At 39.4% G+C, this 72,089-nt stretch overlaps 1 protein-coding gene across 6 annotated transcripts; it reads left to right on the top strand.

Annotated features, from left to right (window-relative positions):
- Positions 1 to 34,538: 34,538 nt before the first annotated feature.
- Positions 34,539 to 65,737, top strand: LOC127569787 (male-specific lethal 3 homolog). 6 transcript variants are annotated; one of them, XM_052014684.1, is made up of 14 exons: positions 34,549 to 34,990; positions 35,565 to 35,643; positions 39,374 to 39,456; positions 44,773 to 44,888; positions 45,879 to 45,979; positions 48,239 to 48,366; positions 49,075 to 49,197; positions 50,643 to 50,803; positions 51,185 to 51,340; positions 53,631 to 53,896; positions 59,743 to 59,843; positions 61,549 to 61,648; positions 63,489 to 63,573; positions 65,493 to 65,737. In XM_052014684.1, coding segments are annotated over exons 4-14 (1,323 nt in total). In that variant the 5' UTR covers positions 34,549 to 34,990; positions 35,565 to 35,643; positions 39,374 to 39,456; positions 44,773 to 44,886; the 3' UTR covers positions 65,593 to 65,737. The 6 variants fall into 6 exon arrangements, with proteins under 6 accessions (XP_051870641.1, XP_051870644.1, XP_051870640.1 ...); XM_052014685.1 differs by lacking the exon at positions 34,549 to 34,990 and adding an exon at positions 35,001 to 35,136; XM_052014681.1 differs by lacking the exon at positions 35,565 to 35,643 and having other exon boundaries at positions 34,539 to 34,972; positions 44,773 to 44,868.
- Positions 65,738 to 72,089: the final 6,352 nt, after the last annotated feature.

The following is a 72,089-nucleotide window of genomic DNA, read 5'->3' as shown; positions in this document are numbered from 1 at the left end:
GTCTTTGCATATTGTGAAATGTTTATGGCTCAGCAATTGATGGCCTTGTTTTACATTACCTCCACTGCTAGGCACCTTTATGTTGTTGCATTTAGTCATTTCCAGCAGACAGCAAAGTGGGACTTCTTTATTGACTTTCCTACTTATGTTGCGAAAAGCAATAAAATACCAAGTTTATCCTGTGAGGTAAGCATTATCATTGAATTCATGTCTGAAGTCTCAGTTCCACAGATCATGCTCAGCTTTGGTCAAACATAAATTAAATTTTAATTAAAAATATTTGCTGTTTGTGAGAAATGTACTGAGTTAATCTTTTTAAGGTCTTAATGAGATCATGAGAATAATTGTTTAGCTACACATTTACGAGATCAAGTTGTTGGTAATAATGAGTGTGTCAGCATTGACGGGAACATACAGGCTGAGCAGACTGAGTGAAAGAGCACACCCTGCTGATTTTGGATGTGGCTTGTAAACTGATCAACAGATGTATCAGTTTCCCTCTGCACTCTGCATGTAAACCTGTGCTTTGTAAATGAACAAGTCATATTTTGTTGTACAAGGGTAAATGCTACAAGGCTTCACAAGTAGATGTGTTTGCTGAAAGGTACAGGCTGTGTGCAAAACTGCTCAAATTTCATAATAATGCAAGCTGGCCACCCATCTATGAGTTAGTTTCAGTTGTACTACAGAAATAACATAATTAAAAAATAGGAGCATAAATTGTGGAACTTTGCTGTATGTGTGGAGAATTAACAATTTCTAAAGTGTCTGGTATGTCACCCCCTTCAGATTACAACCATTTCGAAATAAGCATAACTGTACCAGTAATATCATTTCCACTAATTTTAATTTGTATTAATATGACATTCGAGAGTGGAATGATTGCACCATTTCCCTTTTAATAACATTTTGATTCCTTCTTGGGTCATGAGAAGCATCATCATTAAATCACTTGTGTTAACAATAATATCTACCATTTTAATTAAAGATTCTTTTCAAAGATTGGATCCACCAATCCTATGTGGGAGTGCTCGGGAAAATCTCAGCTCCTCTTGGGGCTACTTTCAAACTCTCAGGACAAGTATTCTATCACATTCCTGCCTGACTACCTCTTATTCATCACTTCTGAATCTTCTTTTCACTCTCAAATGATCCTCCCACTCCACTTTCTTCCTTGCCACCTTGCTCCTGCTTTTGTGTTTTTCTTTAAAAACTTGAACAATTTTTCTTCTTCTTAATATTAGTGCTCTGAATGCACAATCCCATTCTCCATCCAAATACTGACAAATTCCCACAACCCCAGTACCTCTACGCTCTAAAGCCACTCGTTAACCAACATCCCCACTGCACTGTGTTGATGAGGGTAGTGAAGTAGTTTACATAGACTTCAGTAAGGCCTTTGGGAAACTGATCCAAATGGTTAGGGCCCATGGGATCCAGGGCAAGTTGAAAAATTGGATCCAAAATTGGCTTGGCAACAGGAAACAGATGGTAATGGTAGAGGCCTGTTTTTGAGAATGGATGCTTGTGACAGGTTGTGTTCCACAGGTATCGGTGCTGGGACTCTTGCAGTTTGTAATATACGTGAATGATTTGGATGTGGACGTAGGAGGCATGAACAGTAAGTTTGCAGATGACCTGAAGATTGGTTGAGTTGTTGATGGTTTGGAGGGTAGTCTTGGTCTGCACGGTGATATTGATGTGTTGATAAAGTCGGCTGAGAAATGGCAAGGGGAGTTTGATCGTGATAAACGTGATGCATTTTTGGAGTACTAATGAGGCTAGGTCATACACCATGAATGGTAAGGCCCTAAGGAGTATTGAAGAACATAGGGATCTTGGCATGCGAGTCCAAAGATCATTGAAGGTATTAGCACAGGTAGATAATATGGGACAGTGGCCTCATTAGTCGGAGCATTGAATGCCAGAGCAGGGAAGTTATGCTCCAACTTGGTCAGACCTCAGCTGGAGTCATGCATGCTGTTCTGGTCACCACACTATTGGAAAGTGGTGATAGTGCTGGACAGAGTGCAGAGGAGATCCATCAGGATGTTACCTGGGATTAAGTATTTCATTTATGAGGAGAGACTGGAGGGGCTAGGTCTGTTTTCCCTGTAGTGGAGGAGGTTCAGAGGGGATATGATTGAGGTATGTAAAATTATGAGGAGTATAGATAGGTTCAACTGCAGGGAACTTTTCCCCTTATCAGAGGTGAATAAAATTAGAGAATATAGATTTAGGGTAAGAACATAGAACACTACAGCACAGTAGAGGCCCTTCGGCCCACAATGTTGTGCCAACACTTTATCCTGCTCTAAGATCTATCTAACTCTTCCATCCCACATAGCTCCCCATTTCTCTATCATTCATGTGTCTATCTAAGAGTCTCTTAAATCTCCCTAATGTATCTGCTCCCACAACCTCCGCAGGCAGTGTGTTCCATGCGCCCACCACTCTCTGTGTAAAAAAACTTACCCCGACATCCCCCTTATACTTTCCTCCAATCACCTTAAAATTATGTCCCCTTGTGTTAGCCATTGTCACCCTGGGAAAAAGTCTCTGACTGTCCACTTGATCTATGCTTCTTATCATCTTGTACACCTCTATCAAGTCACCTCATCCTCCTTCTCTCCAAAGAGAAAAGCCCAAGCTCACTCAACCTAAGGGGTAAGAGATTTAGAGGGGATATGAGGGGAAGCTTTTTCACTCAGTAATGCACTGTCTGAGAGAGTGGTGGAATCAGAATTGCTGACAACATTTGAGAAGTGTCCAGGCAAGCACTTAGTTCCTTAGGAATAGAAGGCTATGGGCCAAGTGCTGGAAGATGGGATTAATATGAATGGCTTTCCACTGGTTGGTGTGGAAGAACTGGGCTGAATGGCCTTTTTCCATGCCCTATGACTCAATGACTATATGACCTAGATTTCCTCCTGTTCCTCTGAATTCCAGAACCCTTATTCCAACTTCCAACTCCATTCCTTTACAGTTATCAAAAGTTTTAAGGAAGTGATATTGCATTTATATAATGTCTTTCATAACCTCAGGAAATCCTAAAGTACATAACAACCAATTAAATATTTTACAAATCTAATTCTGTTAAAAGAAAGTAAACACAGAGGTCAATGCGTGCATGCAAAATTTCACAGACATCAATGCAATAAGGACAGGTTTCTTTTATATGTTGGTTGAGGGTAAAATATTGTCTAAGGCACGAAAATAGAACTCTCCCACTGCTGTTAGTAACTTTACAGGAGTTTTTATACCATCTTGAGAGAAGGGTTGATGAGCTTTAGTTTATCTTCTCATCTGAAAGTAAATACTCTGCTTCTAGAAATCATCAGTAAAAATGCATCATTGCCCATCCCATCCAGATACCTGGCAAATTCTTGCAATTCTCAATACAATTAGATTTGAGCAATTCCTGTTGCACCAATACCTCCTCCCAAGTACATCTGAACACCAGGACTCCCATCCCAATCAAATGTTAAAGTGCAGTCACTGTTCTAACATAGAAAACACAGCAACAAAGAAACTGCTTGACCTGCTGAGTATTTCCAGCAGTTTCTATTTTATGGCATGCTGAAGTGTCCAGAGTGGGACTTGAACTCAAAAGCTTTCCAGCTTAGAGGCCAGAGAACTATAACTGTGCTGAGATGAATGCATTCCAGCACTCACTTTATGGAGAACCATTTCTCCCCTCCCATTACTGCATATGGTAACCCAATTCTTCATCAAAAACTTCATTGAGTATCTTTCTTTCATCCAGTAGTCTAGAGGAGAGAGAATGTTGTCAATGCTCATCTGCAGAAGTCACTAATCAAACCATCAGTTGTCATGGTTAAGTTGGAAGACCATGGTAATATCTATACCATTTATTTCATTCTCTCTCATCTCTGTTATCTCTGTCTCAAGTACATTCCTCTGTAATTGTAACTCCAGAGTTACTGAACCACTATCTAGCATGCAAATTGATGGGGATGTCGGGATCCATTTTCACCTGATCTTATGTTAACTCATATAAATATCGTAAATTCGAGGACCTCAATAAAATATCAAACATACTATAGAATTTGAGCCATTGCATCTTACTTTTGAGCTCATCTTAAGAATTGGAAAATGAAACTCTGCTGCACCTGAGGTGCTTGGGTTTTGGGTGGTTGTGCTGAGATGTATATAGCCGGATGTACAGAAACATGACATTTTGGTTATTTCCTTACTAGAGTTTGAAGAGGTCAAATAACTAGTTCTGAAATGATGTACAAAATGGTCTATACCTGTGGGACTGTGGCAAGGTCATTATCACTAACAATGCAAGTGGCTGGCAGTCAACAAAGGCTTCTCTAAAGGGACTGGCATAAATCAATCACTGCCTTAAAGCTGAGACTCAGCATCTCTTGTTACTGCATCCCTGCCATGCCCAGGTGACTATTCTATTACATAGTTACATTTTCAAGCATAATAAATGCTGTGACTCATGTGTCTTTAATCCCACCATAGTTCCAGACAATACTGTCTTTATTCTTCTCCAACATATTATATCAACATTTTCCTTTACCATCGTCCTTGCCGTTAAGAAACCCTGAGGCTAATCATTGGTGTCATCCTGCTCACCTCTCTTCTCATGTCAGGTCTGGCCTTGCGCAATTTATTTACTGTACAACAATGGAATATCTAACTAGTACTCATTTGTAGCCTTTAATTTACAATTTTAACAATACATAAGAACACAAGAAAAAACAGAAGTCGGCCACCTGGCCCCTCAAGCCTGCCCCACCATTCAATGTGATCAGGTCTCAACTCCTCTTCTGTGTCAGTTCCCCATAGCCCCAATTCCCCAATCTTTCAGAAATTTGTCTACCTCCTCTTTAAATACCTCCAGTGATCTCGACTCCACAACTCTCCAGGATAGGAATTCCAGAGGTTGACTATACTCTGCGAGAACTTCTATTCCCAACCATCTCCCAGCAACCCTAACACGGTCATCCCCACCAGATCTGATTTTTCACATATTTTCACCTTTTCAGAAAGTCTCTCATGTTGTAGGAACTTGAGCACAAAATCCAAGGTGAAATTCTTCTATCATATGGAGGGAATGTTACACAGCTGAGCATGTCTTTCATTAAACTGAAACTCCAAATACACTCTCAAATGGAGATAAAGGATCCCGTGGCACTATTTTGAAGAGCAGGGAGGTCATTCCCAGTGCCCTAGCCAATATCTGTCAATCAACATCACTGAAGCTTTTATCCAGTTATTATCACATCACTATTAGTTGCACACATAGAAACTTGTCGTTCCTACAGTACAATAATGACTAGATTTCTGAGAGTACTTCATTGTGGACATCCTGAGCATGCGAAAGGCACAGTAGAAATGCATGTCTTTCTTTTTATATATTCCAGGCAACAGTGAGACATTAGGCAAACAGCTTATAGTGCATGTGTTGAAAATCTACTTGGGTGTAAAATGAAAATGTGACCTGGATCTTTGATTTGCAAACTCAAATGAACCCAGTTACAGCTTCTGACGAAGCAGGTCAAGGAAATGGAGCTGGATTTGGATGTACTCAGGATCATCTGGGAGTCTGAGAACATTATAGATGAGACTTTTACTGAGTTGGTCACACCCCAGGTACAGGCTTTAGATAGATGGGTGACCACCAGGAAAGGTAAGGGGAGCAGGCAGACAGTGCAGGGTTCCCCTATGGCCATTCCCCTCACTAATAGGTATACCTCTCTAGATACTGTTGAAGGGGATGTTCTTTCAGGGTCTAGCAGCAGTAGTCAGGTCTCTGGCACTGTGACTAGCTCTGAGACTCAGAGAGAAAGAGTGCAGTCAGACAGGGTGATAGTGATAGGAAACTCGATAATGAGGGGGACAGTCAGGAGACTCTGTGGCCACAGGAGAGACACCAGGATGGTGTGTTGCCTCCTGGGTGCCAGGGTCAAAGATGTCTCTGAGTGGCTGCAGAAAATTCTTGAGGGGGAGGGGGAAAAGCCAGAGGTCGTTGTACATGTTGGTACAAATGAAATATGTAGAACAAGGGATGAGGTCCTGCAGAATGAGAATAGGGAGTTAGGTAAGAAGTTAAGAAGCAGGACCTCGAGGGTCATGATCTCCAGATTACTCCTGGTGCCACGTGCTAGTGAGGTCAGAAATAGAAGGTAGGCTAGATGAATGAGTGGCTGAGGAGCTGGTGCAGGGGGCAGGAATTCCGGTTCTTGGACCATTGGGATCTCTTCTTGGGTACAGACGACCAGTACACAAGGGATAGGTTGCACTTGAACTTCCTTGCTGGGAAATTTGCTAGTGTGTCACGGGAAGGTTTAAACTAGATTGGCTGGGGGGGTGGGACTTCGAGCAGGAGCAAGTCATGGGATAAAGCAGTAGCCAGCAAGTGCAAGTTTTGTCATCAGGATAGCCAGGGGCACAGTAAAGGGAGGGAAAGGAATACTCAGTTAAACTGCATTTATTTCAATCCATGAGGTTTAACAGGTAGGGTGGACAAACTCAGAGCATGGATTGGCTTTGAGGTCTGGGATGTTACAGTCATAACAGAAACATGGCTGAGAGAAGGGCAGGACTGGCAGCTCAATATTCCAGGATACAGATGCGACAGAGGTACAGGTAAGCGAGGAGGGAGTGTTGCCCTTGTAATAAGGGAGGACATAACATCAGTACTTTGAGATGACATTCTTGGGAGATCATCCAGTGAGACCATATGGGTAGAACTTAGAAAGAAAAAGGGGAGGGTCAAAAGGGGAGGGCCCCAATAGTCAGCAGGAACTAGAGGAGCAGGTCTATAGAGACATTGCTCATAGTTGTAAGAATAATAGTGTTGTATTAGTGGGAGATTTTAATTTTCCAAGTATTGACTGGACCAACCAGAGAGTTAAGGGCATGGATGGAGTGGAATTTGTGAAATGTGTCCAGGAAATTTTTCTCTTGCCCATTATTGAGTGATCCAATACCAGAGGGCATGCACTTAGGGTGAGAGGGGGTAGGATCGAAACAGACGTCAGGGGCATGTTTTTAACTCAGAGAGTGGTGGATGCCTGGAATGCGTTGCCTGATAGGGTGGTGGAGGCAAATTCATTGGGGGCTTTTAAGAGGAGCTTGGATGGGCACATGAATGAGAGGAAAATGGATAGTATGGGATTTCTGCAGGTAGAAGGGATTTGCTATGTCGGCACAACATTGTGGGCTGAAGGGCCTGTTCTATGTTCTATGTACTGTTCTATGTTCTATGAAAGTTTCCTGACTCAATATATAGAGGGCCTACTCAGGAGGGTGCAATACTGGACCTCCTCTTAGATAATGAGGTAGGGCAGGAAACTGAGGTGGCAGTCAGGGAGCACTTTGGCTCTAGTGACCATAATTGTATTAGTTTTAAGATAGTGATGGAAAAGTATAGGATAGGTTCACAGGTTAGGGTTCTAAACTGGAGCAGGGCTAATTTTGGGGTAACTAGGCAGGATCTAGCAGAGATCGATTGGGTGAGCCTGTTTGAAGGGAAAGGAATGAATGGCAAGTGGGAGGCTTTTAAGAGTGTGGCGTCAAGAGTCCAGGAGCAGCATGTTCCTATTAGGGTGAAGGGTAAACTTGGCAAGTTTAGGGAACCTTAGCTGATGAGAGATATTGAGGCTCTGGTCAAGAAAAAGAAGGAAGCAGACATTGGGTTCAGGAAGTCAGGGATGAGCGAATCCCTTGATGACTATAAAAAGATTAAGAATACTCTTAAGAGGGAAATCAGGAGGGCAAAGAAAGGGTATGTGATGGATCTGGCAATTAAGGTTAAGGAAAATCCCAAGAGATTCTGTAACTATATTAAGAGTAAAAGGGTGGCTAGGGAGACAGTAGGTCCCCTTAGAGATCAGCAGGGCCATCTATGTCTCAAACCACAGGAGATGGGTGGGATTTCCCCTCGGTATTTACTGAGGAGAAAATCATGGTTGCTCAAGAGATAAGGGAAACAAGTGGAGATGTTTTGGGGGATGTTTATATTACTGGGGGGAGGTATCTGCAGCCTTACAGCGCATTGTGGATAAATCCCCAGGGCTTGACCGAGTGCATCCCCAGAGGCTAGAGAAGAAACTACGAAGGCGTTGCGGAGATATTTGCTTCATCGTTATCCACCGGTAAAGTTCCCGAAGACTGTAAGGTGGCTAAAGTCATTCCGTTATTTAAGAAGGGTAGCAAGAACCAAGCCAGGGAACTATAGGCTGGTCAGCCTGACATCAGTAATGGGGAAGATACTGGAGGGAATTCTGAGGGACAGAATCTACCAGCATTTGGATAGACAGAATCTGATGAGGCAGAGTCAGCATGGCTTTGTGTGTGGAAATGATACTATCGTACCTGCCTCAACCACTTCCTCTGGCATATACAACATAATAGTTTTAGTTGGGTCATTTGGGCTTGGTGTAGGGAATGCAGGCAGAGTCTACGTGGACATTGAGCGATGAAATGATGCACCTGAACCTTAATAACCTTATAAGATTCCACTGCCATGAAATTGGACCCATTTGCGCATGTTTTCTTTGTGCAGGTCATGCATAGGAGCCATTAGATCACTCTTGGATTATTTCCAAATAATTAGCTACCATGAGCTGGACATTTCCAGACATGATTCACCTGAGTATTTGCTGGTACCAGGCATGGATTTAATATATGTCCTTCAGTGCACGTCAGTCATTTCTGGGTTAACTGATAGAAGGTGTAACCTATGATTGGTGTTTGTAGTTCATCATAAAACAAGGCTCAAATCTTCAAGGTCCTCAACAAGACAAAATAACGTGTCCCCTCCCACACTCTTAATTGCACCACAGCCTTGCTAGACTCATTTTCCTGTGATCAATTTTTATCCACAATCATCACTGTGATGATTGAATCATCTCTGTATTATGCACCTTGTTGTCCGAAGCTGTGATCACTGGCCCCCTGATCACCCATAATTCACAGTGATTGGAACCACTCACTGGAGGTGCATTAGGTCACACTGTCATGTAGGCATGCTGTGGGGATCGGTGGGAGTGGGGGGAGTGGGGGGAGGCCCACATAGGAGAGTGCTCCCTCCGTTCCTCCACCATTCAACCTCTCATCCACAGCAAATTTTATCTTGCAGTACTGTGGTTGCCAGGGAGAAACTTTTTTTAATGAGCTGACTCATCTAGCAACAATGAGCACAGCAATGACAAAGCAAAGTCAAAGTCAAGTTTATTGTCATATGCACAAGTACATGTAGGCACAAGTGCAATGAAAACCTTATTTGCAGCAGCATCACAGGCACATAGCATCATAAAGGCAGCATTCACAAGAACAACATAAATTATACACAATTTTTACAAGAAAAAACACAATTAGAACAAAAAAGTCAATTTTAGTGCAAAGTGATCAGAGTGGTCATAGTGTTGCTAAACTGAAGTGATTAGGGTTTTGCCAGTTTGTTCAAGAACTGAATGGTTGAAGGGAAGTAGCTGTTCTTGAACCTGGTGGTGTGGGACTTCAGGCTTCTGTACCTCCTGACCAATGGCAGTTGGCTATGTTGGCAAACATGCAGGTAAAGTATTGTTGCACAATTCACTACAAACCACTCAAATGATCTTTTCTCGCCGTTTATTACCAGTTGCCTAATATTTTGAATGTTGCTACTCACTAAGCCTGCTAATCATACCAATAAAGGATGAATTCCATCAATCATTACTCAACTGAAGCAAGAATCAGCAGAGTTAAACATTCACAGACATTAAATGAAAATCAAAGAACTGCTAACGCTGGAAATCTGAAATAAAAACAGAAAGTGCTAGAAACATTCAGCAGGTCAGGCAGCATCTATGAGAAGAAACATAGAGTCTAAGTTTGAAGATATAAAGGCCTTTCGTCAGAACTGGGGAAGAGAGAAAACAAATTTGCTTTAATATGCAAAGAAGGTTGGGGCAAAGGACAAAGGGAATATCTCTGACAGGGTGAGTCTAGAATTGCCTTGGAAATAGTTTGTGGAGGTCACCTAGTCAGCTTCAACAAGATTCCACCACCACACACATCTTTCCCTCCCCTTTCAGCATTTCGAAGGGACCTTTTCCTTTGCAACTTCCTTTTCCGCTCTTCCATCCCCACCAATCACCTTCTTATGGCACTTTCCCTTGCAGTGTCAAGGGAGGTAACAACAGTCCTTTTAGCTCATCTCATTCCACCATCCAGGGACCCAAACAATCCTTCCAAATGAAGTGGTGATGAACTTGTACATCTTCCAATCCAGCGTACTGCATTTGGTGTCCGCAGTGCATCTCCTCTACATTGACAATACCAAACGCAGATCAGCTGACTGCATTGTGGAGCACCTGTGTTCAGGCTACAAGAGTGACTCAAAGCTCCCTGTTGCTTGCCATCTAATTCTCCAGCTGTCCATTCTCACATTTCTGCCTGTGTCTTCCTCCACTATTACAATGATACCCAATATAAGATTGAGGACAGCACCTCATCTTTTGTCTGGGCATGTGGCAGCCTTCTGGACTCAATGTAGAATTCTACAACTGCAGATAACACTTATTGGCTGTCTGTATCCATCAGTAATATTGGTTCACTTTTATTGTCTCCATTAATGCAGCCTGACTTGCTGGGCATATTTTACAGATATACATTACCCAAGTTTTATGTTCCTTTGTTATTGTCACTTTTTAATTACCTTCATTTCATAACTTTTGCTCATTTTCACTCTAACTGCCTCTATTAAATCATCAACCAGGTGACCTCTGCAATTTATCCCCACTGCATTACTGGCCTCACCCCATAAGAGATATTCCTTCCGTTCCATACCCCCTTTGAAAATTAAAACATGTTTTCTTTTCTCTTGTTGACTCTGTTTTTGCACAGATGCTGCCTGACCTGCTGAGTGCTTCTAGCTTTTTCTGTTTTTATTAAACATACATATGCACTTCAGAAAATAATCACCAATAATCTGTCAGAAAGTTACACAACCCTGAGTATTAGATGCTAATTTTTTAGCTCTGATTATAGCTTGTACAAGATCTAACCTATTATACTGATGTGACTTCAATTATACAGGTAGTCTATATTCTTGTATGGCCTAATTAATGCTCCAGGTTAATAAGGATAAAGAAATGATTTACATTGTATTGATATTCCCATTTTCTCCCTCTCTCATTTGAATTTTATTCTTGTCAGTGTTAGTTTTTAGGGAGAAAGCTGTTTTCTGATAATTCTGCCTAGTGCCAATTCTTCAGAAGTGAACATTAATTCTATGCTACATCAGTCTTTGCACTGCCCACTTGACTATGAACAGATCAACATCAGCAAGGAATTGATTGTGGACTTCAGAAAGGGGAAGTCAGGAGAACACACACCAGTCCTCACTGAGGGGTCAGCGGTGGAAAGGGTGAGCATCTTCGAGTTCCTGGGCATCAACATCTCGGAGGATCTATCCTGGGCCCAACACATTGATGCAATCACAAAGAAAGCACACCAGTGGCTCTACTTCATTTGGAGTTTGAGGAGATTTGGTATGTCACCAAAGACCTTTACAAATTTCTATAGATGTACGGTGGAGAGCATTCTGACTGGTTGCATCACAGTCTGGTAAGAGGCTGCAGAGGGTTGTAGACTCATCCAGGTCCATCATGGGCACAACCCTCCCCGCCACCAGGACATCTTCAAGAGGCGGTGCCTCAAGAAGGCGGCATCTATCACTAAGGACCCTCACCATCTGGGACCTGCCTTCTTCTTGTTACTACCATCAGGGAGGAGGTACAAGAGCCTGAAGGTCCACACTCAACGATTCAGAAACAGCTTCTTCCCCTCTGCCATCAGATTTCTCTTTTTTTGCACTATTTATTTAGTTTTGTAATTTATAGTAATTTTATGTCTTTGCACTATACTACTGCCACAAAACAATGAAGTTCACATTATTTAAGTCAGTCATAATAAATCTGATCCCGATCTTTACAAAATATCTTAAAACACAAAGTCAGAATTGAAAGATCTAGCTTCCAGTTATTAGCAAGATTTATCTCTGAGTTTTGTATTTGGATACAGAGTTCAAGAAAGATAAGATAAAAATGAAAACTATGGAACTAAGAGACTGCAGTGAATGCTCCCATTTCACCAAGATACCATTCTTGTCAGATCTCATTTAATCACATCAAGGGAGTATTCTCTAGTGCTGAATTTTCAATGAGAACCATTCAGTGCCAGAAACATTTCACAGTTTCTTATGTTTTACATCTTTACTAGTATACCAAAAGTTTAGAAAGGGAAGACCAGTTTGCCATCAATAAGTCCTTTCTGAAATTAAACAACTCTGATAAAACAAAAAATGCCAAATTTATTTTGTATTTATATCATATTTCTTTATTTATTTTACTTTTGTCAGACAACGGTCTCTGATGACACTAAAGACAGCACAAAGGTGCAGCAACCAGAGTTGGTGCTGCACATCGCCAGAGATCCAGATTCAATCTTGACCTCGGGTCCTGTCTGTGTGGAGTTTGCACGTTCTCCTCCTGTCCACGTTGGTTTCCTCCGGGTGCTCTGATTTCATCCCACATCCCAAAGACATGTGGATTGGCAAGTTAATTGACCACTGTTAATTGCTCCTAGTGTGTAGTTGAGTAGTAGAATCTGGGAGGAGTTCTAGAGAATGTGGGGAGAATTAAAAAAAATGGCATCAATGTAGAATTAGTGTAAAATGGGTTGTTGATGGTTGAGGCAGACTCCATGAGCCAAAGGGCTTGTTTCCATGCTGTGGCTTTCAATGACTATTTATAAAACTTGGCTTATGTGGAGTCAACTTGTGATTTTTAGTGACAGTAAAATTCTGTTTCTTGTTATTCATCTTTCAGAATCAAGGCATCACTGGCATGACCAATATTTATTGCCTTCTCTTTATCGCCCCTGAGAAAGTGGTGCTCAGCCACCTTTTTGAACTGTGGTAGTCCTTCTGGTGAAAGTACTCCCTTTGTGCTGGTCGGGTAGGAGTTCCAGGATTTAGACCTAGCGACGATACAGCAATAAATTTCCATGTGCAAATGGCATGCAACTTGGAAGGGAGCATGCCATGTACCTGAAGCCCATGCCCTTTGTGGTGGTAGGGGCTGTAGGTTTGAGAAGAGCTATCGCAGTTGCCTAGGTGACAATGTCATCAATTAGTTTTTAAAGGCAGTTTGGTCAAATTATGAATCAACACTCACATTTGAAATAAGTATTTTCAAAATAAAAAGAAAAGAAATAATGAGTCACATTTTACTTTGCAGCATTTTTTCCGAATATGATGATCCTTAATACTTGATCCTCAGAGACAATTCCAGTAAATATCTACATTCTCCCTTATCATAAATGACATAAACTTGCCTACTTAACTTTGATGGTACTTCAGCTCTTGTCTTTCGTATTACCTAAATTAAACAGTAACATTGAGGCAGTTGAACAAGGAAGTTCATATGCATCACATCTTGAACATATATTGCAAACTCTTCAATGTTTGCTGCAGATTAACTATGCATTTCGAGTGTTCAGCATTTGTATATAAGAGCATTTCATGTAATCTTAATTTTTTTTTGGTTTTCCTGTCCTTTTTGATAATATCTTTCAGTTTTCACAGGATTCCCAATCTCAACATATTTGTTCCAGAGGTCCATCAGAAGACCTGTGACTTATCGGTAGATGGAAAGAGTGCAGGAGGCTCAGCAACACACTGACAACTGTGAGATGCACTATCAAGGTCATCTATGGCAAACACCAAAGGACCCATCCCTTTGAGAGCCAAGAATAGAGGGGAGCTTATAAAGGACATAGGGGATGTCAAGATCACTTCAAAACCTCCTCACTTGCAACTTTTTCTTTGATATGAGCATCTTGACTCCATCTCCCAGCAGCCTATTCAGGCCAGCCTTGCTACTACTCCTGATTGACAAGGAGTCATAAAGGCCATACCCCAAATAAAAAAAAGCATGAAGTCTCGGGACTAGGTGGCATTCCCGCTTCAGTTCTACAACTCTATGGTGAAGAATATACAATCTCATCATCCACATCTGGAAAGAGGAGGCTGGGACCTCAAGTTGCCATAATCATGACTATCTTCAAGAAAGGAGGCAAGTCCAATTGTGGTATTTAGATGGGTCTCCCCACTGTCTACCACAGAGAAAGTTATCCTCGTGCTCTTCCTCAGTCACCTTCTCCCAGTCCAAAAAGTTGCTCTCCAAATTTGGATTCCATCCTTATAAAGATATTGTGGTAGGATCTTCAACCCAACTCCAAGAGAAATGCAGGGAGCAGCACCAGCCACCATACACGGCGTTCTTGACCTTACTAAAGCCTTTAACTCCATCACCTGGGAGGAGTGTAGAGCACTCTCCTCAAATACAGCACTCCACAGAAATTCATTTCCTTCTTGATCCTAACCAACGGTTCTACAACAGAACAAATTTTAGTGAAGACTGATGCCAAACTGAGCTGCGTCAATGCCCCAACACTTTTTTCGAACTCTCTTGCTACAATATCATCTCCAACAAACTTCCTGGGGGAGTGGAGCTTATCTTCAGAACTAATGGAAACTGAGCAACACCATCCACTACACATGGCCTTTTTCAACCTTGATAAAGCCTTTGCATGTCTCCTTACAATATAGGAGGCTATTTTGGCCCATCAAGCTTATGCCAATTCAGAGAACAATCCCACCCCCTGCTAATTTGCCCTATGAACTATTCCCCCCACATTCCCATCAACTGCCTTCCACCATCTAAATACCAGGGGCAATTTACAGTGGCCAATTAATCTACCAACTGCACGGGTCTTTGGGACATAGGAGGAAACTGAGCACCCAGGAAAAACCCAGACAGTCATAGGGAGAATGTACAACCTCCACTTGGACAACACCAGAGGTCAGGATTGAACCCAGGTTGCTGGAGCTGCGAGGTTGTAGTTCTACTAGCTGTGCCACTTTGACTTTATCAATCATGGTAGGAGACGTGGAGCTTATTCTCCTCAGATTTAACCGCCACATAAATTGGTCTCTATGTTATGTTTGCTTCATTGCACAATAGATCATGTGTAAAGGGGCTTATATAAAAAGAAAATGCTCACAATCCTCTCTTGTGCTGTGAATGAATTAAAATGAAAAGCAGTTCTAACTCTATCATTTCAAATGATAAACAATGAACATATTTTGTATACAGTATAAGAATAGACACAGCTTTTTGAATGTTTTCTTTAAATTATAATGAACAACATTCTTAGGTTAAAGTATACTTGGTGTCCTTGGAAAGACACTGGAACACTGAAGAATGAAACCTTCACACTGTGTTCTTGCACTGTTCTTGATACTGAATAGCAGCATCCTTGCTTATCTTTGTAATCTCTTTCCATTAACTATCATGCTCATGAAAGATTTTCAGATGCAATGCTCCTGGATCCAAAATATTCAGTGCACTGAGTGACCATGTTATTATTGACCAAAAATTCATAAAGTGAAGTAATTTAGAAATACTACTGGCAAGGTATGCACAATGTCCTAAAATATTAGTTCAGTGGAATTGAAAGGATGCAAAATTAAATTCAAATGCTAAAATTGCAACATTTCCCTATAGTTTTGTGTTGTTAGGCCATGGCAATGTCACAATTATTTACCTGGTAGTGTCGATATTTATACTACTAAAACAAAGCAGTTTTGAAGAGGAGCTTAGCAACATATCAGAATCAGAATCAGATTTATTATCACTGACTTATATGTTGTGAAATTTGTTGTTTTGCAGCAGCAGTACAGTGCAAAGACATAAAAATTACTGTAAATTACAAAATAAATAAATAGTGCAAAAAAAGGAATAACAAAGTAGTGCTCATTGGGTTCATGGACTATTCAGAAATTGGAGGGGAAGAAGCTGTTTCTAAATTGTTGAAATTCTTCAGGCTCCTGTACCTCCTCCCCATATCTGCCGAATCCCAGCAACCCATCTTTCTTTATGGAGAGTTTATATAATTTCATTTGGCAGATGTTGAGTGCTACCATTAACCTAGTTATTACCAAAGTTCTACTTCAGCTTTCAGTTCTATTTACCCCCTCATCATTAAATGCAATTTCTTTTAAATCTTAACACTTCATTTGGTTAGGCGCCTGCTAACATGTGTCGCACAGTCACAAGTGCAGTGGGTGTGCATTACCCTTCCACCATTAAGTCAAATTTTGTATGGTACTCCTGCAAAATGAAGCTCATAAAATAAATAAGTGGGAAGATCTATTGCCTAATGTTAGCTCATCCAGATCCCGGAAAGGCAATGCATTTTAAGAGATTAGTAATAGTCAAACAAAATTTCATCCTACATTTCCTGGCCAGGAGATCTAGGTACTTGCACATTGACACCCATTTAAAACTGGCTTTCTTATTAAGTTGGCTGTAATTCTCAAAGCATCATAGAAACAGGCCACTTGGCCCACCATATTAAATCAATTACCAAGGACCAATCTCTACTTTTCCCATTTATCAGCACCTGGCCCTTAGTTTTGTATGCCTTGTCAATTCATGTGTTCATCTGGATACTTCAAAATGTGAGAGTACCTACCCCCACCAACACCTCAGGCAGTGCATTCCAAATTCTAGCCACCCTTTTGGTGCAAATGTACTTCCTCAAATCCCCTCTAAACCTCTCCTCACCTCTTACCCTAAACCTATACCACCTAGTTTTAGACACCTCTGCTATTGGGAAAAGTTGCTTACTATCTATGCTAGCAGGTCAAGCCTCCTCCTCTCCAAGGAGTCTATCCAGTCTCTCCTCACTACTGAAATGTTCCAACTCAGGAAACATCTTGGTGAATCTCCTCTGCACCCTTTCCAATGCAATCACACATTCCAATTGTGTGGTGACCAGAAATGCACACAGTGATCCAGATGTGGCCAAGTGAATGTTTTAAAAAATGTAGTATTTAGTTTGTACCATAACCTCTCTGCTCTTGTATTCTCTGCACTGTCTAATGAAAGCAACTATTACGAGACCCTTCCCACCAAAGCCTGCACTCTGAGCCCACTGTACTTCAAGAACTGCTGGGAGAAAACTGTGCTGTGGTTTCCCTGCCTCCCTTCCTAGTCCTGCCAGTTGAAACTGACTGACCTCAATTGAAAAGGTCACAATTACATATGAGGGGGATCCCCTCTCATGGTGAGAGGTAAAGTGCCCTCTTTGGGTGAAGTTTGCCCGCATCAGGCTTAACCTTCTTCTGAGCTGGTCATCATCAACAGGTCAGGCAGGATGTATCCAGTTGTCACAAGAGATTCTGCTGATGCTGGAATCCAGAGCAACACACACTGGAGGAACTCAGCAGGTCAGGCAGCATCTATGGAGGGAAATGGACAGTCGATGTTTTGGGTCGAGACCCTTCATCAGGACTGGAAAGGAAGAGGGCAGAAGCCAGAATAGGAAGGTCAGGGGAGGGGCAGGAGCACAGTCTGGCAGGTAATACGGAGACTTCAATTTGTGCTGCAAGGATCTGTCTGGCGCTTGCTAATTTTTTTGTAAAGCTTCCTCCGTAGTCTAAACGGACATTTCTGCTTCTCCATTTGAAAAGGGATGACATGAAGGTGCATGACTGTGTTTTATGGTAATGTTGGACATAAATTTTGCAAATTGTCTGGCATAGAACTGAGGACCATTGTTTCATTCTAGTTCTTCTGCCAATTGATAGATTATGAAGGTTGACCATAATTCAATGATGGCCCTTTGGTGCAGGGTTCCCACTGGTTGCAATTCCAACCACTTTGAGTGGTTTTCTCCAGTCCAGTCACATTTGGTAGTAGTCAATATGGGCCCTTTGGAATAGCCTTGCAAACCAATTCCATGTCTAAACTATGTTCTTGGAGGTTGGGCCCTATAATCTTGGCATTGAATATGATTGAGCATGTCTTCAATTTCTTGGTTTACTCCAGACCAATAAACAAATCCACCTGTCACCGCCTTCATATGTAATATGCCAAAATGCTGGCCACAGACCTCACTTACAATTCCCTCTTGAAATGCTCCAAGAAAAACCACCAGGTGTCCCCACTTAACACAGCCTTTGTAGACAAGGTACGTCTTCTGCAGTAGAAAGCTCAAATTTCCTCAGTAATACTGACATCAAGTTTGTTCCACCCACTCTTATGCCTGCCTTAGGATGATGTCATTGAGTTGACCTTCCAAATTTCTTCCTGTAGCTGGGAAATCATCATCAACAACTCGTAGCAGGAACATTCTATTCTCAAAGTTCACAGTTGCATTTTTGCATAATTCCTAGAGTGTTGAGGTGCAATACTCAACATCATTGTCACACAGTGAGACTTACATTGCCCATCATTATAGCCTTGATTCTGTCATTCTGGGGATAGCTGACTTTGACCTGAGAATGGGTTGTGGTCTGTTACAGGTGAGAAGGAGCATTCTAGCAAGAATCTGTGAAAACATGCAAGATCCTTTTCGATCACCTTCTTCTTGCATCTTCCAATGCATGAGCAGCATGTGCTACTGGTTATGCACAACCTGTACTCATAACATGAGTGATGTCACCATAATCAGAGGCACCACAGGAGAGTCTCAGTGTCCTGCTTGTGTCATACTGGACCAAGAACAATTCACTACTGAGGGTCACCTTACACTTAACATACTTTAACCTCTGTTGCTCTCTGTTCTACTGCCAGGGTAAATTCTTCCTCAGTAACCACTGGCAAGAACCTGGAATATGATTGTATAAGGATTGAGCCTGTGATGTTTTCCAATCCATGGGTGTTTAGTATTGTTATCACCTTTTCCCTGACAGGTTGCAGTCTACTCCCATCCATCTCTAGATCGAGACACACAATCTCTTTTTGCAGGAAACTTACTTTGTTTCATTTTGAAAATGTGGCCAGTGAACCTCTGGAAAATCTCTTCAAGTGCTCTTAAATGCTCTTCCTCAGTTACCTTGACAACCAGCATATTATCTTGCTGCAGGGCATCCCTCATTGTATTTGCAAATATCAGGCCTACAACATTCTGGGAGATCTTGGGGGACAATTTTACCTTGTATGATAATTTTGTGAATGAATACAAAGCTTTAAGTATTCACTGTCACCACACTTTGCTTCTCCTGGTCCACATTCAGCTGGGCATATCCACAGGACAAGATGAGGTTGCTAAAAAAAAAGCCCCTGCCAGCTTTGTGTACAAATGCACTGTTCATGATCCACTGCTTTGTTCAGATTGACCTTATAATCACCATAGAAACAGGCAGCCTTGTCAGACTTTGGAACTATGATTATTGGTGCTGCCTAGTAACTCTGCTGCAACTTCAACAGCTTATTTCATTCTTCCCCCACCTGGTTTATGATAGCAGTAATCATTAGTCTAGCTTGGCAGCATGTGGGATTTGTATCTTGCCTTAATGCAAATATGGGCCTTAGATCATTCGGGGTGCTGTAGGAATCCTTGAATTGCTCCATGTAGACCTTCAGAATCTCGTCTGCATCTCAGGTGTGTGCTGTGCCAAGGCTGTGTCCAGTCCAACTTTATTCTTTTCAGCCAATCCCTGCCCAGCAACATTGGTTCATGGGTATAATCTCTCACAATCATTGGTAATTTGATTTCCTGACCATTATGAATGGCACATCATCTGCCCCAGTGTCCTTAGTTCTTTCCCTGAATACATGCATGATCCCATTGTTGCAAAGCAGTGGTTTATTACAATATGGTTCTGAGCCAATGAATAATGATCAAAAAAATTGTATTATTACAAAATCAGTAACAAGTACAAATAGTATACACTATTCAAATAAGCACAGTCCCCAGTCATATTCTACTGTTCCTGGAAACAGCAAATATATGAATCTTCGATGGTTTTTGGCACCTCTTGACCATTACTATAGCTTGAAGTTAAGTCCACTCAATCAATCCAGGAAACAAACAGTTCCCAAGAGGAAAGAAAACAATGCTCTTGTGTCCCTTCTGCTGTTCCACAATACTGGTGAAAGCAAATATACACATTTCTTCTCAGGACTTTGTACTTGGCAATACATTCCACTCCAGTCCAAAGAAGTTCTCCCTGTCAACGGCAAAATCTCCTTCGTTTATACACATGATCAAACAACTTTCTGTCAACTGACAAGTCCTTCCTGTTGCATGACAAATCACTATAGAAAACAAGTTGTAATTAAGCTGTTTAACACAGTAACCATTGCCACATCAGTGGTTTTTCACAACATTAGTTGCATATATCACAAAGTGCTTATAAACTGAGTAAAATACATATCATCATTATTCTTGCTGTCTTCTGCATCTTACTACACCCATATTACTGCTGGTTAAAGAGATCTGAGTGAACCTCCTACGATCTGTGTCTCACCCCATAACCAAGCAATCCTCAGCTATGTCTGAGTTCATTTCCAGATTTTGGCCATCCTCTCTGAAAGTGGCTTTGAAATCATTAGTTCCTTTTTGTTGCTATCTGTGGCATAGATACTATTTAAAATCCATTCCACCTGAGTCTTCAGTCATTTCAATATTATGAAGAGCACCATGTCTGTAGATGCTTCATAAGTTTACTTCCTTGTGGTTTGGAAACTGGTGTACTGCTATTATCTGTGCTCATTGTGTTTTGTCACAGAGTCATAGAGTCTTGCAACACAGAAACAGGTCCATCGAGACTAATCCCATTTTCTTGCATTAAGTCCATATCCATCTATATCTTGCCTATTCAATTGCCTGTCTAAATGCTCATTGAACATAGTGATTATACCTGTCCCCACCACCTCTTCTAGCAGCACGTTCCAGATATAACCAATCTCTATGCAAAAAAAAACTTTCCCCACAGATCCCCTTTAAAACTCCTCCCTGGGTAGATTCTGACTTTAAGGTGAGAGGGTAATGATTTAAACAGGACCTGAAGGGCAACTTTTTCACACAGAGGGAGGTGGGTATATGAAACAAGGTCCCAAAGGAAGAGGTGGAGGTGGGTAAATTACAATATTTAAAAGGCATTTAGGCAGGTCTGTCGATAGGAAAGGTTTAGAAGGATATGGGCCAATGCAGACAAATGGGAGTAGCTCAGGTAGACAATTTTATTGGACAATTTGGACCGAAGGGCCTGTTTCCATGCTGTATAACTCTATCTTTGCCTTTCATAATTCCATGTACCTCTATCAAGTCTCTATCCTGAATGAACGTATATGAGCTGAATAGTGCACTGACTAATGCTAACAAAGTTTGTCCACTTTTTGTAAAATGAGACAAGGATGCAAAGATAAAGATGCCACCATTAACACACCCATTAGCTTTAACAAAGGTCACAGCATGAAGATTTGTATGTTGCAATGACACTCTTTGTACTTTGATGCCATTTTTATAGCAATGCTAATCTTCCATGAGGAGAGGATAAATAGTTTGGGCCTCTGCTAACTAGGGTTTATAAAAATAAGAGGTGTACTCAAAGACACATATAAACATTCTTACAGGGTTTGAGAGGGTAGATGTCAGACTGATCTTTCCTCTGATTTTGAAAGTTAGAAGCAGGGTTCACAGTTTCAAAATAAGGAATAGCCCATTTGTGACTGAGATCGGAAGAAATTTCTTCACCTAGAGAGAGTACTGAATCTTTGGAATTTGTTGCATAAGAGAGCTGGGGAGGGTCAGTCATTGAGTATATTTAAGACAGAGATTGATAGATTTTTGGATAGAATATGGAGTTAGTGCAGGAAGGTGGCACTGAGATAAAACGTCAGCCACGATCTAACTGAATGAAGGACCAGCACAAGGGGCTGAATGGCCTTCCCCTGTTTCTATTTATTGTATTCTTATAATCATAATTCATCCATAAGATTATAGACATGTGGTCTAGAAATTTCTGAAATTATTGTGTGCAATTGATTTACTCCCTGATCACCTCCAGACTTTTGAGTGCAGGTGCCAAATCTTGAAAGCTTTTAAGAACTGTTTTGATTTCTCCACAATGTTATGTTCCGGTTACACAATAGCAATGTGAAACATTAATAAGATATTTTCTACTCACGAAACCTTTACAGTGTGATAGTTGTGCATTGTGAGCAGTGGTCCGCTTTACTACATAAAAATTTAAGTTTTTCTGTGGTTCAAATAAATGTTATTAATCTACTTAATTGTAATACTTCCAAAGTTTGCCTCTGTTTCTCACAGCCAACCTTTCCCATTCCCTCCCAACTGCTTGAAATAGAATTTCAATGGTGTTTTAAATTTTAATCACATTATTAGCAGAAGAATGATACAATAAAAAAAAACACTCACCTTGGCTTTACAGTTTTTGTAAAACCAGTGCTGTAGCCTATTTTCTTCCATTTCCGGTCCACCCACAACTCCACCTTAGCCGAGGTCCAACTCGGGGCACATGCAAGCAAATGCCCCTCTTCTGACAAAGCTTTACTCCCCTTTTACCATCCTCATTTCTTTCCCCTTCTTCTTGCAGATTCTCACCACTCTTTTTGCTCCCTCTGGATTCCCCTTCTCCTCCATTTCACATTCTCTTCTCCTCCACCATCACCCTCCTCCTTCCAAATCTTCCCCTCCTTTATCCCACTTTTTCACTTCCAACTGTTTGCTCTGAATATATTCTGTCCTAATCTCCTGTGCAATATGTTCACTAAAAAGTGGCTTTGAATTTCAATTCAACTGGTTACACATGAACTTGCACACATATTAGCTGTCAGAAAATGTGTTTGGAAAACAGATGAATGAAAAAGTGTAAATTGCAGGCAAGCTATTCAAACTAGAGTCACTTTAATCTCCCTAGACAACAACTAGTTCGGGTAATTTAATTCGAAGTAGGGTAAAAATCACCATTCAGTCACAGTAAATAAACGAGCCTTACATGGAAAATTGATCGAGAATAATACTGTTGTTATTTGAAACCATTTTCACTGAACGATGTAAGTTCAGTCAGTAATTCTATCTCTGCCCATGGGACAATCATAGAAATTGAAATGACACTCAGTAGCTTCCATTATTTGTTTTCCAACCAATTGGATTTAATTTTACTGAGTTATTTTACAAAACTCTGGACAACAGTGCCCTCTTGTGTAAAAGTCAGCCAAAAACTATTCACAAAGGAAAATAATTTTCCAGACTGCATCTCATAACTTCTTGACTTACCTTAAAATATAAAATAGAAATACATTTTGGGAAAGGATGTTAGAAATGATTCTTCTACAAGCAGTTAACAATGATCACATTGGGCTTATCAAAGTAACATAAACTGGTATCATAAAACTCTTCGCTAAATGCAGAGAATGAAATCAGTATCACAAATTCTAGCGTTAGATCATCAGCATACTTCTGGTAAGGTTTAGAGGAACTTTAAACATAAATTTTTGGATCTAATTTTATAACCTGAAACTATACATCATAATTATACATATATCATAAATATACATAATACACAAGAGGTGCAGTAAAGATCAGAAATTGAACATTTCACCCAATCTGAGATACCTTATGTTTGATTTAATTTTGAAACCCTTAACTAAAATGATTGCAAAAAGTAATTTATTCAAGATATATATGGTGGATAAATTAAGCAAAAAATAATTCCACATATAGATGACAAACAAATGCAGATGCATATAACAAAAAAAAACCCTGAAAGGTTTAATTATTTTGCTTGCAGCCTCTGCCAGGTGATCATCCAGGGCATATTAGTTCTTCTGATTTTACTCTATTATGGCACTTGGTTTAATACAAAAAATACCTAAACAATTATACAGAGTTTATGTGAAGATCTTAAAAAGACCCTGTTTCTATGACATTGCTCATGGACAAAAACATTGACTTTGACTTTTCCTACCTCTCTGGATGCTTCTCCAGTTCATTGTCTTTTCTCTCTGCATGCTGAGTCCATTCCTGTTTGTTTCTTGCACTTTCTCTCATTGACAGGCTTTGTGAAGGGAGGATCATGTCTCACAAGCCTGATAGGATTCTTTGAGGAGGTGACAGGCAGATTGTCGAGGGCAGTGCAGTAGATGTGGTCTACATGGATGTTAGTAAGGCATTTGACAAGGTTCCACATGGTAGGTTTCTTCAGAAGGTCAGACGGCATGTGATTGAAGGAGGCTTGGCCGTGTGGATTCAGAATTGGCTTGCCTGTAGAAGGCAGAGGGTTGTGGTGGACAGAGTGCATTCAGATTGGAGGGCTGTGACTAGCGGTGTTCCACAAGGATCGGTTCTGGGACCTCTACTTTTCGTGATATTTATTAATGACTTGGATGAGGGGATAGACGGGTGGGTTGGCAAGTTTGCAGATGACACAAAGGTCGGTGGTGTTGTGGATAGTGTGGAGGACTGTTGAAGATTGCAGAGGGATATTGATAGGATGCAGAGCTGGGCTGAGAAGTGGCAGATGGAGTTCAATCTGGGGAAGTGTGAGGTGGTACACTTTGGAAGGACAAACTCCAAAGCAGAGTACAAGGTTAATGGCAGGATTCTGGGTAGTGTGGAGGAGCAGAGGGATCTGGGGGTTCCTATCCACAGATCACTGAAAGTTGCCTCACAGGTGGATAGGGTAGTTAAGAAAGCTTATGGGATGTTAGCTTTCATAAGTCGTGGGATCGAGCCTAAGAGCCACGAGGTAATGATGCAGCTCTATAAAACTCTGGTTAGACCACACTTAGAGTACTATGTCCAGTTCTGGCTGCCTCATTATAGGAAAGATGTGGAAGCGTCGGAAAGGGTGCAGAGGAGGTTTACCAGGATGCTGCCTGGTTTAGAGAGTATGGATTATGAGGAGAGACTAAGGGAGCTAGGGCTTTACTCTTTGGAGAGAAGGAGGATGAGTGGAGACATGATAGAGGTATACGAGATATTAAGAGGAATTGATAGAGTGGACAGCCAGCACCTCTTTCCCATGGCACCAATGCTCAATATAAGAGGGCATGGCTTTAAAGGAATGGGTGGGAAGTTCAAGGGAGAAATCAGAGGGAGGTTTTTTACCCAGAGAGTGGTAGGTGCATGGAATGTACTGCCAGGGGTAGTGGTGGAGGCAGGTATGTTGGTCAAGTTCAAGAGATTGTTAGATAAGCATATGGAGGAATATAAAAAAGGGGGATATGTGGGAGGAAGGGGTTAGATAGTCTTCGGTGTGGCTTAAAGGTCGGCACAACATGGTGGAATGAAGGGCCTGTATTGTGCCGTATTGTTCTATGGTTCTATGGACATGTCTACTTCATTATTTCTCTGATTCTATCAAAATATCCCATTTTCACGTGTCTTCTGAAGAGAGTGTCTCCTTTGTGTATCTGAGAATATTCAACAGAAAGATTGTTTACTTCTTCCAGAATTCACTATATGCTTAAAGTAACACCTCTTCAAAGCCAAGTGTCCACATGTAGGAACAAGGATCACCCTCCATAAAGTGCATACATTAAAATGTGAGTTCAATTCAGAATCAGAAATATTTAAATTTCTGGCCTGACAAATTTTCTCTCTCCCACCTCCAATACCAGCGGTGAGATGGAACAACAAACCAACTGCTTTCAACAATTTGAAGAACAGAACTAACTGACCGGTTGCATATACTGTCTCCCAAGCACCAGAGGAGACGACTGATTTAATGATAGTGTTCACAGGACAATGCTATGGTTTGGTTTCTCCTCCCTTCATAATTGGAGGGTCAGGGCCATCTGGGAGTCAAGGCAATCAGAGAACTGGGGTGTGTAGTCTGTGGGTGAGATCAATGGGTGACAGTGAATCAGCACTATGGGGCTGGAGGGAGAAGGTGTTAAGGATAGAAGGTATGTATGAGATTTACATTAAAGGGATGCTATCATGCCAAGATGTATCATGCCAAGTTGAGTACTGCATGGGGGATAACTTAATGTATGTCTGATGTGGAAATTATGACTCATGCTTGAAAGTACCCAGTCGAATTTCTGTGCCAATTTTAAACTACTTGGAAAGGGTCATTACCACATTTCATTCCAACCTAATTGTGCTGTTCAATCACATTGTACTGAAATAAAAAGCACAAAGTGATTGAATTACCAGGGCAGAGAGCTTTAGGGTGGAATTTGCAGAGATCAAGGTTGAAGCTGCTGAAAGAGTCAAGTGATTAAAGTTATGAATGAGCAACATGCCAGAATTAGAGGATTGTAAAGGACAGAGGAGTGCTGGACTAAAGTTAATGAGATAAGGGAATGGTAAAGCCATGAAGGTATTTAAAAATAAGGATGATAATTTAAATCTGATTTTTGCAGCTAAATCAAACTTAAATTCAACCATTAGGTTGCAAATATATTATGATGCAATTTGAAAAGTTAATTATCAGGACCTCCTGATATATTAATCTCATTTTTCACAAGTTAACCCACACAGAAAAGAACATACAAGTTTAATTTAGGTTTGAACCGCAAAACATATATTGGCTAAATTTCAAAAGAGGGATTTAAAAACAGGGAGAAAAGTTTCACAATTGGACTGGGAGCCTGTGAGAATCATTGAGAGCACGGACGATTGGCAAATCAGACTAGGCGTGCGAAAAAAGGCAGCAGGGCTTTGGATGAATTCAAGCTTATGGAGGATAGAACATGGGAGGCCATCCAGAACTTTGGAGTCGTAAGATAACAAAGGGCATGGATGAGGGTTTCAGCAGTTGTATCAGAGGCAAAGATGGGTGATACAGACTACAATATTATTCCACGGCCATGGCAGTTAGTCTGTTATCTACAATTAACCACGAGAAACTGGAATCAACAAATATTGGATGATATTAACACATGCTTATAATTTAAAGTTAAGACATTTTAAAACTGTTGTGATGCTGTGAGGAGAAGGATGGGGAAATTAAAGCCAGAGCTCAATGGATGACCAAAAAGCTAAGCCAATGAAACTAAGCAGGAAATAAAAGAACATGTGACATGTTCCAGATTAGCACAAGTGGGAACCAGGCCAATTATAATAGGTTCAAAGGGAAGTAAAAAATGAAATTACAGGCAAAGAGAGAGAATGAGGAAAAACTGGAGGCAATCATAAAAGGGAATTCAAAAATATTCTAAAGGCCTGTGAACGGGAAAAGAATTGCAAGGGAGATAGTGCCGATAAGACAGCAGCACGTGATGCTCAAAAACTCAGTAACTACAGACTACTCTTTTTAATAACAATGATGGGGGAAGTTCCAGAAACAAAAATTGGGGACAGAATTATCAGTCATTTGGAAAAATCTGGACTGATCAGAGAAAGCTAAAATGGATTGTAGCGAATAGTGTCCAACCAACTTGACTGAGCTTTTTAATAAAGTCATAGAGTAGGTTGATGAAGGATTGTGGTTGAAATGGTATATATGGATTTTCAGAAGACAATGTAGTATATCATAAACTTAGCTTCAAGCCTAAAGCCCATGGAATAAAAGGTACTGTAACTGCATGGACAGAAAATTGGCTTTGTGACAGGAACCAATAGTAGTATTGAAATATCTCTTTTTGGACAGGAGGGAAGTGTACAGTGGAGTTCCCTCAGGGTTGCTACTAGAAGCATTACTTTTCTTAATGTATTACTAATTATTTGGGCTTGGGTGTATGGGGCATGATTTCCAAATCTGCAGATGACACAAAACCTTTTGGTACAGTGAACATTGGGGAGATTTCAAGGATATACATGTTTCGGCTGGTAGAATGGGCGGATGGATGGGAAGTAAAATTTATTTTTAAGGAAGGTTAGGCATCATATTTTGGGAGGAGAAATGAGAAGAAGCAATATAAACTAAGAGGGCAATCTAAGAGAGGCTACAAGAACTGGGCCATCTGTGGGTATGTGTGCATAGTTTATTGAAAGCAGCAGGACAAGTTGAGAAAGTGATTACAAATAGAGGCACGGAGTAAGCAATCAAGTAAGTCATGATGAACCTTTAAAAAAACACACTGATTCAGCTACATCTGGAATATTGTGTCCAGTTCAGGGTGCCACAATGAAAGGAAAATGTGAAAGGTTTGGAGAAGATGCAGAAGAAATTTACCAAAATTATTCCAGGGATGGGGACTTCGATTATGTGGACAGTCAGGAAAATCTGTGGTTGTTCTCCTTGAATCAAAGGAGGTTTTGAAAAGATCTGGTTGATGTATTTAAAATCATGAAGGGTACAGAAAGAGTCTATACAGTGAAATTACTTCCAGTGGTTAAGGGTGAAGAACTAGGGGTCATAATGTAGGTAGCTGGTGAGAGAATCAGGGTGGTATTGAGAGAGAGAATAGGTTACAGGGAAATAAGCAGGAGAATGGGATTGATGGGAATGCTGTGAGAGTTGGAATGGACTAGATGGGTGGAATGCCCTACTTCACAAGGAAATATAAACAGAATGAAGGTAATTGGCAAAATAACCAATGTGACATAAGGATATTTATTTTACACAGTAAGTGGTCAGGATCTGGGAAGCTTGGCTGAGCAGGGGTGGCAGATTCACCTATTGTGTTCAAAAGGGAGCTGGATAAATACTAGAAAGGAAGGAATTTGAAGGGCTGTGGGGAGAGGGCAAGGGAGTAGAACCAGCTGGATTGCTCTTCCATAGAGCTGGTAAGGACTTGATGGGTGAATGGCCTCTTTCTGTGCTATAACCATTCTGTGATACAGTTTGCTGCTTCCAAAGTTCAAGGGAGTTGTTCCCACTCTGCTTTACCAGATTTGATACTGCAAGGTCCAAAATGTTAACACAAGCAAAACTATAGTTTTAGCATGCATGAAAATCCAAGTCATACAAAATCACATGGCAGCTGTAGAGAAGGCCGATCAATTATACCAAACAGTATTCCACCCTTGGTGCTGGTTGGTGAGTTCTGGCAATGAGGCATTCTGCCAGATGATTTGGACAGTTTGCTTAGGCAAGTCCATAGTCCATAGAATCCCTGTCCTGTAGTGTCTGCAGTTCTCTCCATGCTGACCACTGCCTGGTGGACTTGTGGTTAAAGGTGTTTTCTTGGAAGAATTTTGTTTTATTTCAAAAAATAAACTTTATTCACAAAAAATAAATACAAAGGAAGAAACAGTGCAAAAAACAAAACCTTAAAAATCATGGTTTTTACATTCAGGACTGTAAACTTTAAAGAGAAATAAAACAACAAATCCTCATGGCAGGTCAGGCTTGAGCTGCCTCGTGGCCAACACCTGCTCCTATTTTTTTGTGTTCTTGTTACAATACCCGTCACATTTCAGGAAAGGTGAGATTTCATTGAAGAGGGTGCCACAGAAGATTTATAATGTTGCCAGGACTAGACAACTTTAGCTGTAAGGAAAGATTTGATAGACTGAGATTATTTTTTTTGTAACAGAGATGGCCAGATGAAGATTTAACTGAGCTGTTTAAAATTATGCAGGGCCTCGATAAATAGGGTGCACCTGGGTTGTCAAAAATCAGAAGGGAGCAATTTAAAGTAAATAGTAGAAGGATTAGGGAGGAGATGAGGAAAGACTTTTTTCATCCAGATGATGGAGGGGTCAGGAATTAATGGCATGAAAGGGTGATGCCAGCAGAAACTCTCTTCACATCAAAATAACACTTGGATATGTACTGGAAAAGGTGAGACCTGCAGGGCTATTGACCTCATACTGCAAGTTGTCTTTTTATCAAGTGACGTTGACGTGATGTGCTGAATGGCCTCCTCATGTTGTAAATTTTCTATGATTCTATATTGTCAGTTATTGGACCCAGAATCTGCCCTGCAGTTGGAAAGATAGCATTTTGACTGTCTCTAGATTGTAAACGTGACTGATTTTCACCCACAGACTGGAGGTTGCACCTCTCTGTGAGTCATTCTTCAGATTACTGATGAGGGTTCTTCTCACTCCTCTGACTGATTCACCATTACTATGGTTACAGACAGAAAATATAAGCTTGTTTAGTTCAATTCTAATTAGCACCTTTCCAAGACAGTAGAAATTGTTGAGTTACCCTTTGGTTCATTCCATTTTGTCTCTGAAGTCAAGCATAATGCTAGCCTGAGAGAATGAAAGGTCACTGTTGAGTCAGATTGGATCTCAGTGTATCCAATCAAATAAGCATTTCAAACTGGACAAAGAAAAGATAGCTTGGTGATGGGATGAGTGTTTTGGCCATCTGATAGGACACTGACTAGTAGACTAAGTTCATAGATGTTATGCCACTGTCTTAGAACATAGAACAGTACAGCACAAAACAGGCCCTTCAGCCCAAAATGTTGTGCTGACCTATGTAAACCTACTTCGTGATCAATCTAACCCTTCCCTACTACACAGCCCATAACCCTCCACTGTACTTACATCCATGAGCCTATCTGCAAGTCTCTTAAATGTCCCTATTGAATCGCCTCTATCACCAACCCTGTAGTGCGTTCCAGGTACCCACCAACCTCTGTGTAAAAAACCTATCTCTAACATCTCCACTAAACTTTCCTCCATTCACCTTAAATGGATGTCCTCTGGTATTGGCCACTGCCGCCCTGGGAAACAGGTGCTGGCTGTCCACTCTATCCATGCCTCTCATAATCTTATACACCTCTATAAAGTCGCCTCTCATCTTCCTTTGCTCCAAAAAGAAAAGCCCAAGCTCGCTCAACCTTTCCTCATGAGACATGTTCTCTAATCCAGGCAGCATCCTGGTAAATCTCCTCTGCACCCTCTCTAAAGCTTCTACATCGTTCCTATAAGGAGGCAACCAGAACTGAACACAATACTCTAAGTGTGGTTTAACCAGGGTTTTATAGAGCTGCAACATTACCTCGCAGCTCTTGAACTCAGTCCTCCGACTAATGAAGGCCAACACACCATACACCTTCTTAACCACCCTATCAACTTGCGCGGCAACTTTGAGGGATCTATGAACTTGGACCCCAAGATCCCACTGTTCCTCCACACTGCTAAGAATCCTGCCATTAACCTTGTACTCTGCATTCAAGTTTGATCTTCCAAAGTGTAATCACTTCACACTTTTCCAGATTGAACTCCATCTGCCACTTCCCTTCTCAACTCTGCATCCTGTCTATATCCATTGTACCCTATAACAACCTCCTACACTATCCACAACACCACCAACCTTCGAGTCACCTGTAAACTTACTAACCCACCCTTCCATTCCTCATCCAAGTCATTTATAAAACTCACAAAGAGAACACCACTAGTTACCAACCTCCAGGCCAAATACACTCCATCTACTGCCACCCTCTGCCTTCAGTGGGCAAGCCAATTCCGAATCCACGCAGGTAGGTTTCCATGGATCCCATGCCTTATGACTTTCTGGATGACCCTACCATGGGGAACCTTGTCAAACACCTTACTAAAATCCATATACACCACATCCACTGCTCTACCTTCATCAACTTGTTTTGTCACCTCCTCAAAAAACTCAATTAGGCTCATGAGGCATGACCTGCCCCTCACAAAGCCCTGCTGACTATCCCTAATAAGACTGCTTCTCCAAATGCCCGTAAATCCTGTCCCTAAGAATCCTCTCCAATAGTTTGCCCACCACTGGCATAAGACTCACTGATGTATGATTCCCAGGATTATCTCTATTACCTTTCTTGAACAACACTTGCCATCCTCCAATCTCTGGTACCATTCCTGTGGCCAGAGAGGATGCAAAGATAATTATCAACACCCCAGCAATCTCTTCCCTCGCTTCCCCTAGGAACCTGGGGTGTATCCTGTCTGGCCCTGGGGACTTATCTATCCTAGTATTTTTCAGAAGCTCCAACACTGCCTCGTTCTTAACCTTGACATGCTCCAGCATATTAGCCTGTTCTACACTGACCTCACATTCATCAAAGTCCCTCTCCCTGGTGAACATTGAAGCAACGTATTCAGTAAGGACTTCCCCAACCTCCTCCACCTCCAGGCAAGTATTTCCCCTTTTATCCCTGAGCGGTCCTCCTCTCACTCTAGTCATCCTTCTGTTCTTCATGTACGTGTAGAACACTTTGTGGTTTTCCTTAATCCTACTCGCCAAGACCTTCTCATGTCCCCTTCTAGCTCTCCTAAGTCCCTTCTTAAGCTCCTTCCCGGCTACCTTATAACCTTCAGGAGCCCTCTGATCTTTGCTTCCTAAACCTTAAGCATGCTTCCTTCCTCCTCTTGACTAAATGTCTTCCTCTAAACTAAATTCCTCTTCCTCTCTTGTCAACCATGGTTTCTTCACCCTACCAGCCTTTCCCTGAATCAGTGGGACACCTATCTAGAACCCCATGCAAGTGGTCCCTAAACAACCTCCACATTCCTGCAGTACATTTCCCTGAGAACATCTGTTTCCAATTTATGCTCCCATGTTCCTGCCTAATACCATCGTAATTAGCCCTCCCCTAATTAAAAAATTTCCTATATTGTCTGCTCCTATCCTTGTCTATGGCTGTGCTAAATGTCAGGGAGTTGTGGTCACTATCTCCGAAATGCTCGCCCACCGAGAGGTCTGTCACCTGACCAGGTTCATTGCCTAGTACTAGATCCAGTATGGCCACTACTCTAGTCGGCCTGTCTACATTCTGTGTCAGGAGGAGAGCATTCCACATACTGTGTATGATGGAGAGCATTCTGATTGGTTGCATCACTGCCTGGTATGGAGGCTCCAATGAACAGGATCAAAAGAGGCTGCAGAGGGTTGTAGACTCGGCCAGCTCCATCACGGGCACAACATTGAGGATATTTTCAACAGCCAGTGCCTCAAGAAGTCATCATCCATCATCAAGGACCCTCACCATCCAGGACATCCTCTCTTCACGTTACTACCATTGGGAAGGAGGTACAGAAGCCTGAAGACCAACACTCAACATCTTAGGGACAGCTTCTTCCCCTCCGTCATCGGATTTATGAACGGTCCACGAACCTGTGATCACCTTGTTATTCCTCTTTTGCACTATTTATTATTTTTGTAACTTATAGTAATTTTTATGTCTAGCACTGTACTGCCGTTGCAAAACAACAAATTTTCCGACATATGTTAGTGATAATAAACCTGTTTCTGACTCTAAATTATCCTCACCGTTATAGTAATTTCTACCTCTTTTGTGACAATTTCATAAACTGCTTTTACTCATGGCCAAACCTAATTCATTGAACTCTGTCACGTCCAAATAATAGATTCATAGAGTGACACAGCACAGAATCAGGCCCTTTAGCCCATTGACTCCATGCTGACCATCGACAACCCATTTACACTCATCCTCTTTTTTTTATTTTCCCACATTCCTATCAACTCACCACAGATTTTACCAATCACCTACACACTATGGGCAATTCAGTGGCTAATGAACCTTTTGGGATGTGGGAGGGATTGAGTGAATGATAAACACTGTGAGGCAGCAACCCAGGTTCTATCCTGACAATCAATAAATTCTGTATGAAATAATTAAAGTACATCTTGAATGGTGGGATTTTTTTGAAAAAAGTGTGAAATGCAAATGTTTAGATTGAGGGTTAGGTGTTCAGAGACAAAATAAAAAGTAAATGACTTCTTGGTTTATATATAGATGCATTGAGCATAAGTTGGAACCAATTTCCAGGTTGATGATGAATTTAAGGGCTTCCTGTTGTTTGAAGGATGCTGTGAAGACATCAAAGGTTTGTTGAGATAGCAGGAATACGATATTGAGATGAAAGATCAGCCATGATCATATTTAATGGCCATGCAGGCTTGAAGGGTCAAATGGATGACAACTGCTCTCATTTTGTTTCAATGAACTATTTAAAAGTTACAACAAAATTGCAATGATACCAGGATTGTGAAATTATGCCTGTAATATGATAGATAAACCAGAAAATGCTGTAATCACTCAGCAGATCAGGCAGTATCTGTAGGTAGAGAAACATAACTAACATCCAGCATTTTCTGTTTCTATTTCAGATTTCCAACATCTGCATTTTCATTGATTTTCATTCACTGACAATCCTTCACTCAAATTGAGATGTAAAAAGAGGTCCAAATGGTTTTGTAAACTCTTAAAATGTTAAGTGAAGGAAACATCATATCCAACTTATAATTGATAACAAATGGCCGAGCAGAGAGACAAAGGATGGTAAGCATTCCTCGAGTTCAAGTGGTAATTGGTTTATTACCTGTCACATCTACTGAGGTACAGTGGAAAAACTTAGTTTTGCATGCCAACCATACTGATGATTTCATAACATGTGCCTCTAGGTAGTACAAAGGAAAAGCAATGACAGCATGAAGAATACAGTGTTACAGTTGAAGTGTAGTGCAGGCAGGTAATGAGGTGCAAGGGCCATGAGGAGGTAGATTGTGAGGTCAAGTCCAGTTTAGACCTTGACCTCTTGACCAAAGAAGGCTCTGAGCTAATTTAATCCTTTCTGTGAGAAGTTTTGTCGAGTAAAAGAAAAAAAAACTTGCAATTTTCGTGGGAGCAGCAGTAAATTGAACAGTTTCTTACTGGGAGAAAATTCAGGCACTGAACCTTTCGCCCAGCAGTTGCGCAGCGAACGAAGGCGCTTCACCGACCAGCCACCCGGCGGGAAGGGGGGGGGGCGGTGCCAGGAAGGCGTCCCCTCGCAGTGCTCGCTGGGATCTGTAGTTCGATCGGTCTCGTCCAATCAGCTTCCAGCATAAGGCGACAACCGACTACAACTCCCAGAAGAGGGGGCAGCCGCCTCCTTGTTGTTTTTGATTAATATTCCCTAAAGCTGCAAAATACGTTAAACAACCAGCCGCACATCGCCTCAGAAGGGAGGAGGGAGAGGCGAGAGGCGAGAGGCGACGCAGCCCGGACTGGTGCCCTAATTCGTGGAGCAGCCGGGCGGGAGGGAATGAGTCGCTGTCGGGTTGAGGCCCGGGGCGGGTTGGCCAGGCCGTTGCCTGTCAGGCCGTCCGTGTTGTGACATAGTTGACCGGTCAGGTGCCGGGCCGGCGCGGCGGTGACGACAGTGTTAACGGCTCCTCCTCGAGCTCCATCATGACCAAATGAACACACGGGGAATGAAATTTAAATTTCGTAAAGGAGAACGAGTCCTCTGCTTCGAGCCAGACCCGACAAAAGCCAAGGTCTTATATGATGCCAAGGTAGGGGCCCCGCCTCGGAGCGGAGTAGCCCCGGGCCCGCAGCCGAGGCCGGAGACGGTGGGAGGCCCGGCCCCGCCTTGGCTGTGGACCGCGGGAGAGAGAGAGAGAGCTGTGGAGGGGCTCCTGTAGGGCTGGGGGTGTCTGTGGTGAGGTTTGGGGTGTTGAGAGTGTTTGGGTGGCGACGTGGGCTTGAGGGAGTGAGGAGCGCGCTCCCGCGGCCAGGAGCCAGTGGCGGGGTGGGGGCGCGCTCCCGCGGCCAGGAGCCGGGGGTGGGGGCAGAGAGGGGCGCTCCCGCGGCTAGGGGCGGGTTGGGGGGGAGTGTAGAGTTACACTTTGTGTGGCCCATGATTGGATTTTAGGGGTTGGCTCTAAAGCCCTGTGGGTTTTCCTGGTGAGGGGTTGAGCTTAATGGTTTTGGGGTTCAGGATCCGTCCGAGACATGTTTTGGATTTGGGGCCTCGAGCAGGGGAGTGGATCAGCAAAGGAGGGGAATGAGTAAAAAATAACTTTTCATCAAGCTTATTGTATGATTTTTCATTGTTCTTACTCTTATGCTTTGTGTCTAATGTGACAGGGAATAACACACCATGATCGTGACATCCAAGCCAGACTGTACAAATAGAAATATATTCTACTTGGGTCAAGTATGAGATGTAGGTTGACAGGAAGGAAGATTGAGGTTCTCTGCTGAATTTGCCTTACAAGCTAATGCTGACAAGGATAATTTTTTTAAATATTTGTGACCGAAATACCTTTATGCCACTGTCTTGCCCATTGGGATTCATTGTTGATAAATGCATGTCATGTTCCACACTTGGATTGACAATGATTAGCTATACACTGCCACCTCTTTGGACTCCGATTTGTTCCAGTATCCAATATGGATGGGAAGAAATTTCCTCCGACTAAACCTGATCATGTTGTTTTTGGTCCCTGTAGTACACTCCATCTTTGGCAACTATCTCAATCAAAGCCTGATCATTTGCAGTCTTGGTGTTATTTTACCTACGATGACCTCCTGATGTCACATCTACTGTACTTACTTGCACACACCTCTAGGTTTATCTCCAGGTTTGGCTTTCCAAGGCTCTTCTCACACCCTGTGTGAACATATACTCATCCATAGTATGACTGTTAGCATCTTAGTACTGCCTATATCTCATTGATCATTTGCTCATTGACCTTCACTGTCTCATGGTCTGACAGCTGAATTTTAAAGCTCCTTTCTGATCTCACTCATCTCTAACCTCCTTGAACCAATGCAATCCTTGGATATTTGCACTCCTTCAACTCTGGAGCTTGTAATAGCATGTTTGTTTCAGGTGTCAAGTGTTGGGCCTTTCAGCTATGTAGCCTGCACATTGGAACTGATTGAATATATGGATTTTAGTACTGAGGACATTGAGCTTGGTGAGGATGCTGATCTTAGTTTGCATATCCTTCAGTGGATTTTGCAGAGATTGATTTGGTGGCATCTCTCCACTGCTTTGACATGTCATCCATGACAAAAACGTGCAGAAGATAGTGGTCACTGCTGCCCGGTAGAGTGAGCTGCGTAAGGTTTGAGGTCCTGCTCTTCCGGCAGCCTGAGGCTGTGCTGGGGCACTGAAGGTGATGAATGATTTTTATAATTGATATCTGTTTTCATTGAGAGATGGTTCCTGATAAATGGGAAATGGTGACTTTTCTAGTGTCTTGGAAATGTCTTGTGAATTATTAACATTGGAGGAAGAGGGGAGCTGGGGATCTTTGTTTTGTGAATGTTAAGCACAAGACCCATTCTTTACTGGCTGGAATTAAACTGAAGATGTCTCGGAGCTTGTGCTCCGACTGTGTACATATTCAAGCATCCTGTATATTGCGATTCAATGATTGAGTTGGGTTGATCTAGGTTCTGGAATGGAGGCAACATAGGTTGAGCAGTTTCTCATTTGTTATGAAGATTTATTCCACTCTAGCAGGAAGCTCATTGGATGCATTGTTAACATTGCAGTGAGAAGTATTGAGAAAATTGTTGGGGTCACGATGGAATCTAGCTTGACACTTGTCTGCCATGGGATAGGGTCTATTGAGGACCCACTGGTTAACATTGTAGTTTGTATGTCGTAATCTTGCATGGTGATGAATTTGGACAACCACATTTATGATACTCTACTGCCCCTTTGATAAAGTCAAAGATTTTTATATGGTTAGTAAAGGACATATTATGTATGTTGCTCCCTGCATTTCCTTTAGAACTGATGAGTAGTGAATTTTGTGTCCATTGTGCCTATAGACGGATGGAATCTACATTGAATTGGGGAGCAGCACTTGGGCTCTAGGGAGGAGGGTGATTCTATTTATTTATTTGTTTAATTGGGAGCTGCGCTTTCATCTGGAAATAGCAGACCTAGCAGCATCAATGTGGAGCGAGAAACTGAGTTGATATTTCAGGGTAATGCTCCTATGTCAGGGTTGGTCTGATGAAAGGTCACTGCAAAAATATTAACTACTTCTCCCCATTGGTTCTGTTAAGTATTTGAAGCTTTTCACTTTAATTTGTGCTTTTGGCCGCGTTGTGTTTGACTCTGAATTCTCTCCCCCAATATTTCTGGTCTGAACCATAGAACAATACAGGACCTTCAGCCCACCATGTTGTGCTGAACTTCAAACCACTCCTAAGACTATCTAACCCCTTCCTCCCACATATCCCTCTATCTTAAATTCCTCCATATGCTTATCTAACTATTTCTTGAACTTGACCAGCGTATCAGCCTCCAGCACCACCCCAGGCAGCGCATTCCATGCATCAATCACACTCTGGGTGAAAAACCTCCCTCTGACGTCTCCCTTGAACCCCCCCCCATTACCTTAAAGCCATGCCCTCTTGTATTGAGCATTGGTGCCCTGGGAAAGAGGTGTTGGCTGTCCACTCTATCTATTCCTCTTAATATTTTGTACACCTCTATCATGTCTCCCCTCATCCTCCTCTCCAATGAGTAAAGCCCTAGCTCCTTTAGTCTCTCCTCATAATCCATACTCTCTAATCCAGGCAGCATCCTGGTAAATCTCCTCTGCACCCTCTCCAACGCCTCCACATCCTTCCTATAATGAGGCGACCAGAACTGGACACAGTACTCCAAGTGTGGTCTAACCAGAGTTTTGTAAAGCAGCATCATTACTTCATGGCTTTTAAACTTGATCCCACAGCTTATGAAAACTAACATCCCATAAGCTTTCTTAACTACCCTATCCACCTGTGTGGCAACTTCCAGTGATCTGTGGATATGAACCCCCAGATCCCTCTGCTCCTCTACACTGCCCAGAATCCTGTCATTTACCTTGTATTCCGCCTTGGAGTTTGTCCTTCCAAAGTGTACCACCTCACACTTCTCTGGATTGAACTCCATCTGCCACTTGTCAGCCCAGCTCTGCATCCTATCAATATCCCTCTGTAAGCTTTGAAGATCACAGATTAGATCACAGCAGGCCTCCTTGCGCACACTTTTCCTTCACCTTGTTGACACTCACCTTTACACTTTCGGTCTTCATCATGTAGACTAGGTGAGCAGTGAGGTATAAAAACTTTATTGCAATTGATATATTTAGGCCAGATAATCACAATTTGACAATTGCTCAGTTATACTATACAAGCTATTCAAAATCAGGGTAAACCACATTTAAATCAATAAAACAGTTTTCTGTTTTTAAAAGCCAGGTGGATAAAGAGTCAAAACCTCAAAAAAAAAATCAGTTCAGTAAATGGATAGATTCTTGATTGGATTGCTTTTTAAGAATCATCCTAGAACAATGTGGTAAATAACTCTTATTCAAAACTGGCATTCTGTTTACTCCAAATGCTATTTTATCTTAAATTTCCCATGAGAAAATTATTCCCTGGTGCATTTCTCTGTAAATGGGCTAGTGATGTCATTTAACTGTTGCAGTTATTTATGATGGATGTTTAAACAGTTTTAATATTGTCCAAATTTGCAAGCAGAAATTGCACTGCCCCTAAATTAACTGTACAAAGGTGAGATTCTTTTAAACTATCATTCCATTATTCAGTGGGGAGATATTCACAATGACATAGTTCTTCTGTCCTTTGCAAGTTCTTTTGAATCACTTAGTAGGCTATTTCTTCCTTTTTGAACTTCCCATAAAACTTCTAACAACCACTGGGGGTCTGAAAATTGAAATTTGAAAATTCAACATTGGGGTATCAGAAGATAAAATCCAAAACCCACCATTTAATTGTGCCTCTTTTTAAAATATTGAAGTGGGGGAATGGTCATGATATTTATAACAAGACTTTTTATCCACTTGTGTTTTTTTTAAGAAAAAGCCATACAAAATGGAATTATTTTTTGAATGCACTGTTTTTGAATATTTTCTAACTTGCAGATTGTTGATGTAGAAGTTGGTAGAGATGAGAAAGGCCGAAAAATCCCAGAATATCTGATTCATTTTAATGGTTGGAACAGAAGGTAAGAAAATTCTTCGTATTTCTCAAACAAATGCTTTACTATGTATTTGTGTGAATGAATAAGTGGCTCTGCCAAGTTTAGGCCAAATTTAAAAAAAAATAAAGCCACAACACATGATGAATGTGAAAATGAGTACTTCAGCCATGCAGCTGGAGGATTAAACATTCCACAAGTACAGAGATGAAGTTAATTGTGTAGAATTTTCATAGTCTCTCACTGTATGGCAGAGAAATGATATCACTCAAGAGCACAAGAAAATAAGAGCAAGAGTTGGCCACGAGGCCCCTGAAGCTTGCCACTGTGTTCAATATAATCACGCCTGATCTATGTTGGCCTCCATTCCTCTTCTGTGATTGTTCCCCATCTTTCTCAGTTGCTCGATCTTTCAAGTATTTATCTATCTCCACCTTAAGTATATCTAATGATCTGGCCTCCAACACCCTCTTTGGCAGAGAATTTTGAAAGAGAAGAAATTTCATTGCATTCTCAGTTTTGAATAAATGGCCTCTTATTCTGTTGCCATATCCCCTTGTTTATGGTTCTCCTACTAGTCCAACATTTGAACATCAACTCTGTCAAATTCCCTTAAGATCTTGTATGTTTAAATAAGGTCGCCCCTCATTTTTCTAAACTCCTTGTGAAACTAAACTGGCCTATGGTCTCCTGTCTTCTGTCTGCTTTTTTTTTGAACAAAGGAAGATTGTTTATCAGTCTTTGGGTACCCACCTGGAATTTAGTGGTTTTGAAGAACTTCAACCAATGAGTCCACTACCTCTGCACCTACTTCCTTTGAAACCCTTGGGTGCAGGCTATTGGGTCCTGGCAATTTGTCTTTCTTTAGCTCCTGAGTTTCTCTAATGCTTTATCCCTTGCAATTAAAATTTTTACAATTTCCCCCATGTTATCTGAAATTAAACAATCTGTTATTTTTAGGATATTTTGCAGCATCCTCCACAGTGAAGACTGATACAAAAAAATTAATTTAACATATCTGCCATTTTTGTTTCCTGTTGTTAATTTACCAGCCTCATTCTCTGGCAATCCTACACTTAATCGCTGCCTTCCTATCTATATAACCATAGAAATTCTTACTGTTTGTTTTGGTATTATAGCAAGTTTACTCTCAATCAATTTTCTCTCATCTTATGATACTTTTAATTCTTTCACTGCTGGATCCAAAAACTTGTCAGTCTTTGCCAAATTTGTATGCCCTACTTGGCACTTTATCTTTGACCTCCTTTGTTAATCATGGATTGTGCCTCTTTCTCATGGAATTCCTCTTTCTAACTGGGATATATTCCCGCTGATTATTATGGACCAGCTCTTTGAATATCTGCCACTCTTCATCTACTGACCTTCCAGACCGGGCTATCATGTGGGCCTTATCCAAGGTCTTAGTAAAATCCCATAGGTGATACCTATTGCACTCCACCTCCTCTCTTCTCCCCCCCCCCCCATCAATAGGCTTGGTAATCTTCTCAGAAATTTTAATAAAATTAGCTTATTTTCCCAGTCCACCTGAGACAGCTTCACCTTCATACTATTACAGTTGGTTAATTTAAGTTGAATGTGGTGGGTTTGGTCCTGTAGTGTTCACCCTCAAACTATCTGGATTGCTGTCATATAGTGACCACTACCTCCTATGAAATCTTTAACCACAAGATCTCTTGTTAATCCTTCCTCATTACTCAATAGCCTGTTCCTGGATAGATTCTGTAGCATACTATTCTAAGAAGCAATCCTTGACATATGCCATAAATTCTTCTTCTATGGTACCCAAATGCTTCTGTTACTTCAGGATTAAGTGTTTCTGTTACTAAGTGAAGCCTTTAGAAATTTTAAACAGCCACTTGCTCTTTAAATCTCCTTTGACTGTAACAAAATGTCTCGGAGGTTCAGAGAGGGGTGGTAAGAGGAACAAGGAATTTTGAATCAAAGAGCCATCACAAGGACTTGGGTGGGCTTTACTTTATAAAATGTAAAAGGAAACAACAAATTAAATGGTCAAAAGAAAAAAAAGTACAGGAAAACAAAGGTTGAATAGATTGGAGAATTATCACATTAGCAACAAGGGAAAACAGTGCCATGAAAGTGAAACTAAGATCATTGGATTAGTTTGTTTTTAAACAATATGAATTCTGATTATATTCCATAAAACAAATGCTTTATTGGAAGATATATTATAAAGAAATGATGTGTATTTTGCACTTGTCTTTTTATGTTGCATGCATTAGTTTACAAACTCCACCAGATCGATTGCCATGTATTGAATTTGATGAAACTTCACCAGATGCTGTACATTGTTGGTTGTATGTGTCTGGTGTTGGCTAGTTCCAGGATTAACTGTTTCTTTGCCACATTGGAAATGCCATGCATAATTGTACTAGCAGGAAATCCCCATTACCTGCACTGTAATGCTTTGAGGTGTATAGTTATTAGCAAACGTTACATCCTGGTGCACATTGCTGATGTTGTTTCCATGAGCAGTCACTATTATTACACGATGCATTTCATGTTTAAGGGTGCATTATCCTTTTGTGTAATCTTTATTTTTCTGAAGGCATCTGTACATTATGTACAAGAGGTCTTAGTAAGCAAAAAGGCAACAATTTGGATAATTTTCTCGTAATGATTCTTGTTGGCATTTAATAAAGATCTACCTTCATCTTTCTTAATCCAAACTTGACCTGCTATACTACTACATTATTTGTAGAAGTCCATTTGCTTAAGTGATTCAACAGATTCTTCATGTAGTTTTTCCATCATTTATTTTGTACTAATTGAAATATGAATTGTTATTTCCTATTTTAGCTTTTTTTTATTGTCTTTCTCTCTGGTGAATCATGAAGAAGCTTTGATTTGTAATTCTTGCCTCGTTATTACTGCTGAGAAATAGTGCTTTAATTTTCTTCTTTATTCAACATCGTCCTTGATGCCTCTGCAACCTCTTTGAATGTCCCTGTGTCTCTTTGGAATTTTATGTATTAACAAAAAATGTAAAATCAATCTTGCTGTATTTCAAACATCACTTGTTTCTTTGAGACCATCCAAAATAAAGTTGGTGTGTATACATTGTATTTGTAGCTGTATTTTTCTAAACACCGATCAGAGGTATTGTGATAAGAATTTGGACTTAAAACAGCCAAGGGCTACATAATATTTGTTTGGCATATCTCTACCAAATTCTATTGATGGCATATACTCTTAATTTTCTGAAGTGCTTGGACTGAAGGGCCTTCATTGAAAGAATGCATACAGATGAGTTTTGACTCCATCTATGCATTCATTGTTTATATATATGACTCGTCTCAACACGTTCATATTCAACGAAGCTGTACTGTGAGATGTTTTTAACATGTCAACCGGTCATCTTCCTTGGTGTATGTTTGAAGCAGAGTTCACAGCTGCTTTTTGGTGCAATGGCTTCTAATTCCTTGAAATATTTTTCTTAACTTGTGTTTCAGTTTATCGAAAGCTCAAACAAACCTTTGAGAGATGTGAAAACTATGATCTTATGTTTCCATGTTTGAGCTAAAACTTTCTGGCTGTTGAGTCATAATGAATTGAAGATAACTGGACTACATAACAATTTGAAGGACAAAATTGTTCAATATATCATCTGTATTGCTGAATTCTCGTGCTTAGAAATCCCTGAACATGCACTGTCTTTTTTAAATTTTCCATAATTAGAACATTTTACTTTTATGAAATATAAGTTTATGGACTTTTGTTTAAATACTGTCCTGAAATAACTTGGTATTCTTGTGTACAAATGTATTAACCATATTATTTGAAGGCAATTATCACAAATAAATCTGATCGTTGTGAAATTCTAGTTAACCTGATTAAATTGGGTCTGTCAATTCCAGCACTTGCATGTGAGTTTTATTTACACAAATCCTTTTAAAATTTGTAGATGGCCTGGATTAGGGAAATGCATGTATTTTGATGTTTGAAGTCCATGTCACTTGATGTTATATACATCTGGTATTGTTTATTTTGTTCTTAATTAAAGATGTATTCCCACTCTAGTTGTGTTTTGATAAATGCAACCTTCAGTGGGGGGGGTGGGGGTGGAATTGGTTACAGTTGGTTCATCAATGGATAATTGGGATTTAAGATTGTTCTAGGCATCTGGCCTTGATGTAATCTATATAATTATAATTGCTCTTTAACTTTTGCATCTGATCAGAGTTGTAAATAAAGATAGCAAGAGGATTTTCTATGATTTCCAATTATTTAATGCACTCATTAACTTAAGGTGTTGTAACTGTTTGCAAGTCTTGAATGACTTTTTTAAACTGGTTCTCTTCAGCTTAGTTTCATGTTTGGAGTGTAAGATTTGGAGAATTTGTACCATGAATTATAAACTTGTAGGATTTTAGTGTTAATTTCTAGATTGATAGAATGACAAATGTATGTAAGCTGCAGCTGAATGTTTTCAGTAGACAAAAAGAATTGTTTATGATCTGTGACATGTTACATAACACCAAATTCATATTTTAAAAAAAAGCTGGAGATAGAAATGGTGGCTTTACAGTTAATTCTATTAAGTTACTGGATGAACAAAAATATTTTTACTTCAAATTCATTTTTTAAAAAAAAAACTACTCTTCAATGAACTTTGGCCATCGGTGGAATTTTCTCGTTGTTTCACCGATTCAATATAGTAGGAAATAAGTGGAAGTGGCTAATCTTTTGTTTGTAACTTTCTTCAGTTCAATTTGGTGTTTTTTTTTCATTGAACATCGACAAAATTATTAATGTCTTGGAACAGTGTTGTAATCTTCTAGTACATCTTAGCATACTAAAAATGTTTATAAATACTATAAATTCATGAGAATCTGGAACTATTATAATGGCTGCTTTGAAGTCTCAAGGAGTGCTGCAAGGTTCCTGGGTGAACAGTACATTCTGAACTAATGGCCAAGATTTGTTGCGATATTTTTGGATAACACATCTGCTTTTATTTGGAATTGTTCCAAGGATACTTTTCAAAATGTTAAATCTAATGCTTTCCATTTTTCTACACTTGGATCTACCATGTTAAATTTATATTTTCTCAGTTATATTGCAAGAATTTTTAATCCCTGCATGTATATTGTTTTAAAGAATTGAATCCTAGAGGATCAGCCCTTTTCCTAAAGATACTTTTAATCCTTTTACTGACCAAATTAGTTACAATTTTATATTTGAAAATATATTTGTACTATTGAATAGGTTAATTTATTTTGCTTTTGTAACTTTCTTTGATTTTTATTTTTTTCTTTTTTTGTTGCCTTTTATTTTTACCTGTCTTTATCCTCCTGTCTTTAGCTGGGATAGATGGGCAGCAGAAGATCATGTACTTCGTGACACGGATGAGAATCGCAGATTACAGCGTAAATTGGCCAAGAAAGCTGTGGCTCGCATGTAAGAATAATTTACGTGATGTAAGCATCATTACATACCCCAAAGTATTTGCAAAATAATTATATAAAAATACTTGGCTGCTTGGTCAGATAACTGCATAAATCTTTCACCTGAAACCTGGTGTGAAGTTCGGAAGTTCAGTCTCCAGGATAGATGAACTGAAGTTTGAGAAACAATGAACTATTACCGTGCTTATTTCCAATGCAATATGCTGCCAGGACATAGATAAAGTACACTGGACTTGGTCCCCAATAAGTACAGGCTTAAAAGGTGAGTACATGTGCTCTTTATAGCAACTACAGCCAGTGCAAAGCCACAACAGGAGTTCTCCAAAATATTCAATGCAAGTTCTTTTGTTTGGTTGCGACTGGAGGCCTTCAGACACAGAATGCTTTGTTTAGTTATAACTTATATTCCAAGTTTAATTATATAAAAAATAATTGCAACCAGTACAATAACAGACAGAAACTTCAGTGCATCATGCATACAAAGATCTCTTGATTGATATTGCCTCAAAGATTCCTATCTGCGGGGCTGTGAAAAGGGTACCACGGACCACTCGCAACTTTCCCAAAGTTTTCATCAAGACTGTGTCCAACAATACAGGTGTTCACCAAAAAGAAATGACATTTATGTAGCTTTGTTTGTGCTGGAATTACATTGTTGTTAACTGTTAACCATGTTAACAAAACAAATTGTTGAAAATAATAAACAATCTTAACTGCTGTCTTGGTGGGTAAACATATGGTTTGTACAACAATTGCAGTTTAAGTATTAAGGATATGCATCGTTCATTTGTATTCTGAAAAAAAAATCACCATTTTTAAAAAAAACTTATTGCCATAAAAGGCTAAGTGTGCTGTTATTCAAAGCTGTACCTTTTTGTGAGCATTTCAATTTCTTTGGAAAGTGTTATCACATGCTTTTTTTTTGTTTGAAGACTTTTCAAGCTGTAGCCTAGAAATAAATTCATAATAGACTGATTTTTTTTTATTGTTAAATATGATTAGGAAAAACAAAGGGAAAAAGAAACGTCGTTGCCGGCTACCTGGTGTTGACTCAGTGCTAAAATGTCTTCCTATTGATGAAAAAGAAGAGAATGATGAAAACTGTGAGTATATGTTTGTCAAAAGGTATTCCATTTTCTTGTTTGAATTTACGAAAAGTGTCTGTTTAGATTATTAGGTTGTCTTTGAGGAAAGTTTGGACATGCAAACCCCATGTCTGCTAGAAGTTAGAGTGCAAGGGGACTTAATTGAAATGTAAAAGATTCTGAGGGGTCTTGACAGGATGGATGTAGAAAGGATGCTTCATCTTGTGGGAGAATCGTGACCTCGGGATCTCTGCTTTCCAAAAAAAAAAGGAGAGGAGGTGAATTTTTTTTTTGAGGATAGTGAGTCTTTGGGTCCCTTTTTGAAAGGGCAGTGAAAGCAGTTCCTTTGAAATTTTTAAGGTGGAGGTAGATTCATTTTTGATAGGAATGCTGAGTTGACTGACCTATTTGTGACTGCGATCTTATTGAATGGCAGAGCAGTTCAAGGGGCCTAGTGGCCTACTCCTTTTTTTTTGTATGTAAAGTGAGCCAAAAGGCAATTGAAGTAGAAGTTGTTGGAAATACTCATCAAGTCAGGGAGCATCTGCAGGGAGAAAAACAAAGATATCACTAAGTATCTGACCTGCTAAGTGTTTCTTGCATTTGCTGTTTTTATTTTGGATGTCTTACACCTGTAGTGTTTTTCTTTAAATGTTGTGGTGTAAGTTTTCCACAACATGGAGTGCAGTGCTTAACTCACTGAACGTTCTGGCTAGTGCTTATTATTTGCTGCCAAATTCCAGACTAATGTTGCCATGATTTTTGCTTTTCCTGCTGCTTGTATTTTTTTTCTACTTTCTAAACTGTAAACTTGGAAACAGAAATTGGGAAAAGTATGATTTTAAAAAACACGTTACAGAGCTTAATGGAACTTTTTTCCATATCATAAAATAATTGTGGGGAATAGTTGCACTTAAAAAAAAATTAAAGCAGTCTTGTAATTTGGAGAGAGATGCATGAACATTTATCATAAATTTTACAAATATTTTAGAAAATCCTGTATTCGTAAGATCAATTTGAGATGTAGAAGATGTGTTGGTTAGTTTAAATTAAATCAGTTTGGACGCATATTAGCCAAAACTGTTCATGGCACAACAAAATATTTTTCTTGGGGTTTTATGTTCTGATTTAAATACTGTTGGCAACTAAGAGTGATTGGATACTAATTTAAGTTTTATTGGTGCATGAGATATGAGAGCTGCTGATTTAGTGACCAGTGTGTGAATTTCTATTGTCACTTTTTGGGGAGGGAAATCAACATCTTACTATTTGATGAAAATCATAAATGAGAACTACTTCTACATGTGGTCACAGCTTTTATAACTGTTGTAAAGGTCCTAGAATTTCATGGCTTAAATGTTATACATTGGAATCACTGCCCCATAACTACAAGCCTTTAACATTGAATCTTTTTTTTAAATTATAACAGCAGGCAGATGAGGTAATTGAGCAGAAAATGGTGTTTTGTTTTTCAAAATTGATACTGCATTGAAAGATGCAATCCTTTCCTCTTGCTTCTAGCCCTTTCACCTTCCCTGCATCAAACCGTCTGGCTATATCAAGGTAAAAGGTTCAAAACCCATTAATTATTATTTTATTAACCCCTGAAATTGAAGATTTTTGAAAATTAGTTTTACAAAAAGACAATCATTCTTTCACTAAGCTGCTTAGAAGTACATTTTCCAGCAAGGATTTAAATACAATGAAGGAAGTTAAAGAAGACATTTATTGTACAAATGATGTAGGTTGTGTATTTACTTCAGTGAAGTATTAATGCTTTAAAGTCTATACGGTAAGGAGAATCAAAAATTTGAAATGCTTCCAGTTGTGGCTCAGTGTTCTCTTTTTTAATACTTAAGAGCAGTAATATTTAGCTTGTGTGAGGTGGAGAAAGATGAAGGGTTGCTGCCTTATATTCAATTACCACAGTGCCATTATTTCAATAAAAATGAGGAATGATGTGTTATTAGCAGAAACATTGCTTATGCAATCGAAAGGAACCTTGAATCTGAACTTTGAATCAAAGCTAGAGCATTTCTGAAGAATGAAACGGAACTATTGATGCCCTTGTGACCAATGAATATTTTTCTTTTCATCTTGCTATTGTGTTTTTAAAAGGGGGCAAGTTCCTGAAAGTAGTACCGAGAGTTTCTAATGTACAATTTCTTTATCAGTTTTCAGATTTTTTTTTGTTTGGCTCTGAACTGGAGTTCACTTGCAACCTGTGTGTATACAATTGACGTTTTCATAAGAATGTTTCTTTTTTCCCTTTTGAAGCTTTAAGTGCTACTTCTAATGATGACGTTGATGACGATGATGATGACGATGAAGATGATGTAGATGGTTCAGATGAAGAATTATTAGACTGTGAAGATGACAGTGAACCAGAAGAGATAGTAGAAATGGTAAATAGAATAGAAAATGTTGGAAGCACTCAGCAGGTCCTACCATTTCTATGGAATGGGGATCTGAGTAAATATTATGCAATTTTCACCAGCCCTGGTGTTTGGTAGAATTATTATGGGGAAACAAAGCAGAGTTGTTAGAAGTTAGTAAACTTTTCGAAGATGCTTAAATGTTATTGTCAAGTAACACTGGTAATGAAATGCCTGTGCTTTTGTGAAAAATAGTATATTAGATGGCAGTCCACTCCAGAAAGCTTCAAGATACCTGTTGTAAATTTTATTTAAAATCTGCAAGTATATTTTTCTCCATCTGGTTGGAAGTTGTTGAGTGCATTTCTAAATGTATTTGCACTAACATGTTTGAAAGGGATTTAATTATGTTACTTATGCAATTGCTTTGTGGGGAATTGGTTAAATCCAACCTGATCTTACATAAATTCTTTCAGCTGTGGACTGGTTTCTTGGCTGTTGCCAGTGAACTGAAGCTCAGAAGCTGATGGAAATTATTAAAAATTATTTTGTTTTGTTAAACTTTGCAGCATTGTGTAATGCAACAGCAATTGCAACTCCCTTTCAATGAACCTCTAACCTTTATCAAGGTTTAAGGGAAAATACAAGAAAGTTAGCAATGTAGTGATTACTGTAGTAATAACCATGAAGTTGTGAGAATCGTATTAAAATTATGTAAATTCCTTCTTGGTTATCCAGAAGGAAGATCAAGAGACTTGCTCAAAGAAGGAAATGGAAGAGAAAAGTATAAACATAGAAATTCCTGAAATCCTGAAGAAGAAATTGGAGGATGATTGCTATTATGTCAACAAAAGGAAAAAGGTATGACATGTGAAGTGTTTTTTTTTGGCAACTTCCTTTAGATTGCTATTTATCATGTTTGTGAACGATGAAAGTATATGTTATAATTGAGTAATTATAGTATGAGTATTGCAAAAGCTCCTTTCTCAGTAAATTAATATCAGTAAGTGATCTGAGCACTTTTTAAAATTAGAATCACTTCCCAGTATTCTGTATCTAGTTTGGCAGCAACCTTTGTCAATTGATGCCTTTTAAAATAGCTCAAATCCTAGGTTCTTTATTTTTTTTAAAAAAGAAATTAAATACCAATTCGTGGCTATCTCTTTAAATAGATATTCCTTTGGAATATTGAAGAAATATTTGAATGCTGCACCTGCTCCTTAACTTCCACCCTATCCCTCCTCCAGGGCCCCAAGCGCTTTTTCCAGAGTGATATGTTTTACTTTTACTATTTCCAATTTCATTTGCTACTGTTAATATAGTCCCTCATTGTTGGGGAAAATGAAAGCAGATTGGACAATCATATGACAGAACGTTGCTGTTCATTCTAAGCTTAATGCTGAACTGCCTGTCACCTGTCAGTTTTCCATCTCACTGACCTCTGACTTTAGCCTCCTACATTGTTCCAGTGACACATTACAACCATCTGGTCTTGTGATTTCAGGTAATTGGCATTTCCAGCATTACTCATTTTGTTCTGATAACTTCAGATAATTCTGCTTCTGTCACTCACATCTCCTCCAGCCCAATCCTATGTTGTTCACTAATTCCTCTGCCATCCTCTTTTTTTTTTGTTGTTCTTTCCCCCCCCCACCTTTGTAAATTAACAACACCTGCCTTCTATCTTGTCACAGACTTGCTATTGTTTTTTTTCTCCTTCCACCCTCCGTGGTGTTCTCAACATCTTTACCTATTTTATCCTTCACCTCTTTGAGGTTTGATGACAGATGGTTGCCTTGAAACATGAACTCTTTTTATCCTTTTACAGGTACTGCCTGACCAGCTGAGAGTGTTCAGCATTTTTTGTTTTTATTTCAGATTTGCAGTGCCTACAATATTTTGGTTTTCAGAAAAGGTCTAATTGTAATAAGGCACCAGTAGAACAAAAAAAAATTAGGACTGTTTGCAAATCCGATGATTGATTGTCAGAAAATATCACAAAACTTTGGGCAATACTGTAGTGTAGGTGATATTAAATCAGTTGTGCATATTTTTTCAGATTTCTATTACTCTTCACTTCATAATTAATGGCTAGTGCATCGAGAATCTTGTATATGAGGCATATAGACATCTGGTTATTTTGATTGGTGTATTGTACCACAGCCTCTGAATGGATTTTTTTAAATAATAGTGATACATTTTCAAGTTGTTAAACCTCTTGCATCTACATTCATCTGCATTTTCAAATGCTTGTACCTTAAATCTGCAGTTCAACAGAATAAAATGATTGGTCTTTATTTTGACAGCTGGTGAAGCTGCCGTGCCAGACAAACATTATTAATATTTTGGAATCCTACGTGAAACATTTTGCAATCAATGCAGCTTTTTCAGCTAATGAAAGATCTCGACATCATCAGAGCAACTCGCAGATTCCAATGAACCCTCATTACATTCCACCTGAGAAGAAGTAAGTGTATCAAATGACTTCTGAAATTCAAAATGAGCTGGATTTTATGGTCAGTTGTGAAAGACTGGGGCTAGCCATTCACTACACTTAAACTTGTCCAGTATTCAAATGGGCTTTTGCATTGAAGCTTTTGTTTAGAAATCCAAACCAGCATACCATCCTCAATGGGACTTCATGATCAGAATAACACACTGTGTGTCATGGCCATTCTGTGAACTAGTGAATCTTTACTGAGATGTGTGGAGTCTAATACAGAAACTGAATTAGAACAATTAACGATGTCACATACAGAAAGTAAAGGGTGGGTGACCATTGTGTAAGCCAGACACTTAAGTCATTTATATTTTACTTTTTTTCTTCTTCCCCCCCACCCCCATGCAGTGTTGAACTTTGTAAAGAAATGGTGGATGGTTTAAGAATTACATTTGACTTTACTCTGCCTATGATTTTGCTCTATCAGTATGAGCATGCCCAGTTCAAGAAGATTACTTCATCCAAATTTTTTGTTCCAATCAAGGAAACATTGTCACACATTAGGTAAGGAAAACATTACATATCTGTAATGACATTCTTATTAAAGCCATCCTTTTCCAAAGCTATTAAGAATAAATTAGCTCTTTGTACATGTATCAATGTGCAGTATTTATATTTGAGCTAAATTACAAGGTTTCCTGGGGAAAATGTATATTAATAAAGGATAGATGTACTACTTTAATGACTTCTACATTTTCTCTCTTAAAGCATTTTACCGTTTGCCATCTGATCTTTTGAGTATCTTTTTTTGATTTTGTAATTCCATCATCTGCAGTATTTTTAGACAAAAATCAAGGTGTATGTTACAGATGGAAATGTCGCAGCATGGAAAAGTAATTGTGCTGACTTTTGTGCAGCCACATCTAGCAGTGATATAATTTGCAATCTGTATAAATGCTAATTTCATTCACTTTGGATGTAAGTAAATGATTTGACATTGGGAGCATGATGAAAATTGCCACCGGCTCAAGTATAGAGTTCATAGGAAAACATGGAATCAGACTTTAAAAGACTCGAGGCTATAGACAAGGAACAATCAATAAAGGTGCTGATGAACAGGAGAACTTGGGCATAATTATCTGCAATTGCAAGTTTTCAAAAAAAAATTCTGCATTCAAAATTGTATTCTACTTTTGAGTGAGGCATAGTGTCAAAAAATAGTGATATTACAGTTAAGCAACATTTCAAAGTCAAGATTATTTAGTAGAACATTTTATTGAAAAATGAAGCATTTTGGTAAGGTGGGGGAAGCATTCTTCCCTATATTTAGTCTGATGGTCATAAGGACTCATTAATGTTTTTTGAAGACGATAAAGAGGATGCCATTCTTCTGATTTGTTGGAGAATGGTGTGCTTTGCCACACTGGTTCAAACGAAAATCGTCACATTGATTAGGGGGAAATTGCATAAGTATTTCAAATTAGGAAGAGGGAGCGATTACAGAATAAGAATAGGATAGCAGAAACATTTGGTTCAGATTTTATTAGAAGGAACTGGCTCTGATTTTGTTGTTGGACTTAAGTTCACTCTGTATATATTTACATTACGGTAAATTCAACATTATTTAAGTTTTATTTTTTTAAACCATGCTGTGAATAATGGGACTGGTAATAAAAAATTGTTTCAAAAGCTGAATACTTAGGTTTATAGTTTGATGGAGAGGCCTTAGAGGGAAGAGTTTCAGTTTAAAGCATTGAAAATATCTAACTCTGTAACAGGATGTTGGGGAGAGAGCCAGCATCGTGTCAGAATTGGAGATGATATTGGGCAGGGTGGTGGAAGAATTGGAGAATATCAAAAAGAATTCAATAGGCAATTAACCTAGTTCAGTAAGGACTACAAATGGGCTTGGGCAGTTGAAACTTGGATAAACTAGGGTTTATATTGGTGTGAAAATTGAGTTTAAAGATAATGCTGCTGGAGTTTTGTTAGCAGTGTTGATGTGGTGGAAGCGGCCCATAATGAAGTAAAATTTAAAAAAAGATCTGGGTGATAGAAATGATGTGGTGTATGAGCCCATTACTGAGTTGAATGTGATATTTGGATTTTGTTTGCTATTTATTCAAGCTGTTTTAATCCAAAGGTAGAGATGGTGTTGATGGCAAGGGAGTAGAATTTATGGCCAGGCCCAAATTTAATTAAAAACAAAGTGGCAGATGCTAGAAATTTGAAAGTTAACAAAAAATGTGCTGGACATAGTCAGCAGATCGTGCAGTATCAGTGGAGAAAGGAATACCTGCAGTTAAAATTTTGGGCCAATTAGCCTTCTACCAAATTAATTGTAACATTGGTCAGGGCAATCAAATGTGTGGTTTGAAGACTTGCTCCCTTTCCACCTGCTTTCCCTAAAGGAAATTAACAGTTGGTATAATACCCAGTTGATGTTATACTCTATGGTCCATTTTGGTCAAAAGCACTTGAATTCAGGTTTGAAATAACTGGCATGAGTAGTTATTCTGCCTCTTGGTAACTTATTTTTAGTGTGGTTTGGATAAAGAGCAACAGTTGTTTGAAACTACTTTTTCTAAATTGTTAAACAGTTTTTTTTTGAAAGGTCCTGTATATATTTAAAAAAAACCTAAAAAATCAAGTCTGGCTTTTTTTTTTATGAACTTTCAGGTATTGAATAGTTCCTCGTTCAGCCTGCTTTGTTCAGATAACCAAAATCAAGCACAGTTTATCATTGACTTTAACCATTATGTTGTACGTCCTGCTATTTTTGTACTGAGTGAGGTTTTTCTTTATCAATTGATATTTACCAAGATTTATTTACTCTTTATTAATTTTTTAATAGGCCTCAGAAGGAACATTCACCAAGTCCTCCGCCTCTTCTGAACCCATCAACCCCTCAGTCCACAGACAGCCAGCCATTATCAGGTGACCCTTCAACACCAAAGCGACGTAGGATTGATCCTGAATCTGTTCAGTCATTGAGGCGGTCTACGCGGCATGCATCAGGCTGTGATAGATTGTCTGAAAGCAGTGCATCTCCTCAGTCAAAGCGCCGGTTTTATGAATCTGCCACCCAAATGCCCAGGTTACTTTTACACTTGGAGAAAAGTAAGTGTTTAACATTCTAGTTCAGCAAATCCTTTTCTGGGTTGTGCATTAGAACATTCTTGTTGTGTTAGCTAGAGATCGCAATTTTAGCTATGAGGTGTCCCTATTGGTGGCAAAGACTATTCAAGTGGTACAATGACTTCAAAATCTGAAGCAGTGTAATAAATTATTATTTTAGGTTGGGTTGCATCTAAACAACAGAACAGTTAATGGATTGGAATCAGATTGATGGAAGCAAAACTCCTGTTAAATTATCTGTAATACAACTTTGAATTTAAGTCAGCTTGATTAGTTATGACGAGCATCTTCCCACAGCACGATACTGATAATTCTTAAATGGGATAATTTTCCAAAAGGGTTTCAGATTTTCAGTTGAGAGCTTGTTTTTCCAGTTGTAGCAGCCAGAGCAGCAGAGGGGAGGAGCCAGCAGCTGTTTTTCGAAAGTTGTTTCTGATTGGCTAGGTATGTGGCAACTCAGCCAATAAAAGGAAGGTAGGGTAATGCAGAGGAGCCATTTTGGAGTGGCCATTGGGAAGCTGAGGCTTTGGCTCAAGAGACTTTGAGGAGGTACAGGTGAGCAGCAGGTAAGAACTGGTAAGGTTTTTATTTTCCTGTCAATCTTTGGCCTTTGACTTGGTGAAGATAAAAATGACAGGACATTGCAGTTCTCCTCCTGCAAGATGTGGGAAGTTGGGGAACCTTGAGGTCTCCCTGATGACTACATCTGTGGGAACTGCACCCAGCTGCAGATCCTGATGAAGGGGTCAGGTAACTGGAGGTGCAGTTGGATGTACTCAGGGTTTTAATGAGGTAGTCACACCCAAGGTGCCGGTTACAGATAGATGGGTGACCGCCAGGAAAAGTAAGGGAAATATGCAGTCAATGTAGGGTTCCTCTGCAGCCATTCCCCTCAGTAACAGGTAGATCCCTTTTGGTTACTGTTGGCGGGGTGACCTTTCAGAGGTCAGCAGTAGCCGGGTCACTGGCACCGTGCCCGGCTCTGCAGCAAAGAAGGGAAGGGTGAAGTCAGACAGACCGATAGTGATGGAGACCCGATAGTACGGGGTGCAGACAGACATTTCTCTGGCCGCATTTGAGACTGCAGGATGGTGTGTTGCTTCCCTGGTGCCAGGGTCAAGATGTCTCGCAGGTACAGGACATTCTGAGAGGGGAGGGTGACAACCAGAAGTCGTGGTCCATATAGGTATGAAAGTTTAAAATGCAGGACTTCCAGGGTTGTAATCTCAGGATTGCTACCTGTGCCAAGTGCTGGTGAGGTGAGAAATAGATACAAAGTGCAGTTCAATACATGGCTAAGGAGCTGGCGCAGGAGGGAGGTCTTCAGGTTTATGGAACATTGGGCTCTCTTCCAGGGCAGGTGGGACCTGTACAAACAAGACAGTGTGCATTTGAACTGGACGGGAGCCAATATCCATGCTGGGCGGTTTGCTAGTGCTACTCGCGGGGGGTTTAAAATAGAGTGGCAGGGGGATGGTAACCACAGCAGCAGGGCAATGGGGTTCAAGGCAAGAAAGATGGTATGACAAGTAAGACTGAAGGGAAGGACAGCAAGGGACCGGCTAATAAATATGGTGGGACTGATGGCCTGGAATGTGTTTATTTCACTGCTAGGAGAGTTATGGGTAAGAAGGATGAACTTGGAGCCTGGATCAGTACATGGAATTATGATGTGGTTGCCATTACAGAGACGTGGTTGCATGTGGGACGGCACTGGCAGCTCAACGTTCCTGGGTTTTGTTGTTTTAGAGGTGATAAAGGCGGATAAAAGAAATGGATGGGTTGTACTACTGATAAGGGAGAATGTCACAACAGTACTAGAGAGGACATCCTGGAGGGCTCATCGACAGAGGCAATTTGGGTGGAGCTCAAATAAGAAAGGTGCAATTAAACTGATGGGATTACACGACAGGCCTCCCAATCACCACCGAGAGGTGGAAGACCAGATATGTAGACAGATTATGGAAAGATGTCGAAACAACAGGGTTGTCTTAGAGGGGGACTTTAACTTCCTCAGTATTGATTGGAACTTTCTTATTACAAGAGGCTTAGATGGGGTGGAATTTCTTCAGTGCATCCAAGAGGAATTCTTGAAACAATATTTGGAGAATCTAACTAGAGGAGAAAACCACTCAAGAACCACTCTTGGATGCACTGAAGAACTGGACCTGGTTTTGGGAAATGGGCCAAGTCAGGTGACAGATCTGATAGTGGATGAACATTTTGGGAACAGTGATCACAACTCAGTATGTTTTCTCTTTAAAGTATTTTTATTAATTCCACAAAGAAAATACAGAGTACATGCATCAAAAAGAGGATAAAAATACTACTGAATAAATTGTGTTAAATCATACTTGAGATCACAATACTCTAATAATCACGTGATAGTTAGTTAATAAAGAAAAAATTGGAATAATTTTATTATAAAAAAAATCTACACCCACTATCAAAAACAGGAGCTGTTTGGTTTTTAAAAAAAAGGCAAGGAAAGACCCTTGAGACATAACGATATCAGCCAATATCTGTACTTGAGTCACCAAATCAAAGGTTTTGAAAATAATTCAGAAAAGGTCCCCACAGGGTTTGAAAGTCTAAGTTAGATTCAAGAATTGAACAATGGATTTTCTCTCGATTCAGGTATGACATAATATCCCGTAACCATTGAGCATGAGTAGGCAGAGTAACTTCCTTCCATTTAATCAACACAGCCCTCCTGGCTATAAGAGAAATAAAAGCCAGAATGTGTAAATCAGAAGCCTCCAAAGTTATATCTTTTTCTCCGACAATCTCAACTAACGCAGTCAAAGGATTAAGTTTAAAATTTATCTTAAAAAGCACAGAAAAAGTTTGAAACACCTCTGTCCAATACTTTTAAGACTCTGACTAGTCCAAAACGTGAATTAAAGAAGCCTCTCCGTTATTGCATTTGTCACAGTAAGGAGATATATCCGAATGAAAATGAGCTAGTTTGTCTTTAGACGAGTGAGCTCTATGGTCCACTTTAAATTGAAGGAGAGAGTGACGGGTGCATAATGGCGAAGTATTAACCAATTTAAAAATTTAATTCCAAGTTTCCACAGAAATTGAAATCCACAAGTCTTGTTCCTAGGCATTTTTAATTTTATGTAATAGAACCTTACTCATTCCTAATAACCTGTCATAAATATTAGATATTGAGCCATCCTAAAAAGGCTTCAAATTAAAAATTGCATCTAGTAAATTTTTATCAGGACTCATAGGAAAAGAATGTAGTTGAGATCAAATAAAATCTCTAATTTGTAAATGTTGGAAAAAATGAGTTTTTGATAAACTATATTTGGTTGACAATTGTTCAAACGAAGAAAGATTTCCTCCAACAAACAGATCCTGAAAAGAAATGATACCCGATTTGTCCCACTCTTTTTAAAAACTACATCAGTCATAGAAGGTTTAAAAAAAAATTAAAAAATTGGACTAGATAGTATATTTTAAGATAGTTATGGTAATGATGAAATTGGATCTGCAGGAAGGTACTAAACTGGGGGGAGGGAGGGAGACAAATTACAACAGGATAAGACAGGAGCTAAGGGCTGTTGATTGGGAGCAGCTGCTGTTGGACAAGTCCACGTCTGACATGTGGGAGTTGTTTAAAGACCAGCTGATCAGAGTTTAGGATTGGCGTGTTCCGGTAAGGAGTAAAGACAAGGATGGGAAGTTGAGGGGCCTCTCAGGTCATCCAAGGTTCCTAAATTTAGTCAGGAAGAAAAACGAGGTATTCACAAGGTTTAAGAGGCAAAAATACGACTGGGCCCTTGTAGGATATGGAGATAGCAGTAAAGTGCTCAAGCAGGTGATTAGAAAGGCCAGAAGGGACCATGAAAAGTCCTTGGTGAGCAGGATCAAGGAGAATCCCAAGGCTGCTTATACTTGTATTAAGAAAAAGAAGATAACTGAGGAGAGGGTAGGTCCACTCAACGATGAAGGAGGGAATTTGTGCTTGGAATCAGAACAAGTGGCTGAGGTACTAAATGAGTACTTTGTGTTGGTATTTACTGAGGAGAAGGATTTGGAGGATAGTGAAAGCAGATTGGAGCGTGCTAATGTGCTGGGACATTTTGAGATTAAGGAGGAGGTAGTGCTGGGTATTCTGAAAAGCATTAAGGTGGATGTCCCCAGGGCCCGATGGCATATCTCCCAGAATATTGAAAGAAGCAAGTGAGGAGATCACTGGGCTTTTGACAAAGATCTTTTATGTCCTCACTAGCAGCAGACCAGGTCTTGGAGGACTGAAGAGTAGCAAATGTGCCTTTGTTCAAGAAAGGAAATGGGGATAATCCAGGTAATTATAGGCCAGTGAGTCGCACATCAGTGGCAGGGAAGCTATTAGAGAGGATAATAAGGGATAGGATTTATGCGTATTTGGAAAGGCATGGCCTGCATAGGGACAGTCGGTGTGGCTTTGTGTGGGGCAGATCATGTGTTTTCAACTTGACTGAGTTTTGAGGAGGTGACAGAGGAGTTTGATGAGGGTAAGGGAGTGGACATTATCTACATGGACTTTAGTAAGGCATTTGATAAGGTCCCTCAGGGTAAATTGATTCAGAAGATAAAGATCCATGGGATCCAGGGTGAATTGCAAGTTTGGATTCAGAACTGGCTTGCCCATAGAAGACAGAATAGGGGTGGAAGGCCGTTATTCTGGCTGGGGGTCCATGACCAGTAGACTATCAAAGAATACAGCGAGATATAGATTTGTTACAGATACGGGCAGAGAAATGGCAGATGGAGTTTTATCCGGGCAAGTGTGAGGTGTTGCACTTTGAGAGGTCAAATGAAAGGAGAAAGTATACAGTTAATGGTAGCCCCCTTAATTGCATTGAGGTACAGAGGGATCTTGGGGTCCAGGTCCATAGTTCACTAAAAGTGGCTATGCAAGTAGACTAAGTGCTAAAGAAGGTGTATGTCATGCATGCCTTCATTGGTAGGGGTGTTGAGTATAAGAGTAAGGAAGTCCTGCTGCTGCTCTATAAAACTTTAGTCAGACTCTTGGAGTATTGTGTGCCGTTCTGGTCGCCCTATCACAGGAAGGATGTGGAGACTGCGGAGAGCGTGCAGAAGAGGTTTATCAGGATGCTGCCTGGATTAGAGGGTGTGAGTTTTAAGGAAAGGTTGGACAAACTTGGGTTGTTCTCCCTGGAGTGTTGGAGGCTGAGGGGAGACCTGATGGCTGTTTTTAAAATTATGAGAGGCATAGATAGGGTAGACAGTCAGTATCTTTTCCCCAGGGTAGAAATGTAAAACACCAGAGGACATGCGTTTAAGGTCAGAGGGGGGAGGTTTTTTTTAAACGGAGAGTGGTAAGTGTTTGGAATAGATTACCAGGGGCAGTAGTGGAAGAAGGCAGTTTGGTGGAGTTTAAGAGGCTTTCAGATAGAGGCATGAATGTGATAGGAATGGAGAGATAAGGATGATATACAGGAGGAGGACATTTAGTTTAAATTAGCATCAAGATCGGCACAACATTGTGGGCCGAATGGCCTGTCCCGTGCTGTGCTGTTTTATAGCACTGGGTGCCACTTTCTATTGTAATGATTGATTTAAGTTCTGTTTTCATGATTTACAAGTTTGACAGCTTTTATTTATTTTCACAAATTGTATTTTGTTATTGTTAATTTTTCTTGAATGTAATGTAGTAACTGTGGAATTGGTACATTTAAACTGTTTAAGATGTTAAGTAACTGAAGGGTTGTACATAAAAATAGTCCTTCATGTTTTTTCTTGGTATCTTGTTAAAACTTAGTGTTTTGGTATACTGGTTAACACTTGCGTAATTTGAATGTATTTTTAAGAAACGCCAGTCCATAGTGGGAGTTCATCTCCTGTCGCCCTCACACCGAGTAAAGAAGGGGTTGCAGTATTTGATGGCAGAAGGAGTAATGAACTGAATGAGGTAGGAATCACTGGCCTCTTTCTCAACTTAGTACGTGATAGACAACATTTAAAGTAAATTATAGCCCTTGTTTCTAACTTGATATATTCCTCCTTGCTTTTGAAACAATCCATCCTGAAATTAAATGCCATTACTGGAAGCCAGCAATATTGTAAATTTATACAGAGATGCATTGTATAAAATTCAAATTCTGGAATTTTGTTCAACATGAATTCATTTGGTACTGCAACAAACTGGAGTCTGCTGCATGGATAAGAGAAGATTTGTACTCCCAAGTATTTTTTGAAAGGCACGAATCTACAGATGTGAATTGAGTGCAGAATAGAATCTTGAGAAGTTGAAGTTTGGATGTGAAACTTTGTAACAGATAATTATGAAATGGAGCTCACAATGACTTAAGCTTTAACCATAAATCTTATGGCAGGGAAAGGAGGATAAGGAATGGGCCATGAGGCTGAAGAGTGGAGGGGACATGGAGGAAAAAGAGGCTGAACTAAGATTCAGAGTTAAGGAGGGGAAAGAACATGGAGTCATTTGTTGATAAGCAAAAGGAATTTGAAGTAGATTATTTGGGAATAAGGAAGTTGCTTAAATTTGGTGAGTGCAGATATAATAGTGATATAAGATGAAATATAAGAATTTCACCAGCATTTGAAGTATGTTGTGATTTTGAAATTTGGATTTCATCGTATTGCCTTGTGTTTTCTTGATTGAAGTGTAACTCACATTTTTCAAGGAAGTATTGTCAATTGGTTGTAAATAAGAATTTATGTATGACCAGCAAAGTCTTAAAATTGCATGGTAGTTTTCAAGATTCTGTTTTGATGCTGGACTCTTGGTGTTTGCCTTGCATTTTTACTCACTGTTGGAATCTGCTTATAACGCCATCCATTTGAATAGAGAGGAATGGCTGCAAGGGACTAGGTGTAAATTAGCTAAAAATGACCTTATTGTGTTTTGATGCTTTTTTTAGGTTTAAGGAAAAAGTTAAAGCTAGGGAATTTCACAGAATTGAAAATATTTGTTGGTAGTATTGCTTTTCGGTTTTGTTGTAGTAAAGCAAATTCTTTATGGTTAGAAAATGACACATTTAAATTTACTTTCTGTGCATTAAAGACCAAACTCTAATGCTGGGGCAGATTTGGCAATGAATTGATGTTTTGGATTGTGAAGTTAAATCTTGAGCATGATTTAATAGTGAATTAGTTGGGCAGAAAGTATGACGTACAGGTCAGAGTGGTGTGGTCAAGTTACTGGACTAGTTGCCAGAAGTCATTATCATTGATCTAGAGATATGAGTTTAAGTTCCACCATTGCAGATGAGGAATTTATATTAAAGTAATTTAAAATGACAAGTTAGTTTCATAGTGTAAACCATGAATCTGCTGGAGTGTCTTTAAAAGCCCATGTGGTTTGCTGTCCTTAAGGAAAAGAAGTCTGACATCCTTACCCTGTTTGCGAAATTGAACTTCACACCATCTTGTATTTTTCTTTTTAACTTTCTCCTTGGCTGAGAGGCAATTGGGATGGCTAATTTAAATATCAGCATTTCCTGTGATGTCTACATCTTGTGAATGAATAAACAGAAAAAAATACTAATTGGGTTATAATTGTAGGAATTAGAAGTGACATGGTTTTTGTCAACTTTTTATTTTGAATTAGCAAATGCATGTGACTGAGAACTTTTTTGTATTGGGTTTAATAGGTATTGTCTTGGAAAATGATGCCAGATAATTATCCATTAACTGAACAGCCTCCTGCGCCCTCTTACATCTATGGAGCTCAGCATCTTTTGCGACTGTTTGGTAGGCTTTTGTCGACTTTATATTCATGTTGATGAAATTGGATGAAGAGAAAATGTATTGTACTTCATTTCAAATAGATGCTGCATGTTTGTTTAAAATGGAAAAATAATTATTAATAAATGATTATAATGAAACATATTTCAGAATAGAAATCCAATCAATCTGTGGAATTCCAATAAATGATATAAAACCTCTCTGATAACCCTCCAAAATGTGACACACACAGGTTATGAGAAACAGCAGAAGAATAGCATGAAGTACTTCTTTCAAATACCGATTGAAGGTGTTATGGGCTCCACTATAGAGATGCCTTTTGCTTTCCTTCTATAAAGCAGGAAGTTCTTGTTATAAATAACTAACCTAAAATACATTTTATTAAACATTCAATACCCGTTAGAATAATGAAAATATTACATAAAAATAGCAGAATCTTGCAGCAAAGTTCCATAAGGCATTCCTTGCATATAATTAAAATGCTCTAGAAGTACTGGATTCGTCGCAGCATTATGATATCTGGAGTTGTGAATTTGAGTTTTATAATTGTGATCCAAGTAAACTTTTAAAGGATATCTAGATGTTGCAATATCGAGATTTTTAATTTTGCTACAATTCTTGATGCCTTAATTATTGAAATCAAAATTCAGTATTTAGCATATTATAGCAGTTTTTTTTTCTGAAGATTGATGTTTGCAGTGGAATCAGTGAAGGGAATTTTGAGGGAGTTCCAGTATTGACTTTGGAAATCTATCGGTCAGTTAACCAACCAATTAGGAATTGATTATACTAGTTTAGATTTTGGTTGTTATGTGCTTTGAGGTTGGGATAGCAGTGAAACACCAGCAACACTTTCAGCAAATGCTAGTAGTTCACTATGGGATGCAGGAGGGAAGGAAGAAACGGGCTGAAATGCAATGCAGTGAAATATTCTGAGGAGTATGTGGTCCAGAATGAATGCAAATACAACGTCATAAAGAGATCTGGAATTGCATAGAAGATGATCATTGGGCCCATCAAGTGGTTGATGGAGCAATTCGATTCCTCCACTAATTTTCTCTATATTCTCAACCTTCTCATCAACTATCAACTTCTACCTGCCCCAGGTGCTACCACTTACCTATACACTTATAGTTTAGAGTGACTAATGTCACATACCAGCAACAAAAGAAACACACTGAGTCATCTATAAGTGTTTAAGAACTATTTTATTAATAACTACTTATGATAATAAGGAAAATGAAAGTAAAAAGTTTCACCTTATGGATTGCTGAACTGAACTTTGAGAACTATTCCTGGACTTTTATTATATAATGATATATATTGTTTTTTTTGTCCATCAATAGAGACTAGCAAGCTGGTCACCCATTCCCCCCGCTCCTTCCTCTTCCACCCCGCTCTGGGCCCCCCCCCTCCAAAAACGTCATTACGTCTTTATCTTCTGTTGTCATCATCACGCCCCCTCCCCCTCCCCTGCTATCTTAAAGGGACACTAAATTGCCTACCAACCCATATGTCTTTTGAGATGTGGTAGGAAACCAGAGTACCTGGAGGAAACCTACGTGGTCACTGGGAGAATATGCAAACTCCATGCAGGCTGCACTGGAAGTCAGGGTTGAATTCTGGTTGCTGGCACTCTGCAGCACCAACTGTGCTACTGATGCCCCAGCACTTCAGTAAATACTGCAAATGCATATCAGAGTATTGAAGTAAAAAAAAAGCTGAAAATAATAAAAGGTTTTGATTTGTTGGTCTCCCCAGCAAGTTATGGGATTTATGCAGCATGAATATCGTCAGACAGTTTTTTTTTAAACTGATTGTACCATCTTCACCTATTTTGTAACAGTGAAGCTGCCAGAGCTCTTGGGCAAGATGCAAATTACTGACAGGAATCTGAAAGTCTTGGTAAAGCACCTCGAGTTGTTTCTTCGGTAAGATTTTAAAATTTGCTCTTTGAATTTTATGGAATTCATGTTAATCAACTGCACAACATTGAAAATTGACAAACTATAGTTAAAACGTGATCAAAGGTATACAGTGGCATGTAAAAATTTGGGCACCCCTGGTTAAAATTTCTGTTACTGTGAATAGCTAAGCGAGTAAAAGATGACCAGATTTCCAAAAGGCATAAAGTTAAAAATGACACATTTCTTTAATATTTCAAGCAAGATTACTATTTTATTTCCATCTTTTACAGTTTCAAAATAACAAAAAAGACAAAGGGCCCGAAGCAAAAGTATGGGCACCATGCATGGTCAGTACTTAGTAACACCCCTTTTGGCAAGTATCACAGTTTGTAAACACTTTCTGCAACCAGCTAAGAGTCTTTCAATTCTTTGGGGGATTTTCACCCATTCTTCCTTGCAAAAGGCTTTTAGTTCTGTGAGATTCTTGGGCTGTCTTGCATGCACTGCTCTTTTGAGGTCTATCCACAGATTTTCGATGATGTTTAGGTCGGGGGACTGTGAGGGCCGTGGCAAAACCAGCTTGTGCCTCTTGAGGTAGTCCATTGTGGATTATGAGGTGTGTTTAGGATCGTTATCCTGTTGCAGAAGCCATCCTCTTTTCATCTTCAGCTTTTTTTACAGACAGTGTGATGTTTGCTTCCAGAATTTGCTGTTATTTAATTGAATTTATTCTTCTCTCTACCAGTGAAATGTTCCCTGCGCCACTGGCTGCAACACGAGCCCAAAGCATGATCAATCCACCCCTGTGCTTAACAGTTGGAGAGGTGTTCTTTTCATGAAATTCTGCACCCTTTTTTCTCCAGACATATCTTTGCCCATTGCAGCCAAAAAGTTCTATTTTAACTTCATCAGTCCACAGGACTTGTTTCCAAAATGCATCAGGCTTGTTTAGCTGTTCCTTTGCACACTTCTGACGCTGAATTTTGTGGTGAGGACGCAGGAAGGTTTGGAGAAAAAAGGGTGCAGAATTTCGTGAAAAGAACACCTCTCCAACTGTTAAGCACAGGGGTGGATCGATCATGCTTTGGGTTCGTGTTGCAGCCGGTGGCACGGGGAACATTTCACTGGTAGAGAGAGGAATAAATTCAATTAAATACCAGCAAATTCTGGAAGCAAACATCACACTGTCTGTTTAACAAAAAGCCGAAGATGAAAATGGGATGGCTTCTACAACAGGATAGCGATCCTAAACACACCTCAAAATCCACAATGGACTACCTCAAGAAGCACAAGCTGAAGGTTTTGCCATGACCCTCACAGTCCCCTGACCTAAATATCATCGAAAATCTGTGGATAGACCTCAAAAGAGCAGTGCATGCAAGACAGCCCAAGAATCTCACAGAACTAGAAGCCTTTTGCAAGGAAGAATGGGCGAAAATCCCCCAAACAAGAATTGAAAGACTCTTAGCTGGCTACAGAAAGCGTTTACAAGCTGTGATACTTGCCAAAAGGGGTGTTACTAAGTACTGACCATGCAGGGTGCCCATACTTTTGCTTCGGGCCCTTTTCCTTTTGTTATTTTGAAACTGTAAAAGATGGAAATAAAAAAGTAATCTTAAAATATTAAAGAAATGTCATCTTTAACTTTATGCCTTTCGGAAATCAGGTCATCTTTTACTCGCTTAGCTATTCACAGTAACAGAAATTTTGACCAGGGTGCCTAAACTTCTGCATGCCACTGTAAGTGGAATCCTCCACTATGAAGCGGAGCGTGCCATCTTGATCTTGTGCAAGACTAATCCTTGGGATTGTCTTGCATCTTGTCACGTGCAGAACTTGAAGGTTAAGTTTGTGTAATAATGAACATCTTTCGACCTTTTGTTCAGCCTATTCAAACAAAATTTTAATGAGTTGCAGCTTACTTTGTATCTTTATATCTGTAGGTTTTTGGCTGAATACCAGGAGGACTTTTTTCCAGAATCTGCTTATGTAGCTGCATCCGAAGCTTACTATTGTACCAAGCGTCCTCAGGCTATCTACTGAAACATAAGCAGAGCTGCAAATTAACCTTCATTGTTACTTTTAGCCTTGTGGTTATAGGTTGAAGAACGTAAATGATCTTCAGCAGCTGCCAACAAAAGAGGGCTTACGTTCTCTTAAGTAGTGCTGCCTGTTGGAAATCTGTTGATGCTACATTGTGGAGATGGACCACTTTGTGTTTGAACTTGCCACTTTTGCTTTCATCTCTGCTTGATGCTGTGCACACATCCCTTTCTCCTTTGATGAAACAAATGACTATGTATAGAAGTCTCTTCTGCAAACAGACTATATGCATCCTGAAATGCAAGCTGGATATATTGAGCAAGACTTAATTCATTTCTGTACAAAATTTGTTTGGATGTTCATCTTAAAGAATTGACTAACCATGTTTTAAAGTGAGATTCTGAAAAGTTTACAAATTGAAGAGAAAGTAATGTGTTATTTGCAGTAGTGCTTACTTATCTATTGGACATTTTTGCTATAAGGTAATATTTTACTTTAATGTTAGTTGTGTCCCTATTCAAATTCCAATGGTACTGTGTATGTGAGTGTTCTTCAGTGGTGGACCACTATTTGTATCCTATTAGTACTGAATTGTTAAAACTGTTGCCATAAAGGTTCTTGATTTATTCTTTGGAACAACTTTCTTTGTCTCATTGGTAAGCATATGGATTGCTTTATTGTGGTTGTATGATTATTGAAGGGAAACTAACTTAGCAAGGTGAAATGTGGATCTAGTTGCTTCTCAGTGAAACATTCCAGGGACAGTCTTCCATCCACCATTTCAGTCCAGCAGTATGACAATCTGACTTCAAGGTATATGATGTATAATATTTGGTGGGAAATCTGAGGGCTAAATTCTATTAGTTTGTAACTGAAACAATGGTATTATCTTTTCATGTGCATTACTTGGTTAATCACATTGCAATTCATAATTGTAACAGGTGGTTAGAGACTACACCTAGTTTAGCTGTTTTGTCTGCAATAAATGTTGTTCATAACATTTTAGCTGGAAAGTACTGATTGAACTTCAAATATTGATATGGTGGCACAACATTTATTGGGTGGCATGGTTCGTTAGAGCCATTGCTTCAGCATGGAGATACAGGTTTAATCTGGGCCTTGGGTGCGGTTTGTGGAGTTTGCATTCTCCCTATGACTACCTGGGTTTCCTCTGGGTTTTCTCCAACATCCCAAAGGCTTGCTGGTTGGTAGGTTAATTGGCCACTGTAAATTGTCTCTAGTGTGTAGGTGAATGTTGGAACCTGAGGGAGTTGAGAATGTCAGGACAATTTTAAAAAAAAGGCATTAATGTAAGATTACTGTAAATGGGTGGTTAATGGTAGGTGTGGACTCAGGTTGAAGGCCTGTTTCTGTACTGATTCTAAAGTTAGCTGACTGGTAATCCAGAGTAAGATGAAAACAAAGTGCTGCCTGACCTTCTGAATATTTCTAGATTTCCGTGAAGAAAGAAACACCAATTAATATTTTGGTTCAATGACTTTTCTGTTTCTCTTTCTACAGAATGTTGCCTGACCTGAGCTTTTCCAGTACTTTTGTATTTCCAGCATATGCAATGATTTTTTTTTCTAATTTAATAATTCAGAGGCCTGCACCAACAATCCAGAGACTCGTGTTCGCATATCACCAAGGCAGCTTTGGAAAATAAAATCAGTTAGTAATCTGGAACTTGAAGCAATGTTAGTAATGATTTTCAAAAGCAATCAGGTTATCACTAAAAACCCATCTGATTTGCTAGTGCTCTTCTGGGAAGGAAATCTGCTGTCCTTGCCTGACCTGTCCTAAATATGACTCCAGGCCCCATCTATGTGGTTGACTCATTAAAGATGCCCTCCAAAATGTCCTGGCAAGCCACTTGGTTCTTACTGTATTCTCAAGGGGTAATTAGGCAGGTGCAATAAATGTGGGCATAGTAACACCCAATTCCTGAAAAAAAAATTTGGTGCTTGAACCTATATAAAGATCGTTTTATTTTGATTTTTTTGTTTGTTTATTGAAGTTCTGAAACAAATGATTATGGAAAGTTCATACAAATTATAATAAATGACTATATTGACACTTGAAGTCAAAATACCAGGGGAAAAGAAATCTGAGTTGCCCACCTTAACCATTCCCTCTGCATTAAACTGCATAGAACACAGTGCATTTGTCATGGGTATTTAGATTAATTGGGAGTTCAAATACCAGGACTAAAGATTTTAATTTGCCAGATTGATGGTGGAAGCTACTGATCACTTAAAAGCAAGTTGCTTCTGTTCAACTTCATTCCAACTTTAATACTATACCTATACCCTGTACAACTCCTCCCCTTAGTTGAAAATATTGCTGTGAGTAGGTTATTTTTATAAAAACAAGTATGCTACTCTATATCCAATAAAATATTGCATTGGAAAGGGCTTTGCTGATAAGTGTCTGCATTTGTATCTGTCTTTCACGTAGTAAAAACGTCCCAGAGGAAGTTGACACCAGTTGATCCACATAGGCAGACTTGCAACAGATGGATTTTCAGGAGCCACTTATTTAGGGATAAAACTCGAGCTTGGAGCATTTATTTAAGGCACTAGATTAAAGGTAGGAGTGTAATACAACCATTTCCAGATACATGGCTAAGTGAATCTGGTTAGGCCTGTCCTTTTGATTTCTGGTAACTTCCTTTTATCTCCTTTGCCTGCCTAAGGCCATCTGCAATGGAGGGATGGTAATTGAGATTTTTTTTATATCTATTGTTACCTGGTTGTGGTAACAATAAGTGGGCCTGCATTTATTTTGTTAACACTCCCATACAGTATTGTCACTTGTCCATGAACTTAGAAGTTCTGTTTCTGACCATTGCTTTCCACTGCCATTCATCTGTGCACATCCCTCCCAGGGGAAAAAAAATCCTTTAATTCTACTTCCGATTAATTGAATTTAGTTTTCATTGTGAAGTTCTAAGTGTTTACTGGAATGATATTTCTATTTGTTGTGTAAAATCAGATGCTAACATGAAAAAAAACTTTTTTTAATTAGCAGAGTTATTAAACCATAAATCCTTAGGCTTCTCTTATTTAATACTAGTGCCATCATTTTGAGCTTAAAGGATATCAAATTGTGCTGAATTAATACTATGGACTTTTATCCACTGGAATCTGAGCTGATTTATCATAATTTTCACTCTCAATCCTTGGATTCTAAGGCTCTTTACTGCAAAATATGTCAGCTAATCATTCCACAAATCATCTCATTCTAGAATATCTGATTAAAATTCTGAAGAAATAAGAACCTTGCATACCTTCTCTAATGATGCATTTATATGGCTGCTTAATTAGTTGTAGATTAAAATTGAGTTTATAAACCAAAGTTTCTAATCTATTATTGAACTTCAGTATTTTTCCAAGAGTCATTACTGAGAATTCATAAGGGGAAAATTACTTTGTTACACTAATTCTATAAGTAGTATTCTATTAATATTAACACCTAGTGTATTTTTCTTGGACATTTATAATACCTAATTACCTTGGATATTGAGAATTTATAGCTTGATGTAACATTTACATGAACTATTTCATCAATTGTCAATTAATAATGTGTAATATGTTTGCTTGAGGCTTGTTCAATGATTGTACAAAATCTGCGAATAGCATTTGACTTGGCTGTAATTAATGACTTAGTCATTTAAATTGCTGTGGTTTAACATGAGTTTTATCACATAAGAGCCTGTCCTTTTGAACAGGAAATTTAAAATGTGATTCAACTCACTTGTAAGAAGAAAATATCTGAGTTTCTTACTGAATTATGAATTGTTATACTTCTGGCATATCAGAATTTCTGATTGTATTTTTGAGTGATTAATGTTGAAAACTTGGCTAGGCATGTCATTTTGAAACTTGTGTCTGGACTTTTTTCTGTCTTTGGATAGAGGAGGTTAACATGATCTTGGAACCATTTTTTTGGATGATCGCTTTATTGAGTATGGTTATATATTTTTTACAGAACTGCATTTATCCAAATGTTGGTGGAGATGTATGTTTATTTGTTTAAATGCTACCAAGTAATAATGATTGATTAAAAGTTTAATTTTTATCCAGCAGGAAAGGAGCCACGGGCCCATTCAATTACAGAAAGCAAATAACATTTTGGTTGTTCTGGCATCACTTTCATCCGTGCTAGTTGTACCAATACTTCAAGACAGCAATTGAATTTAGCTGAAAAAGTTCTAGTGAGTTTCTTTTGCAACATTTTTTTTTGAGGATTAAAGCATTATTTTTAAACTGCCTGTAATTGTAAGTGATAGCTTGTACTTTCAAGTTTCACTACCTCAAGTGCACAGTGGTAGCTCATCCCTTGTACTGACCAGTCAACAGAAGGTATTGAGCCAGTAATGGTAAAAGAAGCAAATTTAGTTTTCTCTAAATATTTGTGCTTTGTGTTGGATGCTGAACTCTTGATATGGAAGCTGGATCTATTTTCACTCAAATTATGGTGAATAATTAGAACTTGATGGGCAAATGCAGTCAGTGCTGGACTAAACCAATACTTCTCTAGGAAAAAAAAGTAAAGGAGACAAAACTAAAATGTACTTATGCTCTCTAACTGTGACAGCAAAGATCTTTGGGTACAGAATGGGAAAAACATAATTTATAAAAGGTCATGAATAAGAGGTAAAAGTAGAAAATGCTGGAATTACTCAGGATGTGGAACATCTATGGAGGGAAACAAATTTCAGATCAATCTCCTTTCATGAGAACTTGCAAAAGTTAGAAATCAAACATGTTTTCAGTTGCTGAGAAGTTGGTGGGATGAAGAGAGAAAAAGGAATGTCTACCATTGGCTGGAGCCCAAGAAAGACTGAAATGGTACAAATGGTGTTGGTGCTAGCTTAAAGTGTGGTGAAGGCTTGTTAATTGCAGCTAATCTGTCTGGAGCTAAAAATATAGACAATGAATGAGAGCTGGAGAGACAAGAATACCGCTGGAATTAATATACAAAATGCTATTTGCTGGTAATTGCCTCCTCTATCTGCCCATTGCCCCTCCTTGCCAGATCTATCTACCTCTTCCCCTCAACTAAAATCTCTCTGGAAATAAACTTTTTTCACAGCTTTGATAATCTAAATGAAGGGTCTGAAATGGAATTTCCTTATCAGGAGCAGACCTCATCATGGAAGACCTGAATGTCATCTTGCTGTAACAATTCTCTGCCCTGAAGTACCTGCTGAACACGGATGGTAATAAAACATTTATTAGGTTGGTTGCATCAGAGTGACAATCGTGACAAATGCAATACTCTGATTTCTGATATTCATTATTGTGACTAGATTAACAAAGTCATGTTACTTAATCACCAGCAATCTGGGAACATCTTTTGTGTGGCCCTCACTGTTTTGCCAAGGGCAATTTAATGGTGGCTAACGTCCAGTCCAGTCTCATTCCTGTTTTTTTTTCTTTGCTTCTTTGAAGCAGAAGGCTTCGAACACTTCAACCTTCTGAGGTTGAAAGCTGCACTTTCACTAAAACTGCTGAATTTTAATGTTAATGTTAGAAAAGTTAAACATCATTAGTTGATCTTCTGGCAAAAAAAAGCTGAAATTAATCCTTCAGTACCCAAGTCTGCTAATTTCTACCTGGCCTGATAGTTTGGGAAAAGTGGCACATTTCTCCTCTGCTTTAATAGGGGAAGGTTGGTTTAAAGAAGACTAGCTGTCACTGTTACCACCTTGCATGTGCCAACAGCCCATCAATTTCTGAATAGATCTTCATAAATTTTCTCTGCACCCTCATCAGTACCTCCATGTCCTCTTTGTAATACAATGTCCTCAACCAAATGCATTTCTTTAGGTGCTGTCCCACCAGGTTTGATACAGGTTTAGCGTATGCTCACATTTCAACTAAAATCTCTCTGGAAATTTTTTTTCCATGGTTTTGATAGTAGCAAAACATTTAGTGGTTGTATCTTTGTGTTCAATGATCATTTTGTTCCTCTACGTCACCTAGACTTGTGTATTCCAAGTAATGTGACCTATTTATTCTACCTACCAAAATTTACAACATCGCATTTATTTGTGTTGAACTTTATTTAGTCATCCTGCAAAGTACAGGAGTAGGATGGAATTGATGTCTCTGAGAGGATCTGGACTGGGAACTAAATATATTACAGGTTATGGTCCAAGAACCAACCAGGTAATAGGCCACATTGAATTTGGTTGTAAGCATGATTTAGTTGATAGTCTAAAATGCCTGAAGGGTTATCTAATAATATTTATAATAATTGGTAACTGATTTATTATTGTCACGTGTACTGACATACTGTGGAAAAACTTTGTTTTGGATGTCATCCATACAGCTTTCAACTCATAAGTACACCAAGGTACTACACGGAAAAGCAATAACAAAGCAGAATATAGTGTTAAGACTTAACAGAGAAAGTGCAGTGCATGTCGACATAAGGTGCAAGGGCCACGATGAGGTAGATTGTGAGGTCAAGGTTAATACGATGAAGCT

The sequence above is a fragment of the Pristis pectinata genome, chromosome 4 (assembly GCF_009764475.1).
Source record: "Pristis pectinata isolate sPriPec2 chromosome 4, sPriPec2.1.pri, whole genome shotgun sequence".
NCBI classification, from domain to species: domain Eukaryota; kingdom Metazoa; phylum Chordata; class Chondrichthyes; order Rhinopristiformes; family Pristidae; genus Pristis; species Pristis pectinata.
The sequence above is the reverse complement of the archived record's forward strand: the minus strand, read 5'-3'. Positions and strand labels throughout refer to the sequence as shown.

Bases quoted from the DNA above. Each gene is read 5' to 3' on its own strand.
- LOC127569787 (XM_052014680.1), top strand. From the start codon at position 34,892: ATGAACACACGGGGAATGAAATTTAAATTTCGTAAAGGAGAACGAGTC. The intron at 45,980-48,238 runs GTGAGTATATGT...TCCCTTTTGAAG, and splicing joins AGAAGAGAATGATGAAAACT to CTTTAAGTGCTACTTCTAAT. The intron at 61,649-63,488 runs GTAGGCTTTTGT...ATTTTGTAACAG, and splicing joins GCATCTTTTGCGACTGTTTG to TGAAGCTGCCAGAGCTCTTG.